Below are 72,089 nucleotides of genomic sequence, written 5' to 3' on the forward strand. Positions count from 1 at the left end.
AGGGATTTGTTTTCACAAATCCTGATGTTCCTCTGAACTGAAGGCCCAACACTGGTGCTCCAGGGTTTCTGCCTTAATCCAGATTTGTCCACCCAACTCGTGACTCCTTCAGAAAGGTGAGAGATGAGTTTGTCTGGAATCTTGGCTCTTCTGTTTCCTCTTTGCAGAGTCAGCCTGAAGTCCACATAACTAAAACCAAACCCTTGCTCCCAGGCATAACACTGTGACCCCTTATTTATTTTAGACAGCAAGTTTAACAACTGTTTTGGGCTGTCATAACTAAGTTGTCACTTCTAGCAAGGAACAGACCTCTCTTCATCTACAAAACCAGAATTATTGCTGTCAAGCTTCCTTATCTTTCATGCTGACTGGAGAAACTTGCTTTTTGCTGGCCTGGCACAACGGACTTGCAGCTTCATTGCTGCTGCGGGCAGTGCTGCTTTTGAACATGATCACGACAGCTGTGTCGTGTATATTAAATGCATGCATGGACTGGCACATACACACGTGTAATCAAAAATGAAAGAACATCTTCAGAATCTTCTCTGTATGGGTTCAAGAGCAATGTATTCCTGTGGGCTCTGGTTATACGCCACAAACTTATCACTTTGTTCAGTCTGGAAGCACAAAAGCATTAAACTATGTAATAACCGTACTGCCAAATTAGCAGCTGAAGTAATACTGCATGGACTTGCACAGGCAATCAAGCGGAGGAACACAGTGGTTAATTCCATATTTTAAAATTACAAGAGGTGTGAAAACCAAAACTACAATCAAGGTGTTTGACATGACACATGGTTCTGCCTTTCAGCAGTCTTTGGTCATGGCCAGCCTGGTATTCCTCCTTTGTCAACATAACGCCCAGAGTCATTTTCCATCCCACACTGGGCATTAAATCACTTTGCATTGCTGTTCTTGAATCTATGCATAGATAAGCTTTGTCTGCATGGAAAGGAAAAATTCAATAAACAGTACATGGTCTTTAATTTTGCTTTGACCCAGATCAGTTACAGAACAACTTCAGTAAGCTGAGCTAAAACAGAAATGAAAAATATTCACAACACCTTTCAATTAAGTCAGCTTTAAAATATCTTCTCAGATCCAGCTGTCACCAACCTTTCTGAAAGCCTTTTTTTAAGCAGGAGATGATAGAACTGGGGAGCATTATTCTTCAGAGTGCTCCAGCAATTAGCAGTTGCAGAAAAAAATACGACTCATGCCTGCGACAATAGAGCTATTCCATGGGATATCCATTTCATTTTTCCCTTTCTTAATGAGGAATAGCTTTTTTCAAGCTATCAGGAGATCTGCATCCCAGTATTAAAAAAACTCAATGCTCTTCCTGGTCATGCTAATAATAGTAAAGCAAGAGGGTATTGTTTAGAAAACAGCTCTTGATGCACACATGTCAGTACAGGAGGAACCCAGCTTTGCTGTTAATGGTATTTTGCATCATTTTTTATTTTCTAATGCATTGAAAAATGCAAAAGCAAATGGCTGCTCCCAGTCATGCAGAATCAGGGATGGCACGATGCCAACCAGCACTGATCCAAAAAATGCTCTGACCCTTAGCACAGCACCTGTGGCCTGAAGCAGTAAGGCCAGGTCCCGAGGATGGCTGGGAAGCAGCCGTGTGATTTTTGGACAGTAGCTGTTTCATGTGCCCTGCCAACCTGGAGAGCTGCTGGAGTTCACACTGGCATCCAGGAAACCTCAAATAATCTCAAAGGTTTAATTATCATCTCACCTTTGCCAGCAGTGAAAATGTAGTTTAGATTACTGGGGGAAATGTTCTTATATTGTTTCTTTTACATGATGACAGTGACTGGCATGACACTAATGCTATATTAAACTGTTCATAGTTAAAAACAGATAGAGATGTAGGAAGACTAAGCATAAAGCAAACAAACCATCTGTTACTTTTGGGAAAAAAAAAAAAGAAAATCTGAATACCTAGGGTTTACTTGATTTTTGAAGGAAGTTTATGAAACTTGGCAAAAAAAAGGTTTTCATACAGTATAATTGAAAAACTCTTTGAGAAACAAACAGACCTAAACAGACATAAATACAGAGACTCATAGAATTATATATACAGTATGCATTTGGTTTAAAAGATACAGTAAATAGCGTAGGCGATGAGGAAACCAGTCCCAGAAAGCAGTGCTGACCAGTGCCTTTGGTAGGTAAGTCTGCTATACATTATCCTGACAACTCTATAGGACTGTTAAAGTCAGGGCTGTGTCTTAACTAACCAGTGTTGACCTTCGTGTCCTTCAGATGTGAAAGCACTCTGCTAAGGATTCGTTCTGAATGGCTTTATGAACAGAAGAGCTGTCACAGTGCATGAAATATTAAAATAGAAATATAAAGTTAGTTTCCCCTTAGCAGACATTAGAATTTATAGAGAAAAAAATATTTTTCCTAAAGGAAAATATTCTTCTCTACTAAGCTGTTATTTGGTATAATGTGCTAGAGTTACAAATGTCAAACCACTGCAGTGTGCATTAACCTCTGAACCACTTCTTGCTATAATTTTAAGAAGCCATGGTACCTGTACTAGGGATGGCATTAAGGATGGTATTAAGTAATAGCTGGGCAAAAATACAGGCACTAGACAGGTAATCAATTACTTAGATTTGCCTTAGATGCTAATTACGCTTTATTACATTATCTTCCAAAGTGTTTTCATACAAAGAAAAAATCATCTATGTAGTGTAAACATTACACATCATGCATGAACCAGCTTTGCATTCTCCCTTTAGATATGGTTTATATATATATTAAAAAAAAAAAAAAAGTAATAAGAAGTATCTACTTTGTAAACTGATAAGTGTTTGCAAGGACCCTAATGCAGGCCTGATGATGCTGTCAGGCGCAGTCTGCTTGCACCCCAAAGCAGAGCAGAGAACCCAAGTTTCCCAGAGTCAGTCCCAGTGTTGCCTCCATTAGAAATCTGATTTGACTGTAAATCAGTCCATCCCCCTAGGCACTGAACAGATGTACACATCGGCAATGCAACGTGCTAATGGGCAAGTTCGTATGGGAGAATTAGGGTCTGGTGATGAACATCAGTTCCTCAAATATTTTTAAAAAATAAGGAATCTTTTGCAAGGCAAATGAGGTACTGTTCTTTGTTTGTTGGTAAATAAAAATTATTAATGATGTTGAACACTATGACACTGGAGTCCCAAGGAAAATGCAAAGTATTAGTGCAGCTTGTAGATGATGAAATGAAGACTTGAATACCAATGATATTTCAAGAAAAACTCCATCCAAACAATATGAGGCAGTATGAAAACTGAAAGAATAAGGCAATATATATCACACTTCTGCAAAATTCTAGGCATTACATCATCAAGGGAAAAAAAAAAGGTTCAAGTTACAAAAATGGCAGCAACGCAGAGAAAGACCAGAAGTACCATGGCAAGGTGAAGAGAGCATATGCTGCTGACAAGAACTCAAATATATGTGTAGCAAAGTGCTGAATCTCCTTTTAATCTTTTATGAACTTAACAGAGCATTTTACAGCCAGAATAAAAGCCAGTGACCGGTGGAGCTATTTGAGCAGCAGCGCTCCCTCAAGCTCAGCAGTGCTTCACCTATTTCTTCTCAGAAGGCAGGATGGGGAACTGGGCTAACAGCTGCTTGCACCAGGACCAGGGATGTTCACAAGAACAGAAGCATTACCCATGCATTATGTGTAAATCAGATTTTTTTTGCCATCTAAGTAAGACAGCTGTCATTTCATCAATTGTGACCTTGCATGGGGAGGATTCCCTCCCCAGTTTTTAAACCTACTCGCCAGTTCGTGTACTTATTTCTGGCATTGTTTTAGGATAACTAACCAAGTGGAATTCCAGCTCTTGCTGAAGGATAAAAAAGCCCAGCAAAAAAACTACCAAGTAGCACACTCCCTCCCCAAGTGCAAAGTGCCCCTCCAACTGGGTTCATGAGACACCCAACGAGGAGTTAAGCTAAAGGTCCCAGTGGCTGCCAGTCCAACCACCACCACCCCTGAGTAGGATCCATGCATACAAGCTGTCATGCTTGACACCAATCAGCTCTGATGGGTGATTTACACAAAATAAATAAGAAATTTAAAAAAAAAAACACAAGAATTAACCAGAAGTCAAGGGCTGACTACTAGATACCTGCAGGTATTTGCAACCATCTGTACTTGTTTCTACATTGCAGAAGCTCTCTGGTGGTGTTAACAGAAATGTCAAAGGTAAACATTGCTGGAATGTTTTTGGAGGGCAACCTTTGAACATTAAATGACGAAGCTAGGTTGCTTTCTCCAGCTACAAAAATTACAAGATGCCAGCACATGGTGTAGTCAATTCTATCACCCAACAAAAAGCCTGAAAACAGCCATTGATCTTTTATTCCTCATGTTTTCATGGAGACAGAAGCTTTCCATCTCCATGCAGTGAGAGGTTATAAAAATAAAATGTACTTAAATAAATCTCTCCTTAATAAAATGATTTACTTCACGTTGTTAACTGCCCGGTAAAACAGCCTCACGTTAGTTACTTGCTTACCTGTCTCACATTAACCACTAAATGATACTAATCAATGTGGTTCATCACTTGCATTGCAAAACCACTGAATATTTTAATTCTTGAAATTTGATAGCTGGTTGTAACAAGGAGTTTCACCTGCAACTTCAAAAGATTGTTTTGAAAAACAGCCCGAACTGCCTCTCTGCTGCTGAGCAATACTGACAACGTGTAGTCCTACAAATGTAATTAACAGGGCTTGGGAGAGGGAATAAACCAGAAATCCATGTGGCCACTTTGCCTGCTGGCTGACAAGTTAAAATCACAAGAGACATCTGAAACTTTTAAGTGATAAGAGAACAGTGGGTAATTGTAATTAATTGCTGAGAAGTGCGAAGGTGACACCGCCATCCCTGCAGACCCAGAAATCAACACAAGCTCCATCCGTGGAGCAGTAAGACCAAAAGCAAACACACACAGTGGCACGCACGAATGTCACTGGATAGCAACTTGAATGATAAGATGCTACCAGAGACAAATGTCCTGAAGCACGTCTGTCCTGCTGCCATTTGCAGGTCTCTTTGCAGTGGTAAAGCTGCGTTTAACAAACATATTATTATACAATTTAGTATGTCCTAATACTACTAGTGCTAGAACCCTTTCTGCATTTGTATCTTTGTTATGAATAAAAAGAATAAACCAACAACACAAAAAGGCAGCTTTCTTGAGATGGGTTGTTTGTTCACTCAGAAGAGAGGAAAGAAGGGAATTAAACTTATTTACAAAATGACAAAACTCGAAGTCAAGCCAAAGAGTTTTAGTTTTCAAGGCTGTTCTCCCTGTTTCCCCTATTCTCCTTCCATATCACTTTGCAGGAAGTAACTTCATGGATCACAAGTTCAGAACTTACAGTGGTCTGATGCTTTAAAATATTAATTCAATATTGTATCTTAAATCATACAGCACTGCCAAAATGAAAAGAATGTGAAAACAAAACAAAAAACTAGTCAATGGTTTTCATGGATTTTTTTTCACTTACTAGAAAACAAGATTGGTATTTCTTTCTTGTTTCAAAAAATGCTTTTTCTTTAGGAATCTAGTCCAATTTCCTTCAATTAGTGTAATCTAGAATTAAAAAAAAACAAACAAACAAACAAAAAAAAACCAACAATAATTTAAAATGAAGTTTCTCTGAAAATCCTAAGCACATGCCAATCTAAGTATTTAGCACATTAGCTGTCTCTCAAAAAGTACTCGTATTTTGGCTAAATCATTCTAAGGTTTGTGTCCTCCATTGCCTGAGTAAAGACAGCACAGAGGATGAAGAGAATAGTAAAGCAAGTTGTAGACAGTAGGTATAAAGAATGGAAAACATCTACCTGACAACCTCAGATCAACCAGAAAAAGAAAAACATCACACAAATGTACCTAATGATACACAAACACACGTAATACTACACCCAAAACATTACTCAGAATCATTATCATTCATGGGATGAGCACTAATAGGTTAGAGAATAGAAAAACTGAAGCTGACTTAATAGGCAGTTAGGCAACATTTTTCTTCTTGTTTAGAAACAAAGGCTTGATTTGATGTTTTGTCTCCTTGTGAACTTCTCTAGTGCAGTCTGGTACTATCGCATGCTTCATGCAGGCTCTAGCTATGCTAAAGCAGATCTATATCATATAAATATTTACATTTTATATATAAAATACATGAAATTATGTAAACCAATATAGCTGTGCAACAGAAGCAGAGAAGGGCAAGCTTAAGAATGTCACTTTCCAACAGTAGACTAACATGAAAAGATGATGTGACACTACTAGCATGGGGAACATGCATTAGGAGTTAGCATATGGTAAAAGTAATTAGCTGAAATTTGTCAGAGCTACACGATAAAAGATCGTAACCAACAGCAGAATAGAAGTTATAATCTTAAATGGTTCAGAAGGACCGAGAAGATGGTACAGAAGTAAAGGAGAGCCACTGCTTGGGCCTTAGACAGTTGGACTCCGTGCATAAGCATCATGTGATATGGTTATGAAACCCACACACTGTGGAGTACTGCAAAAAGAACTGTGCACGACAAATTCAAGATGAAACTGAGTGGTGTAGCTGGGCAAATCTGAAGGAGTCTGGTCCCCTGAAGACACTGGATGAGACACCTGCAGTCCGTTGCGGCCTGTGCCGTGAGAGATTAGCGAGAGCAAACAGCGTCAGCCTCAGAAAGTCAGTGGTTTCTGAAGATCACAAGCCTCCAGAGAGACAGACTGGTCACTCGGACAAACAAATCTTGGTGGGAACAGTCAATACTGCAGAGCACCTTGGAAATAAGGATGATGCCTACATCCTATTCAGCAGAAGTAGAAATATACATGAAATTATGGTAAAAATACATATAATTTTAATAATACATTATAAAATACTATTTTGGGGTGCCCATTTCAAAACATCTATGCTTGCTTTTTATACACTTTTGATAGGGGTCAGGCTGGGTGTTAGGGAAAGGTTCTGCACCCAGAGGGTGGTCAGGCACTGGGACAGGCTGCCCAGGGCAGTGGTCACAGCACCAAGCCTGACAGTGTTCAAGAAGTATTTGGACAATGATTTCAGACACAGGGTCTGATTTTTGGGTGGTCCTGTGTGGAGCCAGGAGTTGGACTCAGTAATCTTTTTGAGTCCCTTCCCACTTGCGATATTCTATGATTCTATGAATTGAACTTCAAAATCCTAACTGAGGCACCTACAAACTGAGGCACGCAGAATTTAGGACCCCATGTGAGCAGGTTAGGTTAAGCGATGCAGAAACACACAGATAATGCATGGAAGTGGAAAGGAAAGTCACTCGCCAATAGGTGGAGTTTCTACAAGGTAAGTAGTCTTACACACACATTCACATACTTAGTGTACATATGTAGACAAACACTTAAGTTAAAAAACAAAAACAAAACAAAACAGAAAACAAACACCTTTGATTCCAGCATTAACCATGGGCAACACACTCCTGTGTCTTCATGGGAAACAAGGCTGACTTTAAAGCTCTGTTCCAAAAACTAAGTGTTGTCCTACTCAAGGTAGGTCCATTGGCTTGAAGCGATTCAGATTGTCTGCTGCACTGCCAAGGACTTGGGATACAAAAGTTAGTGTTTCACAAAACTGATGCTGTCTATCAGTTATAAACAGCTCTTCACTTTCTCTTTTGCTTTTTTTGACAATATAAAATAGATCCACAAAAACATCTGGGTGGAGAAAAAGATATTTAAGTGATATTTGTGGTTTGTAGCCCAGCTGCTTCTTATTGACACAGCCTCTGCTTAGAGGGCTCCTGAGGAGCGGTCTTTGACAGAAAGGGTGTCACAGCACTTGGGTGCTCCACAGCTTATTTACTTTTTGTTTTCTTCCCCAGATGCATTGGTAGAAATGATAAAAGCTACTACATAACCTTCATAAATCTCACCCTGCTATCACCCTCCGACCACTGCTGCTATACCAGTGCCGCTCCTCCTGCATCCACAGCAGCTTGTAACCCAAACCGGGCCTCCAGGAGCCCTTCGTCCCAGCTCAGGCAACACGATCACCCGAAGCGTGAAGCTTATCAAATATCAGGTGCTGGGATCAGGATACAAACCCAGTAACTCATGACAGCATTCAGCAGGCTGTGTGGGTGCTTGGAGGATTAACCTACCGCCAGGAAGAACAGCAGGGCTGCTTAGTACAACCCACTCTTGCATTGGCAACAGGGAGAATTGGAACAGGGTGGTTAGAAATAATATCAAAACCCTCGTGTACGAACTGAGGTTGCCTGCCACCCCTCCAAACCTGAGCAGCAGGTGAAGCATTGAGAGGCAGAGCTTCTGGGCTAGAAGCATCATTATATTCCCCCAGATGGGCCAGCAGAGGCAAAATATCTACCAGGCTTGGAACAGGATCTTTGAAAGAACAAGAAAAATCAGCCACACTTTTTCTTTCTTAGCAACTTCTGATGCTCTGACAGCTCTGTGAAGGCTGATGACATGATTTCTCCTCAAGGAAGGTACGAAAAAGTGCCTTGTTTGCCACTAGAAGCAGAAATGGAAAGCAAAGGCTTTTTTGATCTTGCCATAAGATGCCGCCCCGTTTCATGTCATTTGCAGGGTTGGGGAGGTACTAACCAATGCTTCACGCTGGGCTAGGTGAGAATTAGGGTCCAATATTTATCTACACCACTGAAGTTTAGAAAAAAAAACACAACAAAAACAACAAAGAAATATTTGAAAAAGTCAGAATTGCAATAGCAAGCCTTAATTAGTTTTGGGTGCCTTTAGCTAAGCTTTTAATTCAAGTGCATGAAAATGCTTTAATTAAGGCAGCTTCTAACTCAATTTCTTCAGATATCTTCCTGCTTCTGCAACAAATGACACAGATGCCAGAGACCGCAGCTTCTGTCAGTATACGGCCCTGGTTCCCTCTCAGAGCAGATCCACCCTGTGCACTCGGTAAAGTGCTTGGTTATGTGGGTAAAACAAAATTCAGTAATATCCTTAAGGATTAAATTCAAATAAATGCATATGTAAAGTCTGAATCTTTACAATCTTTACAAGTGAACTTTAGTTCAGGCACTTCCTTTCTTTCACATGCAAACTTGGTAATCTCCTTTGTCAAAAAAAAAAAAAAAAAAAAAAAAGAGAGACTGAAAAATGCTTTTATTTTGCATTTTTTATTTTACACACATAACCAGGAGCTGCATGGTGCAGTACGGGCTTTACATCCATAGCTCTGACCTCTGTTATGTGAGCTTATCAGAATAGCTGCCTGCAGTAGCAGATGGCTGTTCTCCACATGATGAGACCAAGGAGTCAGTTATGATGGATTTCCGCAAGTACAAATGCCAAGACACAACCGTGGGCTCTCAGCTAGGGTTTAGAAGTCTGCATGATCTTCAGAAGACGGACTCTGCCAGTTTCCTTCAGCTTTTAATTACTTGTGTCCCACAGTCCCCAACATGACTTTCCCAGTCACGTAATTTCACCTCCCTTGGCTCCTTGTCCTGTTCTCCTTAGGTGTGCAATCCCAGTTTGCGCTTGTCAAGGCTGCTGGTATACTGGCAGGCTGCACCACCAACCTAACTTTCCACCGACTGGCTCACACAATTTTTATCCTACTCCTTGCCACATCCCTGTCATCTGCCCCAAAGTCTTAGTCCTCCCTTGACGTTCTTCATGTCTTGTGTTAATCTCCTACTCATCACACAGCCCAGTTTCTTGTGAAATCCATACCTACACTTTCCAATTCCTTTCTCCTTCCTTCTGCTACCTGCACCTCAGGTTCCTCCCAAAGCCACCCTCACACTTTCTGCCCATGCAGCAGCAGAGGAGCTGCTATGAAGGAAGAGGAGAGAAAATGGGAGACTTGATCCTAAAAGAGGGATTGCAAGGAAAGTTTGGAGCCTCTCTGCTCACGCACCTGTCCTCTTTGGAGACATTACAGGCAGACAATCCTGCCAAGCACAGCATTTTTGAGGGGACAAGGTACAATCTGGTCGACACCAGGAAGCACAGATGCTGAGGATTCACGGGGCTAAGGAAGACCTCAAAGCAATTTATTCCACCCACACAGCTCTAGAAGGAATCAATACATTCATGTTGTTCTTGACTAACATTAAAGCAAATTTAATGTTTCTAAAACTCTCAAAATCCCAATTCAAGGATCTATTCCTTTGTTTCAGTTTCTCTAATGCCAAATTTGATACATACCAACTGGTCCAGCACAGGCATGGAGAACTTTGCTTCACACCAGCATTGTGACATCTGAAGGCTGGCATGTCTTGTTCACCCTGCCACTCTTTGCTGGGAGCCTCAAACAGCCTCAAATGTCCATTCAACCTGTCTTCATAGTCCATATTTTCTAAGTCTTCAATTATTTTATTTCCTTTCCTCTAATTCATATCAATCTTTCTTGAAGTGTGCACCACAACTGGAAACAAGGTTAAGAATGAAGAAGACTATTCCACGGTATGGAAATAACACTTCTTTTGTCTTCCATGCTGGTCTCTGCGTATGACACAATACCACGCTTGTCTTTACTGCAGCAGTGTGATTTTATTTAGCACCACAGCCCATCATCTAAGCTACCACAAACCACAGCTCTCCTAAAGAATTACCACTCAGTCCCAGGTGATTCTAACTACCATATCTTTGTCCTATTGAATAACTTGATTTTAGTTCCATCTCCACTAATTGACAGTCCCTCTCTGACTATATATCAACTGCAGATGTAGCAAGCACCATTAAAGTCAGGGCTGCAAACACTCTGTAGTACTGAGTGCTGAATAAACATAAATATCTCACTAAAGTGTCCACAGGTGAATGTATAAAATGTGTAAGACTGCAATATTCTGAAAACCTACGTCAGAAAATAAAAAGCAGGCTTCATGAAGATGGTGAAAATGCAGATCTTTGAGAATAGGACACTGCCTTTGCAGAACCTGGAGCCTAGATGCAAACCAGAATGACACTACCATGTTGGTTTTTTTTTCTTAAACAGGACAAAAACATTAGTCTAATTCTCAGTTGATCATTTGGCTGAATTAAAACAAAAATTAGCCTGAGTCATAAAGACGTGATGAACTACAGCCCACGTGGTTAAGACTTGGCAAAGTTTTACACAACAGCAATCAGGGTTTTCAATGGGGAAGATGGCTCAATTTTGTTGGCAGACGGTCCCACAGCTTAACTGTATCACTTGTGCACCAAGACATACCCACAGATACTAGGGATTTACATGGGCTTCAGTCAATGTTTTTCTTTCTCTTCTGTGTTGCACCAAATTGTTCCACAGACCACGGCAGTTGTGTCTTTAATTTTCCCTGCTAAATAGTTTCAACCATGAATTTATTAAAGGTCAGAGAAAACTGCAAGCTACTTTGAAAAAAAAAATCAGCTTTCTTTGAAGAACCCCAGGAAAGCACCCCGTGCAGTTCAGTTCAATTCCTTTCATCACACCCGCTCCACGTTTCAAGCTAACGGTAAAGGTAATCTCTGCCGTGCAGCACCCTGCCACAGCAGCCTCACCACACTCCGCTGGATTCAGTGGCTTCTATCAGCTGCCCCCAAGTCCGACTGCTGACTTTCAAAATATGCTGAGCAGTGAAAAAAGATGCTCAAGCAGGTCAGCAATGTGCACAGCACTTCGCACACCTGAGCACGAGAGTGTGAGGGAAGCTTTTACTTATTCAGATCGTTTTCATATAGTTTTTTCTTAAGGCAATGAGCTTGAAGAAAATAAAGCTAGATAGGTGTTATCACTAAAACGATAAGCAACCATTTCAAAGCATGCCTGGGGGTATGGAGTGTTTGACTGAACTGATTTTTCTGTACAAGTATTAGTTACCAGAAATGAAGGCAGTCGACAGAAAGGTCACAATTACACACACTTAGCTACCTCACCTGAGCCCTTGAACTAAAATCATCTGCTTATGGCAGTTATTTTCTCAAATGGCCTTGTCATAGGCACGAAGCTTGTATTTCTGTAGTTCAGCAAAGAGCACGAATACAAAGGGGAAATTAACCTGTGTTTAAAAATGCGTGGATGTACTTCATGCTTTTATAGTGGCATTTGAATTATATTCACTTCATGTGTTGTGCAACCGCAGCGTAAGCCATTAATCCAGGATAACACAGCAAGATCTTTACATTTTTCTTCCTACCAAACTTAATTAACAAATCACTGTGATTCAGTTCATGTAACACGCTGGCTCTTGAATATTATTAATTAAAAGTGATTTGTTACAAGTCAATTTTATTTCTTTGTAGGACTTCATCAATGTAAACGCTGAATGTAAACTAAGTGCAAATGCTGTACGCTTCTGACAAAAAATATTTTTGTTCTTAAACAAAGAAATCGTGTCATATGCAATACAGAGAAGCAAAAGGAGGAAAAGTCCCTTCAGGAGGCGATATGAAACAATAAGAGCAAGGTCTACACAGCAACTCATTGTTCCCTAAAGACAGAACTCGCAGAATCACCACAGAAACAAACATACTTTTTATCTGTCCCTGACTGAATAGATAAAAAAACAGGATTTGGCCTGCCCAGCGGTAGCACAAATGTGATTGAAGTTTGCACTGTAACATTCTGTGGCCTTCTGTCACATTATGGAAAACCAATAAATCCTATTCTCACACGCATTTCGTACCACTTTATCCAATCTTACTCAAATACACAGGATCAATGACAATATATAGGTGGTTAGAGCATCTCCACATCTAGATCACACTAAAGGAAGTTTTTCGGCAACTATATTGCCCTAGGCTGTTGATGCCAAAGAAATCAACTGTACTTTTCTAACATGCCAGAAGAAGGCTTGTCCATATTTGATGTAATTCTCTTTTTTGGGCCTTTACAGAACAAAGACCGTGCATTGATTTTTTTTTTTTTTGCAAGGAAAAAGAAAAATCCCTCCTAACCACCAGCATCAGCTATTTTCAAATATGAGTAATTCAGAATCTGAAAAAAATATTTTTCTTGTTCTGGCTTGTGAGGAAAAGAGTCACATTATGGACACTTAAGCACATGCTGTCTACATAAAAATTCTGTTTATGTTAGACATAAAATAACCAAATATATTAATGTTCATAAATTCATCATCACATTTCATTCTGCACTTGTATTTTTTATTATTGTATTCTTATTATGCCACCTATTTCTTATTTTAAAAGAGCTTACCTGACACATCTACAGGAGGAATATATTGAAATAAGGCTAAGGTCTACTACCCACACCAACGTATCAATTTTCAGTGACTGAGATAACTGGCAAAACAGTTTTCAGGATTACTAAGAGGTAAAGCAGAAAAAACCTCAAAGCTTCAGCATTCTTATTGCTGTAATCAGAAAGGGAGAACTAAAAATGCAGCTTTTTACTATCTGCAATTAAAATGAAATGCTACTGCCAAAGTAACAGTCCCTCTTAAACGTAAACCTATTCTCTTGAAGTGTGCAGGAACTGGATACTAAAAACACGTCTATTTTACCTAATAGATTAACAATTCGCCCCTGCTAAAACCTGCATAACCTCATAAGACAAGCCAAATAACTTATAAGAAATAAACTTTAAAAAAAAGTTAACATCTTAGCACAGAACACAGCAAGACATTCCCAATTTGCACCAAGTGTGTGTGCCATCACTGTGCTTTTATAAATCGCATTATACAGCATATAACAAAAAAAATATGTGTTGCTCATACATGTGACTCAGTTCTCCCTAAGATGCAGGATTGTCCAAACGGGTATTTGAAAAGAGCCCATATTTTTAGAAGAGGATGACCTGAGCTACATTTTCCTATTGGAGAAGAAAGAGCCAATAGCAATGAGCAGCTATTTCTTTGCTCAGTGCCATATTTATTAATAAAGATTTCTGGGTAATTCTCATAACAATCATCAAACTGGGGCATTAATATATACACAAAGCACTTTCGCATAAAGTTTTGATACACCTCACGGTGTTCAATTCCGTTGCAGGGAACTGGAATGAAATATTCAAAACCAAACACAACCTCCAAACTGGTAAAGTGATACCAACCAAGAAAGAGCTGGTTGTTGTTTGTTTGTTTGTTTTTAAATGATGAATTCCTGACCTGGATTCAAACCATATAAAGTAACCTATATGTAGAACTGCTCATTACCGCCGGTTTTAAAAGGTATCAATGGCTTTGTTGAAGAAACTCACAGTATCGTTTCTTCCCAGCGATTAATGCTCTGATATACATGTAGACCTAATTGTCTGTGCAAGGTGCAACTGGAATTATTTTGGTGATGGGAATTTCTTCCGCATGCATTACTAAATATCAAGTAAAAATCAGTCCTGACCCGAATTTATTGTCTTTAATCTGTTAAAATATAGGACCTGCTGCACGTTACTGCTATCGGGTAGCTTAAATAGCTCAGTTGCTAAGCCAAGAGCTCTTCTCATACGATTGCTACACACTATCCAGAGAAGGTACACAGAATTTGTTCAGGAATACAGGGAATTTGAATAATCTATGGACTATTTATGCTTAGGGCTGCGGTTGTAAATTACTCTCCCCTTTCCCTGTGCACCATCCCCCAGCCACCCAGCAGCAGCTCACTTTCAGTGCCATTATTGTCAGGCACATTACATTTCCAGGCTGCACGGTTGTGCTCTCCAGGTCTCTATTCACCCCTTGAACCGGGTTTTAGGGGGTGGTTTTACACCGAAAAATGACAGAGCAGAGGCACAACGATGATTTTTTGGATAACTACAGATAGGCAGACCCGCGATTCGCTGGCGTTAACACCAGCGGAATTAACTGGGGGGTTAAAAATGTGTTATTCACCGAAAAAGCTCTGTGTGAGATGGAGGAGAAGAGGCGAGTGCCTGGTATTTCTGCCTCCTGAGCAAGCCGGGGGCTGTGCAGTGAGGCAGCTTCCCAGGCGGGCAGCGTGACCTCGGGCTTACCTGCGGGAAGCGGCGCTGCCCTTCAGCTGTGGCAAGCAGCAGATCTCGATCCCGGAGCTCTCCAGGCGATCCCGGAGCCCTTCAGGGGATCCCAGGGCCCTTGGAGGGGATCCCCCAGCCCGCTGAAGGGCTCACGGCAGCTTGAACAAAGCGCTGCAGCCCCGGCGAAGCGCGGCGCGGCACGGAGTCATCCCTCCTGTCAGGCTCGGCGAAACGGGGAGGCGGCGGGACTCGCTGGGAAAACGCTAACAAAGGGAAAGAAAAAAAAAAATAGAAAAAAAGGAAAAACCTCAAGGGCTCGAGAAGAGCCACAGCCCGTCCCCGGGCGGCGCTGAAGCGGCCCCTCCCGCAAGCCCACCGAAATCCCCCTCCCTGCCGTGGCACAAAGGCGGCTTCGCCTCGCCTCCCTTCCCTCCCCTCAGCCTCCCCGCCCCGGCCGCCGCCTCACGCCTCGCCTCGCCTCGCCTCACCGCCGCCCCCGGCCCCCGGGGAGCCCCGGGGGGCTGCCCAGCCCCGGCCCTCAGCAGGGGCAGCCCCTGGCCTGAGGCGGCCGTGAGGGGAGGCTGAGCCCCCCCAGCCCAAACCCACCCCCGTGAGGGAGGCGGCGGGCTCCTACCTCGCCCCTGCCAGGCTGAGCCCTGCCCTCGGCTGCTCTCAAGGGGGGATTTCGGCGCTGGCAGCCCCCTCCCGAAGGCTGCAGGCTGGGTGTGCAAGGGGTTGCTCGGCCCCCTCCTCGTTTACTGGGGAGGGGGAGGAACTGCGAGGAGCAGAGCGAAATCCGGCCGTGGAGCCGCCTGCCTCCTCCGCCCCATCCTCAAAGCCCCTGTCGGTGTCCCCAGTCTTCCACCGCGGCCACCTGCACCGAGGGCAGAGCAAAACCAGAGGCTGCAGTTAGCTCCGTTGCCACTTGCTGGACCATAATTGATCGTGTGAGCCATGCTCCTCTGCTTCTAAGGAAGAAAATGTGGTTTTTCAGTCAGCTCTCCGGCTTCAGGTGCTCCCTGTGGAAAATGCCATGCTGTTGAGGATCCAGCCTGCTCCTTAACTTTTTGGCCTAGCCACGAGTGCTCCTTCTGCACCTGTTAAAGGGAACAGGGTCTTACAGAAAAGCAACACCCACGCTGGGACACCCCAAAGGGCCACCTCACACATTTTTCCATCTCTGTGCCCAATACCAGGATAATAAAAAGGAAGAACATCGAGTTTCGGCATGCATTTACTGATACTCCCACTCCTTAATGATTTGCAGCTCAGTGAATTCCCGAGACAAAGGAAGTGTTTGTGCAAAAACAAAGTTATCTTTGACTCCGGGATAAATACAAAATCACTTTTTTATCCACACTGTTCTAGGGTCAAACAAGCCCTGGGAGCTGCAGTCTGTTCCCTTTTCAGTCCCTTCACAACCAAAGTCACAGAATACATGGCATAAACTCCTTACCTGATTAACCAAAAATGAAACCTAGGTACCAGGTTATCTTTACATTAGCAATTCCATATATAGGTTTGTATCCAAAATATGTAGTTACAAACCACCTTGCTTATCAGAGGTGGACTTTACAGCACTCTTTTGAAGGATTCTTTTTTCTTTACTTTTTTTTTTTTTTTTTTCCCCTGTTATTGCAGCATTTACACTTTATTTCTGCAATTTTGCTCAGTTACATGAGATTGTTGTTGGCAAAGGTCAATGTTAGTGCTTGCATGGAGAAGCTGTAAGCTGGAGTGAGATTTATTTATTTTTTTCTTAAGAACCGACACTTTCTGGAAAGTGATGCAGCTGTAAACCTGTCTAAAAAAGCAATGGATGGCCTTCAGGAACGCAGGGCTTTATAAATAATCGCGTCACTTTGAATTTATTGGATGTATCTCGAATTTCCATGGAACAATCTGCCAAGCATGTGGCACGGTTGCAAGGAAAGGCAGAGGTCCACTAGATGGCACAAATACACCACTTATAAACAGGCTGTGGTGGGGGAGTCTACCTCCCATTCTGTGTCTTATTTATGGAAAGCAAATGGGTACAGATGGAAACTGCACATACAGCTATAGTCCAATAACCCACACATCTATTTTCAAACAAAAGAATCAGATGTCAACATAATTAAAGGCTCAATGAAAAACTTCCCAAGCAGCAGTACCTGCTCCTGCAGATCTTGGCTTACAAACAGCGGAATAACCACCTTGAATGCAACTCATTTCTGTGTCTGCATTCAGGAAAATACAGCTGTCCCTGCGCAGCAGTATTACAACCGGGTAGAAAAAGCCACTGGCATTCTCACTTTTCCCCCACACTCCACTACTTCCCATCATGCTGGTTTAGTTAATTTAAACAGACACCATCACCTTGAAATGACAAAGGATGCACCACTGATGAACCTGTGGTGGAGCAGCTCTGCTCAGATTATGCTGAGCTAGCCCTACACATGAATAGGGTAGGCAAATATAACATGTTAAATACCAAAACCCACCATCTGCCTCAGATCAAATATAGATAAATCTAATACTAAGAGAAAGCAATTATTTTTAATATTTTTTTTCACCTACAGCAGGTTGTCCAGGACTGCATCCTGTCAGGTTTTGAATATCTCCATGGCTGGGGGAACTCCACAACCTCTCCAGGCAGCCTGCTTCAGCCTTTGAACACCCTCATAGGAAAGAAAGAAAGAAAGAAAGAAAGAAACAAACAAACAACAACAACAAAAAACACCTTTGTCTTACATTTAAATGGAATTCTTTGTATTTCAATTTGTGCCCCTTGTCTTTTGCCCTTTCCCTGGATGCCACTGAGAACAGTCTGTCTTTATCTTTTTACTCCGCTCCATCAGGTATTCAGACAGAATCACAGAATCATTAAGGTTGGAGAAGACCTCCAAAATCACCTGGTCCAACATCCCCCTACCACCAATAAAGGTCCCTCGTGAGCCTTCCCTTCTCCAGGCTGAACACCGCCAGCTTGCTCTACCTCTCCTCAGGTGAGAGATACCCCAACGCCTTCACCATCCTTCTGATCCTTTGCTGGAATCACCAGGCACATCCACGTCCTTGTTGCACGGAGAGCCTTGCAGAAGACATCACACTGCAGGAGTTAGCAACCTTGGCCACGTCAAAGCTCCGCTGGGTCCTGATCTCAAGGCTTGAGCCACGGAGCCCAGGCTTGGGCCCAGCCCTCTGGCTGCAGCCTCACCAGCACCGAGCAGACCCATGCCATGAGCCCTTCATCTTCTCCCTTGGCACGACGGCACAACTCTGGCTTGTGATGAGCTTTACTCCAAGGTCAAGGGCCTCCAGGCTGTGCTGGTACCTGTGGTTATTCACCCCCCAGATGCAGGACTGGTTTCTTACAATAAACAGAATAAAAAGAATAAATAAAATATTCTGCCCCAGAGGACAGCTTTTTTTTAATTTTCTTAAAGAAAAAAAAAAAAAAAAAAAAAAGGCCTGGGGTTATATGGCTTTATGTGAAAAATGGCATTAGAATAGTTCAGCCTTCTCACACGTGCACCAATTATTTTGTATGACGTATTTTACATCAGACGGAAGCCCTAAGCTTAACCCTTTCTATAATTAGCGTCACATGGGAATCACAGCGTTTCTCGGATTCGGGATGAAATTGCACTTTCCAAATGAACCCTAGAATTGCCTATTTAAGTTAATTTAAATTCAATTTTTGGGACACTGTGGAGGATGCAAAAAATTAATTCTAAGAAACTCTCAAAAGACATACAAGTTTAATTGAGCAATCTCGGTTTTGATAAATAGGTAAATACCATCCTTCTATTCTCTCCTGATTTCTTTCCTTCTGACAGTACAGTTCCTGTTTCATAGAAAAAACACACCCAACAATTAGTGCCTCTTCTTTATTATTTTTGTAATGTTTTTCCTCCATTCCCAAGTTCAGATAACAACAGAAGGCAGACAAATATTTGGACTTTTCCCATGTTTCAACGTCTGCCCCACTCTGCTTTCAACTCACCCCCTACCTAGATAAGGATTGAAGCTGTACAGAAACTTTGAACAGTGTCCATCATTCTAATATCCTTGACTTACACTACACTTGTTTCATACATGACACCCCATTGATTTAGATTAGATCTTCCACAAATTTTGTCTTTTTTTGTATTTTTCCAAATAAAATATTTGATTTTAGTGCAAACTTACATAATTCTTACATTCCTTTTGTTCTAGCTGCTTACAAAAATGTGTACAAAATAATAGTAACACGGAAAATGATAGATGTACTACAGTCTGAATATCAGTATTGTTTCAGTTTTAGAAAGCTGCACTGGCTTTAGTTGCTGAGATGATACTAGTTTTATTACAACAGCTGTGCTTGATGATCCACTAATTTTTCAGAGATGACATTCATGTAAGAAGTATTATTAATGTGTTATGGTTTTAATGGTAAAGGCAAAATATACATTTTATAAAGAAGAAATATTTTCAATAAAATGGAGCATTTGCTCTTTTAGTTTCCAATTGAAAAGATTTTATATACAAAATATGATATTTAGAAGTCACTATTGAAAACATCAAGAGCAGAAGATGAGTTTGTTTCTCATTCTTACTGAATTGCTTCACCCTGTATAATTAAATATGAATTACTGTCAAGAAACTACTGACTTAATTACAAACAGTAATAGACAATACCTAAGAGACAACCATCTCCCCATTTGTGTAACTGGCAAATAAGAGACCTCAAATGAGATACACCCATTTCTAAATAAACAATTCCTTCCAATGGCTCAGAAGCCTAATGAGATACAAGTATTTTCAGATGCTTCTGAATGTGTGTTCTAAGTTGAAGTTGTTTTTAATTAATAACATTTAATACATACATAGACATTAAATAACAAAACTAGCAATATACAGTCTATGAAAAATAAATCTATATAGCTTACAAGCAACATTATCTCCAAATATGAGACAATATTTCCAGTTAACAGAACATTCTTTGTAATTTACAACTGTAACAATCTTAGTGCAACGTAGACAAATTCTAAACACAAAATTCTTTCATGTCATTTAATATGCTGTTTACACCTTAGGGATTCATGCAATATTAGCTGGTAATCACAGGGCTTTTCCTTATTCAACATTAGACAAGCATAACACTACCTGTTGGTCAATGGAAGGATGCAAAACAGTAAATTCTCCCACTTCTAGTCCTCTGCGTGATATCTCTGAATACACATCATACCAACCTGAATGGCATGTAATTATTCGAAAACATACATTCTGGAGTAGAACAATGATACAATTATTTGCACAGATGGACTTTAAGAGGTTATCATTAGATTCTGATTGCTAATTGCGTCTTACTTTTGTACAGTTTACTACACTGTACTTTACTACAGTTTAAATTTGCAGTGTTCCTCTGCTAAATACACCGAGTATCTTAAAGATTAGTTCTTACTGTTTCTATCTAATGTGTATCATAATATAAAGCCCTGCGTTACCTCTCTAACAGCTTGAGCTGAGCTATGTGAAGGATTCCAGACTTCATGCTCTTTTAAAAAGAAAATTTGAGAAATATCTCCAAATGATTCAGAAATCTTCTGAATTCAAACTTCTGAAATAGTTTTATAATATTTAATGTATTTCAATACATCTTTCAAAATATCAGTTTTCACTTTAAAAAAAAAATCTGTATATTTAAAAATGCAACTTTACACAAGCAATAAAGAAAAGGAGATGAGTAGTTACATGACAAAAACAATAAAGAATAACCAATATATTTTTTATTGAGTAAAATGTTCAGTTAGCAAAATACATTCACAAAATATATAGACATTCTTCACAATATTTAAAAGCATTAAGAAAACACTTGTTAAAAATCCAAACACACAGAATATCATAAGTACAAAAGATATACTGGCTCAGCATTTTCAAGACAATCATGTATGTTATTCTCCTATCTTAGGAGTAAGATTGGAGAATCTCACAGTAAGATGAACAAACTTCCTTCCATATGAGATAAGCAAATAGAAATAAAATCATAAAAGAAAACAAGAGATTGTCTGTCATATCATATACTTGTTTCTTTCATACAATTATATTATGGTTACCAAATAAACACAAAACCTAGCCAGCCTTGATACAAACCCCATCAAAACAGCCCACAAAAATCTAGTCATCCCAGAGAGCTGGGAGAGTAGAATTTTGCAGAGTTGATTACTTCATAGGTTTTTAGAAATTTAAAAAGTAATCACTGATTTGAAAACAGAGGTAGAATGCAAGTCATCCTTCATAATTTTCAAAAAACAAGTCCTTATAACACATTAATGCTTTGATCGCTCACGTTCTGGTTATTCCTTGAAGCTCACATTTCTGGTGGAGAAAAGAAATTTCAAAATAATGGTATTATATTTTAATGAAAATGATGATAAAAAGTAATAATTACAGTTAGCCTCCTCATATTCTCTTCTGTTATTCCTAAATACCAACCATTAGCATATTGTCTAAAACTCTACATCCAGGTCATTGACTCGTTGCTCAAGTGCTTAACAAAGTAAATGTGAGCTGAGGAGGAAGAGAATTTCTTGAGAAGATTAAATCAGATCAGAGAAATAAGACAGTTACGGAACAATGTAATTACAGACTACACTTCACTGTGGTAAGCTCCCAGGAAGGAATAACTAAGTAGACTGAAAGATGATGATAGAAATACGGAGATTTTTCTAAGGTAATAATCCACCAATAAGGCAAGACAGTAAAAAGTTAGCCTCCATATCAATTCAGTTGATCAGATACTTTCTTTAAAAATGTGTACTTCATGAAACTGGGATATTTTCTGATAGAGTATGGTACAGAGCTGTTATTGGTAAAACCAAGTACTCAAATAGTAGGATAAAATAGTTCACTATAGAGTATTCTTCAAGTATAGCATCTGGACTATTTTTATTGCACTCACTATGAAGCAAGAAAAATTAAGGACAACAGTCTACTAATTATACTCATTCTGAGAAACATGTTATTTACCATTTTCTTAAGAATGAGACCAAAATGATCCAGAGATTACTGGGCAAAATCTTGATTTGCAACATAACAGGGTTTGCCTAACGGCTCATCAATAAAGCAAAAAAAGTCACAAGCACTCTTTCCTCCTTCTTATTAATACTGGTAATATCAAGACCTATTTCCTAAGTAAGCCTAAGAACAGGTCATATGTATTTACCAACATAAATAGTTTAAACTGTTATCAGTTTGGAATTCTGTCTTTTGGATTGAGCAGTTAGATTCATAAGCTGTTATTTTTAAATATGCTCTTTTCCAAACAATCACTCTCCCTAACCTTCCACTCTTCACTGCAAAGTATTACACAGTATGGCAGAGACAGGATATAAAGTCAGCTAATCAGGCCCGTAACATATAAACATCACCTAAACCAATGACCTCTAAAAGAATAAAATTGTCAGTGAAAATGACTGAGAGACTGCTTATGACTTTAAATTTTTTTTTTATGGACTCGGGTGACCACGATCTTAGACATTCATAGCCTCCAAGAACTAGCAATGAAAAATACAGTGATAATTTTTAAGCACTTTTGGAGACTGTTTCATCTAACGTGTTGAGGACTTTCTCCTATGTGCTATCTTTCCATCGTTGTTGTACTTGAGAGAATCTCATGATGTTTCTCTTGATATGAATCATTCATTGTTTGGGGATAACTACTAACAGCAATAAATTGGCAATCTATATTTGGACATAATTAATGACACTAATAAGAAGGCAATATATTTGGGAGCTGTCAAATGATGCAAGACCATTAACAAAAACAGGAATGGGAATCCATTACGGCATATGGTCTTTGGAGAGCACTTTGCATCTATTGTTTCCAATCAATATTTTATAGCAGGAGAGTCAACAAAAGAAGAATAAGCACCATCTGAGGTGTTGAAGAACTTTGTAAAATTAATAAAGTATTAGTTAGAAACAGTTTAAATCTAATTCTTATATGGAAACGATCTGAAAAAAATCAAATCACTTACTTTTCAGTTGTCGCTTCTTCAACTGTCCTTACAGCTGCACGTTCTGGAGACTGCGAGGGAGACCTTAAAGTAGAACTGAGAGGAGGTGAAGCACGTAATGATGATGTAGAGAGACCGTGTCGACGCATTTCTTGAATTGCGCGCTCCCTACCAAAAGATAGTAATTTCAGTTACAAAACACTTCAGTACTGCAGGATGTTAGAGCAAAAAAATATTTTTAACATATTTTTATTTGGTGATTTTCACAATAGTTTGCAAAGAGTTTTGTTTTCTTGTAAATAAATTTTTCTTCTTGATTTTTTAGGTTAATGGATTTATTTTTTTAATGCAATACTAAATTCACAAAATTTAGGAGGGAATTCAGAAACAGCGTTTTTTTTTTTTAATAAAGCAGTTTTCAGGTTGAGAATATTAGGTTTCACATGAAAGCAGGAAAACAATTTTCCATAAAAGTGCCCCCATATTGAAAAAACAGTTTTAAAATGAGAGAGGAACCACCTTAATATGAAAAAAAACAACAGCCTCTTACCGTTCAAATCGTTCAGTTGTTAGTTGTCTTTTTAAAACATCATAGTCAGTCTGCAGCTGTGCAACTTTACTTCGAAGTAAGGAAACCTCTCTATTATGACTGCTTCTAAAAAAAATCATGAGAAGCAACAAAGTTTGCTTTGTACACTGACAGGTGGGATCCTAGAGGAATTAGAACAAGTCAACAAAACAAAAACAGATTCTCAGCATGTTGTTTCACACAAACCAAATCAAAGAGAGAATTAAGGAGTGAGAGCCAAATGAATACAATGGCATGTTGCTGGAAGGAACCTAAGGTGAGAAAGCCGTGAGAAGCTGGCAAGCCTCTCAATACATCCTTACTCCAATACATCATGTTCTTTTTCGGACAAAGGTAAGCAGAGATATGCTTTATAGAAACAGACAAAATAATTACATGATTATTTCATTGATTTACTATCTTAATATCTGGTTATGTGTACAGTTAAAGAAGAACAAAATAGTAAATATTGTCTTGTCTGTGGACAAGAAACATATGGCTTCAGTAGAAAGTATATTAAGCAGGCTTGAAATACCTGTCTAGAAATGAAAACAGTTTTATAACATCTAAATAAAACCAGTATTAATGTAAACTCAGACCAGCAAAGCCCAGTTCCTGAAGGCCTGTTAAGTATGCCCTTGTGTTTGGGGCCAGCTGTTCCAATCACAAGAATCATAAAGAAAAGCAGCCTTGAAAAATCTTGAGTGACATAACGTTGCTCAGCAAATCATCAGCTTGGACAACTCAATGCTTGGTTGCAAAATGCCCTGAATTGCATTAGAAAGCAAGCAAAAAAAGTCGTTACTTGGGTGTAAAATAAGTCATCTAAACCAGAATCTAAACAGCTACATTATTATATAGAACCTGCAAAGTCAGTATGAAGTTGAGTGCTCAGAAGTCAGTTCTGGAGAAGGAAAGATGGACTAGTTTATTGCTTAAGCACTGAACTTGAATCCTGAAAAAAAGTTCTATTCCTAGCTCAGTCACAGACTTGTTGTCTGAGCACCTGCTGTTCTCTGACTCCAGGGAGATGTGAAATAATCCAGAGATCTGATCCCCCCAAAATGCAGAATAGTCACTATTCTTCCAGAACATCTTCCCTCTTCCTACTAGATCTTACTCTATTAACAATGCAAGTATTGACATTTGCAATGAACAGAAAAGGAACCCTACAATTTGGGTGGAAGAAATCTTGTGAAAAAAATACTGTTAAGTCATTTAAACAGAGTTTTAGTATTTATACAGAGCAAGCTAAATTTATGTTAAACAAAAAACTCATTCTTTCATTTTCTTGTAATTTTAGTGTTTTATTTCACTCAGAACATTCCATTAGTTTGTGTTCTTTGTATGCTGTTAAAATTCTTTTAATAATAATAATAATAATAATTTTAAAAAATCCCACACTTTTCTAGTACCTGCATTTGATATATAAAAAAAAAATATCCTCTCTACTCTTAACTTTATCCCTCCAAAAAGATCCATCTTTTCTCTGCAAGACTGTTAAAAAGTTGAGGCAGAATCTAGGCACATGCACAGCATGAGAAGTTGCAGCTATTCTACTGAGCTTATAAGCAAAGACAATCAAAATAGAAAGTGCTGTCCACATTTGTATACGTATCAGTTTCAGCTCCATTTACATTTAAAAGAAACAATACATCACAGAATCACAGGATAGTTGATGTTGGAAGGAGCCTCTGGAGGTCCTCTTGTCCAACACCCCTGCTCAAGCAGGGCCACCTACAGCAGGTTGTCCAGGACCATGTCCACAAACAAGTTTTGAGCATCTCCAAGGAGGGAGACTCCACAACCCCTCTGGACAACCCGTGCCAGTGTTTGTTCACTGGCAGTCAAAAAGTGCTTCCTGATATTCAGAGGGAGCCTCCTGTGTTCCAGTTTGTGCTCACTGTCCCTTGTCTTGTCACTGGGCACGACGGAACAGAGTTTGGCTCCATCTTCTTCACACCTTCCCTTCAGGTATTTACATACACCAGTATGATTCCCCTCAATGTTCTCTCCTCCAAGATAAACAGTCCCAAATCTTTCAGCCTTTTCTCATATGAGAGATGCTCCAGTCTCTTAATCATCTTCGTGGCCCTTCATTGGACTCCCCAGTAGGTCCATGTCCCTCTTGCACTGGGGAACCTAAAACTGGACACAGCACTCCAGGTGTGGCCTCACCAGTGCTGAGTAGAGGGGAAGGATCACCTCCCTTGATCTCGAAGGAAAGGATTTTAGTGATTGCACTGAAAAGATGGAAGAGTTATATCAGACAAGTGAACTTCAGGAAAGGTATAGCCTCCTGTACCTGACTTTGACGTGAGAAAATCTGATGTGAGAAGGAGTCGTGATCACCAGAGAAAGTAAAGCAAACATTCTGAAATCAACACTGGGCACAGTGAAAGAAATTCAGTGCTTATTCTCAAGACTGAATAAAAACTAAACAGGGTGTACCTTTCCTTTTAGAGTAGGTCTCCTTTGGAATTCCTGTTTGAGTTCACTGCTAAACTGATGTCCACCATAGTGGCGATTAATCAAAGTGATATGAAAGATGCAAAGAGAAATTTTCAGTAAACAATGTCACTATAAGTCAAAAGCCTTTGCTGCAAAAATCCACTCAGCCAACCAAAACTAAGTATCAAGAATTTGACTTTGTGAGTAAGTGTTGCAACAAAGAAAAAGTTTCATTTTAACCCATATAACACATGTAACTTAGGACTTACAGTTTGCCCTCTGCAAGTGTTAGCTTGTCTTTCAGTAGCTGAATTTCTGAATTTTTCTCCTGGGATGTTAAATGGTTCTGAAACTCTTTATCTCTACTGGTAGCCAGCAACGTTTCAAGATTCTGAATTGTAAGTCTCTCACTGGACAACTGCTTTTTCAGCAACTCTGCTTCTGATTTCATATCTTCTAATTCACCCAGAACCTAGGGCACAAATTTTTATTATTTATTTATACACTGTGTTTACAAACAACACAATTCACTTTCCTAACAAGTCATAAAAACCAAACTGATTGGAAGTTTCTTAAAAGTGGAAAGAATACAGAGCTCAAAAAACCCAAAACACATTAAAAGCTAAAATTATTTAAAGCTATACTTAATTAAGAAATATTCAAATATCAGTCAAAGTCCTACTAGGAACTGGAGTGCTGAAAATGTTTGGGTAAATACTTGGAACACTAACTGACTTTTAATGGTGTAAGTTTTTGCACAGGTACAAAAAAATCATATATACTGTACTTCATTCTATTTGACTAGGTCAGCTCAATTAGCTTCTCAACTTTTGCCAAAATTGTAGAAATGTTTGTTTTCCTCATCAATTTTATCAATATAAAGAAATTCTGCAGGGATGAAACCTCCTTTTCTCAAGGTCTTGAAGAACGAGTAGCGGAAGGCTCAATCAAATCACTAAGTAAGGACATGACTTCATTAATAACCACTTCAAAAGAAAAAAAGTTCAGATATTAGGAGCATTTAGAAGTGTTTAAACTATTTCAAAATATTTAACGCTTTTCAGCTGTATCTAAAATTTCAATTTAATTGAGAAAATCCATTAGGGAAAAGTCCTTAATATATAAATAAGTGCAGCATTCACCTTGTATAAAAGAAAATATGTAAACCAGAATAAATTACAGTACAGTACATGAAACCAATTGACTATAATTTGCCTTTGCAGTTAGCAAAAACTACTGCTGCCACACTTTTAATGGTAATGAATGAAACTCTTTCTGTACATAAAAATAGATATAGATCTGTATAGAGCAAAATTTCTAAGACAATTCACACAGACATAAATGCAAAACTACTGATGTAAATTAATTTACCTTGCTCTCCAAAGTAATTTATTCTTTTTTTTTTTTTCCAAAAAACATTAAAAGCAGATGTTTTATTATAACAAAGTAAATTTGTCTTTGCTGCTTACCCGTTCATAATCCATGCTTTTGGAAGCAAGTTGTCGAGATACAAGTTCTTTGCTAGCCTCAAGTTTAACACAGAGTTCTCTCACAGAAGCCAGGTCAGCCAACACAGAAGACTTATCCTGATTTTCCCGTTTAATGTCCTCTTCCAATTTGGACATATTTTTTGTAATGGAGGAGATCTGAGATTCGTATGCTTGTGCTGCCATAATATGCTAAACAAAGACAAATACGGATATCTCTTCATTGCTGAATGTTAACAGTTCTCTTTTAACAGATTTTTTTCCTTTATCCTTCAAAATTAACTTTCCCTATAAAATTACCGTCAGAATACATTATTTTCTTCTTCTCTTTCTAAATCACAGCCAAGACAACCTGATAAACGATCTCTGCAATTTTTAATTCACCATCTTAAAAGGGCAATACAGATATTATACAAGAGTGCAGCATCAGAAGAGAATTAAAGTTTTAAACCCCCCAAATATGATCTATTTCTTAAGTTAGCTTACATTGTTAAGTCTCTTACTCTTCTTTTTGTTAATTAAAAGCATGAGACAGAATGTGGTCAATCCAGAACTATTACACTCTAAATTTTCGTTTTAATGCTATTGGTTCAGCTTTCTGTACTATGTAATCCTAAATCTGGATTTGGACTACTACTACTACCACCACCAAATTTCTGCCTTTACTTCAGCCACCAATGCTTCAAATACTTCATTCAAAGCTTCAAAAGAAATTTAAGAACTAAACTTAGGCAGTATTTAGACAATAAAGCTATACGCAAATATTTTGAAGCTGCTAAATAAAAGTTTCTTATAGAGGCAACAGCTTAATAACCATGATCACCCAACAGAAGAGTTCTTAAAATACACACGGATTCTAACTTTGGGATATTAGGGAAAGGAGGTTAGAGAAGGAAAACGCAAGTAATCAGAAGTAGTTACTGTTTCAAAAACTGTCCATATTTGAAACAGTCATGAATAGGAATTAACTACTGTTCAAGCATAAAAAAAAGTATGTTGACTTTATTACAAACCACTTGAACATATCTCATTTTCCCTGACAGAACTACATTGTGCAAGTTATTACCTCCTGGATTTCTTTTTCCAGAAGTTCTACTCTCTCACGAAGATGTCTCCGATCTGTATCCACACAAAGGAGTTCAAGTCGTACTGAGCTGCTTTCCCCTTCTGCTTGGTGAGCCTTGATTTCCCACTCTTCAGCTTGCGTATGGACCATACGGAACTTCTCTAACAAATCTTGGTTTTCTTTTTCCTAGATGAAACAGCAAAACACTGCAATGACAAGCATAACTTGACATTTTTAATGCCTACTATTTATATATATATATTTTTTTTAGAAGAAAGTAGGAACTTTCTCCATTTTCTTAATCTTATTGTCTTCTCAGTTACTAAATTGCATCATCTCTTTTGCAAATCCAAATAAATACAGTGATGGCACTGAGTTTTACTAAATAGGAATATTTAGATTTAGCGGTCGTTAATAAGTTGCAAGGCTCCAAAGAGAGGGGTTCTTTTGGATCTCTGCGTTGTCAGTGGTCACATTAAGGAGACGTACTGATCCTTAGTGGTCTATCCAAGAAATTCCAGCAGTAGTCTATTTTTAGCCCTTTTACTTACTGCGCTCTTACTAATATTTACATTACAGCAGTGTCTGAAAGACTGATAACCCATTTGGGCATACACACTGAGCAGTCTATCATAAAAGTACAAAACTGCAGACTTTAGTGCTTGCAAGGTATGCAGTAATAAAAAAAAAATCCTGCTTGTGAATTTTAGCTTTGCCAACTACAAATGTGTATTATAAGGTGGTGCTTAATTTCTCTTCTTTATTTAGCTCCATTCCTTTCTTCCCCTGTTCATTCAGTGCACTGCAGGATGAGCATATTGCTAATACAAATCAGATTTATCTAGTGAGGAAGGCTACTGCTTGTGAAATTCCTTCATGCAGAACAGAATGAGGGGCATTAGGAAGCAGAAACTCATGATTAAACAGCTGAAGACTGTGCAGAAAAGTAAATCCTTGTCTCCACAGAAAACATTCATATGTAATATTAGACAAATCCCTGAAACCAAACTTTCATAATTCGCCACCTGCTTCTTGGTACCTGACTTGAATGCCTGAATTCCCGCTTACCAAAGATCTAGCCACATTTGTAGCTGAACTGCTTTGGACATATGACATATAATTAAAATCACTCTTAACAACTAAGCTTCAAGTGTTTCAAACTGAAAGTTCAAGGCTAACATATACTACCAACCTTTATTTTTCTCTATGCTTTAGTTTCAACCTGTATGAAGTGTTTGAATTTGCAAAGATTCAGCTAGCACATGAAAGCTAAAGTCAGATAAAAGCTCATTCTTTCCTAACCAAAGTCACATAATAAATTTACTAGTTCATGTTGTCTTCAAATAATCATTTAAAATAAATAGAATCTATAAGATTTAGTTCACACATTTAACACTTTTGAATCCAAGCATCTGGATGAAATACATTTATCAAGAGTGCTGTTCTGTCGGTAAAGCAAAAAGTCCGAAATCTTATTAATCACAGAGAAAACATTCCGATATGCTGTTTTTACAATGTCCTACAGCAGAAGTACAGCTAAAATTTCTCTTTTTAAAAAGTGTCAAATATTAAAAACTATAGCTTAAGCTTGTGTGTTGTCTATTAATCATTGTATAGTACCAGATATTTTACTGTTTGTGTTCTCAAAACTCAAACAGTAGAACAATATTCAAACATATGTCTGTCATTCTGCAGTGTTATGGACAACTGAAATTTTATCAACAGAACTGTGATGTGTCAGAATGTAATCAAAGCTTCAGATCTAGTAAGGCATTGTATAAATTGACTAGGAACTTGAAAATACTGCAGATAAAGTATATGAAAACTAAAAGAAAAAGAGGGATAGGAGGTGGGGAGAGAACAGGACACAAACCCCCATATTTTTTAATTTGTTTATAGTATCCTTACAGGAGCATGTTATACTCTAAACTCAATGACATTACCAAAACCACAATGAGTGCCTACACATTTTATCTTTACCTTTAAAGCCATCAGGCTCTCAAATCTAGAAACTTCAGTTATATAATTATGAACCCTAGTTTTCATTTCTTCTTTTTCACGTATTGCATCTTCAAGCTCAGTACTGACAGCCTAAAAAGATTACAGAAAGGCAAAACAGTGCATTAGAGTAAATTAATCACCATATATTACTCTATCAGACAATCAAAGTAATTACATATGCCCTAGATTTTATTCTATTCTACTTTTAAGTAATTTAGTCAAATTCCCTTGGGTTTTTTAGAGTTCAAAAAATATTCCCTATTACCTTAGCGACACGAAAGAGTTCTCCAGGCAAGAATATCACAGAACAAATGTGAAACAATGAACATCATACCAGTTCACAAAATCCACAGATTCCCTGATGACACACCCGACTGATCTTTGGAAAAGTCAATACATGCATATCTGGGGACTGGGATTTTTTTTTTATTTTTTATTTTATTTTTATTTTTTTTTAAGATTCACTAACCCTTATAAATTAAGTTTTGGTGTGCCAAATTACTACAAAAAAAAAAAACAAACTTTAAAATAAACATTCTGATGTTAGAAAGTTGAGTTGCAAGATAAGTTAATTAAAGGCATTTGTAAGACCATATTTAAACATAAAAAATGCTCCATGGAATTTGAGATGTTGGAACTGCTAAATCTGGCCCTCTCTCAGGTTCAGCAATTCCCTTCATCTGTGTCCTCAAGCCAGGAGAGCCAAAAAGGCAAGTATGTTCTATCCCCACTATCAAATGTGGAGGAAACGGAGGATATTTCTTTTCCTTTTTCTTTTCATGGTATGTTAATATTCATTAACAGCAGTCTTCCCACTCTGTGCCTTACTTAGCTTATACTGAATTCACGTCTTCCAAAGCACACTGGGAAGCTTTAGTCATCATATTAAGATAATATTTAACACTTCATCATATTAGATACCTGTGAATGACATTTCTAATCTCAATAATGCACCTGTATGTTTATGTATTGTACCATATCTTTTACAAAAATGATTCAGAGTGCTACATCACTTACAGCGTCTTGAACATTTTAGCTTCAGACTCAGCTGAATTGATGGAATGGAAATACATGGATTAACAAACACGTCTCTCATTATTTCTAGGGTTGGCATTTACAATGAATTCAAACAAGCATTTGTGTCTCAGCATCAGAACTGTACAAAGCCTTTGAATCTCATGAAGCTGGCAATAGTTGTATTTGTTTGAATGGGCAGTATAGAGTTGCAACAAAACTCTGGGCTAGCTCTTTAAATCAGTCACATATACTCTAACTAGTTTTTCTGATGTTTAACCCAATAAAACAATGTTACTTACCCTACAAACACTGGGCATTTTTGCTATATAACATCCATGTGCACATTCTATTGCATCTACTGCATCCACTTCATGCAATTGGAACTGGGAGACTTTTGGCCAGCAGTAACCAACTGGTCTACAAAACTCTCTCGTTATTCCCCAACACTTTACGTGAGGGATGAACAAGACTGCATGCACTTCAGGTACTCCCAGTCATGGAGCCCAGCCCCAAAGAATTCCAAGTAAGAACAGATGGAGCAATGCTGATTGGGAGCATGCAGATGGACATGAACTACGTATGCTGCTTGTGCTCTTTGAAAGAATTAGCCTTGCACAACAGTGGTGGTTTCTTGTGAACCCTGGGGAACACTTCAGGATGATGGTGCCACAACAGTAACAGTGATGGTGATAATCTCACAGTACCATTAACTGAACCTCTCAGCTACTTCTATGGTAGGGGTTTCTTTTAACCTACAAAAAGCACCAGCTTGAAACAGCCCATTTTTCTACAAAATATTCAACGATACCCTAATGAAGTAGACAATTCTTCAAGATGTTAAGGATGTTATTTCAACTTTGATTCTATAACTGACGTAAGTTTAACTCATGCATTTAGAGCATGCCCTTTCAAGGAAAAGTATTCAGCCAGCCACAACTGAAGGAGATGGTATGCCTCTCCACTGGTAAGGCTGACCACTAGTACACACAAACCAACACTCTGAGCCCACCAGGCAATCAGAAACCACTTCCCACCTATTTTTTGGCCTAAAGCTACTGACTGTCAAGCTGTTAGCAAGTACGTTATGACTCTGAACCAGTGAGAGCTAAGAACAGATGAAATCATGTAAAACTAATATAAATAAGTAAAATAAAACTCTGCAAGCAAAGTACCTGCACAGAATCACCACAAAAAAAAAGAAAAGCTGCAATGCACAGCTGAACTGATACCATCTCAGCAGACACCTACCTTACCAATGCAAAGACAACCCAGTAAGAACATTTCTCTAGGCACCTTTGAATTCACCATTTCTAAAAATCCCACACAACCTTGACATAATGGAAAGGGAACCCCTCCTATTCCCATCGACTTTGCATCCTTATCCATTCCTGAAATCAGGAAACAAATTCAGACTATTCAGGACTACCATAACTTAAAATAAGTTTTCTTCAATCCCTCTACCCTGTAGCTTTTAAACTCTGCTGTATTTTCTCCCCCAAAACTGACTTTTCCCAATTTATCACTGGAAGCAGAGTTTCTGCAGAACAACACACAGAAATTGAAACTGATCTTACCAGACCTGGAGAATAAACAGCTGACAACACTTTTTTACAGCCACCATTACCAAGGCTCACAGTAAATAAACATTAAAATCTACATTCCAAAACACGCTTATCACAAATGTGGCATAACTTACCCAATACATCCAATGCTTTGTGGAAACCAGATGGATAAAACTAAAGAATCACTATGTACCAAAAGGTATTTGGATGTACTAACAATCTTTTCTTTCCTCTCCCTATTTATGAACTAACTAATAACCTGACATTTGCTTCTACAATGTGTTACTCTCTCAATATCCTCCCTGTTCCACAGATAATAAATACAAATTTTATTTATTCTTTTTACCAATAACTATCAAGTGATATAACCAAGTTAAATTCATTATAGGATAAAACAGTTGTGCCATCAACTTATTTTATTTAAATTTATATTTTAATTTGGGGAGGAGTGACTAAACTGAAAACTCATCTATTTTTCCCCCACTGTACTGAATATAAAAATACCCAGAATAATTGCTTTTACATTTTCTTCCCTGTTAATAGTGTTCTCAGTGTTCAAGAAATGCCAATAATTAATCATATTCAATCAAAACTCATGATGTAGCAGTTTTGATGTGCAAGCAAGCAATAAATTAACTCTTCAACAGCATGTACTGCCTTCATACCTGGTTTTCTCTGGTCATTGTAGCGAGGTCATCTTGTAATCGTCTGTTTTCTTTCAGAGCCATTTCCTTTACTCTTCCTGTTTCTGCAAGCTCCATGTGGGATGCATCAAGCTGGCGATGTAAGCTAGATATCTCACGGTCTCTGCTGCTCAGCATGTCCTTTAGCTGACTGTCAAGAGAAGGATTTTGAAAAAACTTATTTAAGCTGTCCCTTCTCACACTATACTGCATACTGCTGAAAATTATCAAACGTGGACTTTATATATACATAAAAGGCTGTGTTTTTTTTTTTTGCTTGTTTGTTGTTGTTTGTTTTTTACGAGGTACAATTCTTGCTCTCTGAAGGCTGACAAACACAAGCAGAAGCTAAACATAAACATAAGTTAAGGATGTAACATGTTATTATGTACAAATAATATGGGCTTAGTCTTCACCTTTGAAGATACGATATGAAAAAAGTTACACATTTATTAAGCAAACAGCAATTACAGATACTTGTGTTTACCTGCATCTGTTAGTGATTACAGTGTATTAGCAGTTGCATATTAATACCATAAAGGAAAAAGACAAACTTCCCTGGATAGCTTAAGACTTAAAAGGCATCAAGCAAAACAGTAAGGAAGAGGTTACACAGAAAACTAGAAATATAAATATGAGAATTTCAGCAGACATTTGCACTATTTTTTTTGCTGCAGATAATTTACGTATCAATGTACCAAATACTCAGTTACACTGGCGCTGAGATGTTGAAATATTGCAGTTTAAGTATTTTCTTTTTAAAAGCTATAGGTTTAAAAGTGATGCTTAAAAAGGAGGCAAGAAGGAAAGATCAGACAAAACCAGCTGAAAACTAAAGATACTTTAATAAGGACTGTACTGGTAGCAAAAACTAGAAGAATTAATTTGCCAATAATTAGAATTCAGCTCGAGTTATACCTGAGTAAATCTAATAATATCTAGTGGCATAATTAGAATACTAAAAAGCCACTTCTTAATTGAGAATTAAGAAATGTTAACAATTTGGGAAAATAAAAATAGACAAACAATCGTTAATTGTTAATTGCTGCGTTAACAGTACCCTAGCAGTCTGCAATTAATTGCATGGGAAGTCTCTTCCAAAGTTATATGCATCTTTCTCTACAACACGTACTCCTTTACTTGACTTAAACAGAATGAAGCCCTTTTCAACAAAGTACATAAAATTGCCATCTACTTTCACTGATCACTGAAGATATTTATCGGAGAAAAAAATCACTGAATAAACTGATCTAGCCTTTACTCACTCTGTTGATGACTCCAGCTCAGAGAGAGTTAGACGTAAATGAGTAATTGTTTTTTCCTATGAAAATAAAAGCAAAAATTGTACTAGGTATTATTATATTGCAACACTCCAAGATAGCTCAAGTTAAATAATTTTGTTCAACTTTTCATCTGCAAGTAATTGCATCTTTGCACATTCAAATTTCCAAGCTTCTTTATTGAGACAGGATTGTCTTGTCAAAAATAGATGGAAGACTGCAAAGGATTCTGCCAACTCAAGCTGGAACCATGCATCTCAATATAAACCTCCAAGTGGAAAATAGGAAGAATACTTTTATATTTTCTTGGAGTGTATAGGGAACACACTAACAATCATAATTAAAGCTTTATTGAGTTGACAAATGACTTTGTATTGCCTAGGTCCAAACACAGAGTTCACGTGATGCCTAGAGCTCTGCCCAAGTTTTGTTATCAAGGCAAAATGTCTCCCTAAATCCTAAAGGCTTTACAAATCCCCAGATGGGAGTGCGAAGTAGCACATACCTTGTTAGCTATGTTGTCATCTAAGCATGCAATTCTTTCTGTTTTTTCATCTACAGTTTCTTGAAGACTGTCCTTTTCTTTGTCCAAAACAGTAATGGTACTTCTAAGCACATTGACTGCCTCATCGTGTGAAGTGCTCTTCTGATTTAACCTATCTATAAATAAAGCAATAAGTACTCTTGATTTTAAAAATAGGAAATAAAAGTAAAAATAACTAGTGATCACCTATTTCCTCCTCTAGCTTTATAATTTCTTCTCGAGCTGACTGCAGTTCATCCTTTTTGAGAGACAATCGGTGCTGTAAGTCTTCAACAGACCTCTGGAGTTGTTCATTTAAGAGCCTGGAAAACCAGTACACAGTTGAAAGAAGTTTGGGAACTAACTCAGGATCTTTAACTTGTGGCTCTTGAGCTGCTTGAAATGCTGGAACAGTTCCAGTGTAACCTCACGATCGGACTGTGTCATACTAACCAATCCTCTCCCTCTTAGACAGGGAGGGAGAAAACTATTAAAGACTGCTGAGACCAATACCACCTGGTTGCTCTGGACTCCTGTGGCACATCCACCTTAACATCATTTCAAAATGATGCTATGGAATAACCATGATAATCCAAAATACTCATGTCCTCTGATTTTTGTTACTAGAAAAGCTTTTCCTTTTTTCAGTCCAGAATACCGTGCATCGGCAGGTGAAGATCACTCTCACTTAATTTAGAATTAAACTTTAGAGGTAAAAAGGAGCCCTAAACACAGCAATAGCAAAATGCCACCATGCATGAAGTGAAACCAAATGCTAAATGGATTGCAGCCCTGTTCCTCATCTCCCACACTTTTAAGCACTGATGCTTCTGATGCTTTTTTCTAAAACTGAAAAGAATCTAACAAGATACTCCATGATGTCACAGTTTTACAAACAAATACACTAATGATTTTACCAACAAGTAGCCTTTGGAGTGTTGGATGAACTGAGCCTTGCTTCTGAGCTTCAGCTCTTCAGTTATCTACCCCTGCCACTGTACTGTGTAACAGTACAGAAATATAGTACAGAAGAATAGTACCATTTTGCAATAAATATGTATTTTTGAGGTGTGGAATGGGATGTGGGGTGGGACATCACATCTCGTTTACAGCTCTATCTGTTTTGTAGTGCATCTTGTACCCAAGGCTCTCATTTCTACCTATATCAAATTCCTGAATTTCTAAATCTCCACCCAGATTTATTCAGTTATCCATTTCCACATTTCCTAAGGCCTCTTTTTGTCCCACCACATTTACCTGATGGGAGCTCTAAAACAACTTTAAGGGTCAGCATTGAGTCTGCAAGTTTAAATAGGCCTTAAAAATACATGGGTATACTTAATCCTACACTTCAAGTGGGTCAAATCCCTGCAGACTGGGCCTACGGATCTTAAGATGCCAACTTGCAGAACTGTAGTATATTTGTAATAGTGCTAGCATATGACAGAGGCTGACAAAAGAAAACAGCTCAAACGAGATGTCATTACAGACTGGCTCTCCATGAACCACTCAACTGTCAAGTATCAATAATGCTTGGCATAAAATCTGCAGTATTATTGACACCTCTGTAAAACGAGCACAATTTGATCCCACTGCTGCAGTTTGAAGGCATCTGTCTTCATTTTAGCAAACAGTATTTGAAAGTCCTTTTAGAAATTTTCTGTTCTGCTACATTCATAAGCAGATATATGGTTGTTGGAGGAAACAGTTTAAGGAGAAATTTTTCATTCACTGCTAGCCACAAAAAAGAAGCAATGTATCTGGTCATCAAATATGTCCAGGAGGAGTTCACTGTGAAAGCTACCACAGCACTTTCCTTACTCCAATTTACATTTCCTTAAGACAAAAACAGTACCAAGGTGTATATATAAAAAAGTATTTTATAGTCTTTCCCAACAACTCATCTCTGCTATATGTTCATAGAAGAAACAAAATAATGTTACCATCTGTGAAAGAAAATTACATTTTGCATTAGACTTACTGAAGTGAGCAAAGCTCATCTTTAAATTGAGAAGAATCATCAGACGTCTGGGCAAGTTTATTGGACTTCAATTTCAATTCATTTTCCAAAGAGTTTATTCTTTCTTTCAGGATAGAGATTGTACTCTTTAGTTCACACCTTTCCAATTCAAACTACAATTAAAAAAAGGCATGTTATTATTTAAGGTAACTATCACAACTTGTTTTTTTAATAAAACTAAATTGAACAGAGCTAGCAAAATTAATTGCTTGAAATGTCTATCCTATTCTAGAATAAAGGCTTGCTTGGTTAAAAAAAAATGTACTTACTTCATGAATATTATTTTCCAGTTCTGAAATATCATGCTGCATCTTTGATTTTTCAAGGTTAGCTGTTTCTTGCTGAATCTGAGGTAGAAACATGGGACTACATGTAATAAGATACATTATGTTTAAATGTAAAAATCTGTAAGAAAACACTACTCTACTTCTGAGATGCATAACCTAATGCAAAGTTCTCTATAAAACCAGAGAGCAATAGCTGAAAATACACCGCTCCAGTTCAATATACATATAAACAATAATAATAATTAAAAAAAAAAAAAAGAATTAGAGTTCTGTTAAAGGAAGCATATCTTTATATTTGGTACCAATTGAATTAATACTTGTGAGCTTCTGCAGAAAGATTACAGAGCTACAGGGCAACAGAAAGGGTCACAAGCACATGTAGCTTAGCACTCGAAGAACATCTTCAAAGTAGTACATACACGTAAAAATATTCTGTGGTTGGGGCTTCATATCTACACTCTACGCATAAGGAAATGCCATGTTTGCTTGCAGACAGACACTTCAAGCACGTTCCTCTACCCCATCCCCACTTAGCAACTGAGTTTGCAATGATAACTCAGACAACTAACTCACCCAGCTCTCTCAAGTGATTTTGAAATTAGACAAGTTGAAAAGTTACTGAAAAGTGGAACTGACAGCCAGACACAAACACAGCAAAATTTCTAAGTCTTTCCCACATACCACCTTACTGCAAGCAATTTAGCTTAAAAAACCACTTACCTTTATTTTTTCTTTTAGGCTTTCCTTTTCTGCCATTAGTCTTCTAAAGTCAGTCATTGCAACGGCTCTTTCTTCTTCCACATGACTTTGAGAAACTAAATTATGTTTTGCTTCTCTTCTCAGCCTGTTTAATTCACTCTGAGACTTTAAAAAGTTATCGTTGTTAGCATACGTGGATTGCAATTAATACAGTGTAAATGCTGACAGAAAGTTTCAACACTGTTATTACAATAGAAGTACTATTATAGTCCCATTTTTCCCTAGATAACCAAAACCTATTTCGAGTCACACAGTGTCATGACAACTTATGCTGCCAGCATACTTGGCATCCCTCTGTTGTTCCAAGTATAAACTAACTTCACTTGTTTTCTCATCATTTAAGCACTACTACTACTACTATTTTTTTTCCAGCCTGTATGCTTTCTCATGCATTCTTTTGATTTTTTCTCATTTCTCATTTTTTAGCTCATTTCCAAATGCCAGTAGAAAGTTAGAATGGCTCTTAACTTAATAATGAACATTGGAACGCATGGTTTTATTAACAATTTTAAAAAGTAGGTACATATTTTATTGTTCTTTGTTATTTTCCAGTAGGTCTAGACTCCTCAAGTTCTATTATAGAGTGGATTTTTTTCTTTTTAAACGAGCAGTAGTAAGATAAGTGCTAATCAGTTATTTCAATGCCAGTGATAAAGAATCTCTTCTTACCTGTTCATAAAGAATACTTAATCTGTCCCTTTCTGCAGTCAATAATTTGACATTGGATTGAATTTCTATCATATGTTTTTCAAATCTGTCTAACATGGACTGTAGCTCATCTCTTTCTCTGGTGACCAATCTAAGATCTTCACTCTGCAAAGTGATTAGTAAAATTTAGGTTCAAATATACTAATTAAAATATCTGGATAATTAAGTAATGCAAATAAGAAAGAACTCATGCAATTAATAATACACGAAAAGTATAAGTCTAATACATTTTAATTCCCAGCAATGCCAGACTTCTTGTATAACCTAACAATGAGAACTAACTGTTAAAAACAAAAAGCAAACCAGCTAACAATAAGATTTCAAAGTTTTTTTTATTTCTTTATTATCTATTTATTTCAAACAAACCGATCAATAATGAATCAATGTTACTGTAAAATGTGAATAGGGAAATAAAAACAAGTTCATTGAAGTTACTCTTGGTTAATTTTTTATGCTAAGAATGTATCAGTAAAATGAATCAGTAAAAACGAAAAAAACGCTACACATTTACTGCTACTGAAAATACATTCAAAAGCTCCCTTAATAAATCTACAATGTATCTGTGTTATTTTTCCAGCCTGTGTTGAAAATAAAAAGATTACCTTCTCTGGAGTCCTACGGCTTGGGCTAGGCCTTCGTTTTATCATTTTCTGAAGGTATTCTAATTCTCGCTTATAATAATCTCTGTCATCTTCTAAAGTTTTTACAAACGCATCCAGACGAGAAGGAGATTTGTCTCCCAAGGCTATCCCATATTCTAATCTCATTCTTTCTATTTCTAGGACAAGTTCACGTTCTGCAGAAACAGAAATGAAAACAACTGTATAGGAACCATAAGAATTTCACCAGAAACATTTGCATTTGGAAGGGAGTAAACCCAGCAGCTGCCTAAGCACAAGATCTGCTGAAAAGTCCTGGCTCACTGCTGTCTACACACAGGTCAGTAGTTTGCTTTGCAACCAATTGAGATCTAACGGTACAGTGGGGCTGTGTCTGTAGATGCAGACTGAGGGATGTGATTATTCCCTTTTACTTAGGGTTCATTAGATCACATTTACGATATTGTATCCAGTTTTGTATCCCTAGTACAAGAAAGATGTTGAGTGAGTCCAAGCTAGTCCTAGGAGCAGAATACTTGCCCTGTTAAGGAATAGCTGAAGGAACTGGGCTTGTTCTAACTAGAAAAAAGAGACAGCTCATGGGGGACCTAAGAGCAGCATGAGAGGTGTTTATAGATAAGATGGAGCCATTTTCTTCACTGATGTGCATAGTGGGTAAATGAGAAACAATGGTGATAAATTGCTGCAGGAAATAGAAGGAAAACATTTTTACTCTGAGCATAATAAACATTGTAATGGGTTGCCTAGAGAGACTGAGGTATCTACATCCTTGGAGGTTTTTAAATTAAAACTGGAAAAAGCTCTTGAACGCAGTCTGAAGTCATTCACTCAAAGAGTGAATAAAAACAGTTTGGGATGAAATAAATTATTTCGTAAGAAACTGCCATATTATTGTTATTAGGATGTCAAGTGGGATCACAGTTCAGTTGTGTAAGTTCAACTTTTGGTTCTCAAAAACAGAATGAAAACACGCTTTTGTGACCAAATATTTCACTTAACTTACAATTCAAGAATTTCAGTCTTCTTTTCTGTTGATATATTAGTATTATTAGTCACTCAGTATTATTAACTGCAAGATTTTTTATTTCAAAATTTAAAGGAATATAATTTACATTTGACCATTTACCTTTTATTTCAAAGTTTTCAGTTTTTTCCATCAGTCTTTGTTTCTCTTGTTCAAGCTGATTTAACAGTACTTCCAGATTTTCTTTGTCATCTGTTTTTCCAAAGAGTTCTTCACTCAGCCTCTCGTTCTGTCTACGACACGAGCACAAGTCCTGCAGTAACAAGTATTATTAAAAATAAATAAATAGAAGTGCCAATTGATACATTTGGAAAAAGCTATTTAACATTTTGTTAAGCTTCTGGTATTCAACACTGTGTACTTCTATTTAGCTCACATGTTTCATGCTGTAATATTTGTTAATTTGGCAATCATTCTTTATACTACTGTATGTTAAATCAATGTGAGCCTTACTTCCTACAGTTTGCAAACAGGAAGGAAACAAGGAAGATTCACTCTTGCTTAATTCAGCTCGTATTTCAAGAAATAAATTAGGAGCACAGTGAAATGTAAACATGGAAAAAAAGCAGCAACTACAGAAACAAAAACTTTTAAATGGCATTTAGAAACACTGCTGGTGTTAAAACAGATCACAACACTGTAAATCAGTCAACTCAATCTTGCGGCTTAGCAAATGCTGCTTGGTATATATTTCCTACAATTTTGTGCTCAGAGAATATTTTCATATTTTCAAGTTCATTAGAAATACTAAAACAACACACGATATGCAACTAATACACAATCTGCTATATGCTGATAAGAGTTTGGTAATGCTGTTATTTTTCATCTGGGCTACTAAACTTTGTTTCTATGTATGCAAGTTGTGCATAATTCTTCACATGCTGGTGAAGAGCCAAAGTAGTTCCTCCATCCTCTGGGATGTCATTGTTAGTTTGTGGTAAAAATGGTTATGTCAAGGAAGGTACAACTGTGGATATCAGAAATATTACTAGCAAAAGGTATAATAAGGTCACAGTGAAGCATAGTGTCTATAGAGCTTTCTTTAAGCTTATTTTTGAAACAATGTGATGTAGCTTCTTTAGCTCTTACATTTTTTACACTAGTTTAAGAGAATTTGAGGATACCATGAAAGTTTTCCTTAAACAAGGCATTGGTGAATTTTATAAAATATGAGAGAAACATGGATTACAGAATGATAAAAACACTACAAAGAATGCTTGAATAGAAAATATTTTTACTTACTGATTTAAGCCTTGCTATTGTTTCTTCAAGATCCTGTATTTCACCATCTTTTCTTTCAATTTCTTTCTACAAACCAAAATTAATTTTTACGTTAAAAGTTGCATATCCAAAATAACAATTCCTTTGTTATAAAAAATAAGCAAATGGATCTTTTTAAGAAATAAAGTATTATTATCTCCTTGTAATCTGCCAAAATTTATGTTTACATATCCACTAAAGCTCCTATAAATGGAAATTACATAAAACTTGCAGCATACACACTCATTTTGAGCACAACTAATAAATGAATTGTTGCATGACTCTTCTTAGAAGAACAGAACACCCTCCAAACACAGGCATCACTCTTGCATATGTCTGTTACTTATCAATAGTTTAAGGTATCTCAGAATTTTGTTTCATACTGAACTAACAGAAGAAGGAAGACAGACTGCCTCTTAACTGAACTAATCTCACCCAATACAGTAACGAGAAAAAATTGCTGTGATTAATCTTCCTTTAGCCAATAGGTAACTCATTGCAATTAAAAAAAGGTAACCTGAGAGCTAAGCAGATCCTACTCTTGTAAAACATCATTGATTACCTTTGCTTCTCCTATTTCTTTATCTGCAGTCTCAAGTACAATTTCCTTGTGTCTTTCCAACTGCTGTGCCAAATGGTCTATTTCATTCAGTTCTTGACACAGTTCTTCATTTTTATTGCTTAAGTGCACAACCTCACTAGTCACATTTTGTTTAGTGTCCAAGAGGTCTTGGATTCGATTTTCAAGTTCTTTGTTTGTTTGCTGAAGATATTCAACCTAAAAGATATTTTTCATTAAAATGTTAATGTGTTGTTAAAAATAGACGGCAAAAGCTCCTCCCAGTCCTCTGAAATACAGTATTTCTATATCCATGGTATAAAAAGGATATCCTGTTAAAAATGACTAGATTTTCTATTCTTATAAATTAATAAATATCAACATGAAAAGAATATGATTTTACAGGTATGCAAGGCGAAGGAATTCATTACTATGCTGTTCTCTACATAGGTTCCAAACCCTGAATTTTATTCTAAAAACAAAGCACTAAAAAGCAGAGATCCGTATAGAAACCTGTCTTGTGCATCAGTCTGGTAGATACAGGGCACTTAATGTTTCCCGTAATTTCACAAGATGTGAAGACAGTTTCTGCTGTCCAGCTTTCCAGTATATTTGCTAGGCTTAAATTCGCTGTCACTCCTTCACAAAAATGAAGCTTTACAGATCAGATTCCCCAAATCTAGCTTGCCTCCAACACAGGTCTGCACCTTAAACACATTTCCAGAAATCCTGCTCTAGAGACATTGTTTCTCCCAGTATACCTTTCCCTGCAAGTACAGGGAAGAGAGGCAGAGGCATAGAGAAGGAAAAAAAAAAAAACAACAAACACATATAAACACTAAATTACACTATGTGGGGAAATGGGAGCCTGAAGTACCTTGAAAAACATAACAGAAGTGCTGCGCTTCCATCTCCACACAACTTTCCTCAAAACTCCAGAAAGTTTCTCCCGAAAGAAAGTGTTGCTGTAGGCCCAGAAGACAGCCTGAGCCTTCCCATAGCCATAAATGCTACTATGCAGAGATATCCATCTGTTTGTACTCAGAGAATAAAAGTGGTCTGTTGGCACTGAGCCTGAACAAACAGCCTCAATGGCCCAAAATCAGCTCTGTGAAGCTCTGGAAACACAGCATATACACCTGGGCTCACTCTTGGTACAATCAATATGTCATCAGCACAACTCACTAATTCAGTATCACTTTCCTGCTTTGGCAGGGGGTTGGACCTAATGATCTCTTGAGGTCCCTTCCAACCCCTACAGTTCTGTGATTCTGTGAATACAGCAGTACTGCTTCCAAGTCATTGCTCTTACCATATTTTTGCAGCACTGCTAATAAGCTCTGCAGCCTGGCTCTGCGTGCCACTGTACATCACATACAAACAGTATACAAATGGTATACGGATGGTATAAATCCAGAGATGGACTATACTTGATCTATATTCCTGCCTGCCTTGTATTTGTTTTGGAAATTCTCATTTTGAGACCAATATCAAATGCATGCCAATACACACATTAAACACAAACATCTTTATTTTAAGCTTATCCTTTCCTTGCAAGTCTATGTTGGAGTAAAGGTGAGGACCATTTGAATTAAAGATGATTCCTTGCTACCCAATGAGATTATTTGCAGGACTACTCCTCTTCATAAGTAAGTATTACCAATCTTAGTTCCTAAAAACATAAATGGAACATACACACACAAAAAAAATTTCTGAAGAAAATAAGTACTTTTAAACTTTGCCAAAACAGTGTATCAAATGTCCTGAATACTCTCAGCTTAACATTACTATACGCAGATGTGAGTTCATAGAATTATTTACAACAGAAAAACAGGCTTTAAAAAACAAGAAATGAAATTTATTTAGAGAAGGAAGACTACCACCTGAAAAGTAACACAAGCTAAATTGGTTGATTTTATATCTAAGAGTGATTTTTTAAAAAAATGACCTGAAAGTTTCGTTGTTTTCTTTTAGACTGCTTGTATTTTGTGAAGTTTTGACTAATCAACAGTAATTAATCCATTACCTGCAAATTTAAATGGGCAATAAGCTTCTCATTACTTTTACTTCTCGATTCCAGAGATATAACCTCATGAGAACGACCACCATCCAATGCTAGCATTAGGCGTTCTATTTCTTTGTCTCTAAGCTCAACCTTCAAGGAAAAAAGAAAATCTGTATTATTTTCTACAGCATTTAAAAGAACCTTCGTTCTGATAAACACCCATGTAACATTCAGTGAGATGCCCCTAATAAGGATTTTTTTTTTAATTTAATATTCAATTTTCTTGGATTATGATTTTTTGTGAACAAAGTGACTTCTCTGAAATAAAACTAAATGAATCAAACTATACCTGTGGGGAAAAAATTGAAACAAGTCCTAGTAGAGGAAAGAAATAGCTCAATTTATGCAAGTTATAACAGTTGTATTTTACAACCCCTACAATGCTTTAACAATGAGGTTAAAATAAAATCAACGTCATTTCAAGGGCTACTACAGCCAAATAATTATTAAAAAACACAACTGTAAACATACCTGCTTACTGTAGTTTTTCATTCCACTTTCAGATATCTCCAGTTTTTCCTGTAGCTCTGTTACTTCTAACTGAAGTTCATGAATTCTGAAATGTAGCAATATACTGTTTGTGTGGATTCACGGAAGAATCATACACACACACAAATTCAATACTAGTATTTTCTCTTTGCTCCTGAATGGAAAAATTTCACTAAAAGAAAACAAAACAAAAAAATAGGAGGAAATTCTTCACTCAAAGGGTGGTGAGGCACTAGAACAGGTTGCCCAGAGGCTGTGGATGCCCCATGCCTGGAGGTGTTCAAGGTGAGGTTGGACGAGGCCCTGGGCAACCTGGTCTGGTGGGTGGCGTCCCTGCCCATGGCAAGGGCTTGGAACTGGGTAGTCTTTAAGGTCCCTTCCAACCCGATCCATTCTATGGTTCTAAGAAAACAGTTTTGTTGATTTAAAATGTTAATTCTGAAGCTGTTGTTTGAGACGCTGTGGCAGGTTGAACTTGCTTGGCTGTCAGACCCCCAACCAGTTCTTCTGTCACTCCCCCTCCTGAACAGGACAGGGGGAGAAAATAAGATGAAAATAAAAGGTCATGGGTTGAAATAAAGACAGGCCCGTCACCCATCAATTATTGCAAAACAGACTCACCTTGGGGAAGATTAAATTAATTTACTACGAATCAAAATAGAGTAGGATAATGAAAAACAAAGACAAATCAAAAGCACTTCCTCCTACTACCACTTCTTCCCAGGCTCAATTTCACTCCTTCATTCCTGACTATTCTACCTCCTCCCATACTCAGGCAGTTTAAAAATGGGGGATGCGGTCAGTTCACAACACTTGGTCTCTGCAGCTCCTTCCTCATCACACTTTGCTGCTGCTCTGGCATGATGACCCTTCTATGGGATACCACTTTTCAAAACCTGCTCCAGCGTGGGTTCCTCTTCATGAACCACAAGTCCTGCCAGGAGTCTGCTCCTGTGTGGGCTCTCCCTCCACAGGCTGCAGCTTTCTTCAGGGCATATCCACCTGCTCTGGTGTTGTGTCCTCCATGGGCTAACACCATGAATATCTGCTCCAGTGGGCAGCAGGGGGACAGCCTGCTCCACCGTGGTCTTCTCCATGGACTTTAGAGGAATCTCTGCTTTCCCCTCCTTATTCACTGACCTTGGTGTCAGGATAGTTTCTCACATTCTTCTCACTACTTTCTCTAACAGCCACTGTGATTTTTTTTAACCTGTTCTTGAATATATTCTCACAGGACCACCATTAGATTGGCTGGTGGGCTCAGCTTTGGCCAGAAGTGGGTCCGTTTTGCAGCCAGTTTGCTCCTATACAGAACATTACATCTGGCTTTTTTCCAAGATCCCTCATTTAAAATTCAGTTTAAGAGTAGAACTAGCATAGAAATTTAAGAGAAAGCCTTTATGGAAATAATTAGTTTATTAAATATCCTTGCAAATTCACCACAGGCAGCACAGTCAATCACTAAGCAAAAATCCTGGTCAAGAACTATAGTGTTACTAAAATATCTTGAAATACCATTTTTTTCCCCAGACAGAATTTTAAATGCAGAAAGGGATGCAGAAATCACAGCAGCATGTATTTCATGTTTATGCTTCAAGACTGAAAAATTCTTTAGCTCACCGATTATCTGCCACCTGAAGAAGGTCTGCGATGTAAGGATCCTCTGGCTGAGGAACTGGGTAGGCACTAACGCCCGATGGGGGGACGGGTTGGTCTATCTGCATGCGCTGACGCCTGAATGGAATGTTTCTTTTTCTGCCACCTTAAAAAGCCCAAACCCAGAAGCCTATTACTTGAAGTTCACAAGGGAGTCTTCTCCTTTTATACTAAATGAAATGTCATATATATTCCACTGCTTCTGAACTGGCACAATGCAAAACTGTAACCTTTATTGTAATAAGCTGATGAAATTTGTACATTGGAGACAACACAACTCTTGCAGGTTAGTATCAGTTTTGCCAAAATTCAGTTTTGAAATAAGGAAACATGCAAAGTCTGCTATAGGTAATCTTCCCCAGTGTGTAAGTCCCTGAATTCTCTACAGCTCAAACTTCTTGAATCTGTTGCTGATTTACCTTTCCTCCAGACTAGACAATAACTAAAAGCATTAAGGACCTTTTACAAGAATTATACAAAGAAAGACTTTGACTCTAAAAAAAAAAAAAAAAAAAAAAGAAACACTTAGCAATACAGAGAAAAGCAAGAAGACAGAGAACAGGAAAAGTAAGGAAAGAAAGACAGGAACAGGTTTATTGACAAAAGAGGGAATATTTACACTCACCAGGTGTTTGCACCACTGCTTGCAGATTCTTTTCCTGAAGCTGTTGAATTTTTTCAGTCTTGGACTTGTTCTCTTTTTCCAGACTTCTAATTTTATGCACATACTGGTTATTCAAAAATCTTAAGTCAGCTGCTTCATGTTCAACCCTCCTTAAGTTGGCTTTCAAGTCTTTAAAGGAGGGAAAGAGCAATTTTATGTTTCTTGTTCATTATTATTTTTCCTAGTAGCACCAAAATAGGTATTAAAACTAAGCTTATATTCTTTTTCTGTAACATGAAGTTTCCAAATACTCACTCACATGTTTATGTATATATATAAACACAAATATGTTTAAACATACAAAACCCCTTTGTAGAATAAAAGCAAATTTAACAACAGTATTTATTTACTTTAAATTAAGAAGTAGCATTTCAAAGTAGGAAAGCATATATTCAAACGTTCTAACAGTTTCATGTTTGATTAAAACAATGATTTGCTGGACCCCAGAAGCTTTTTAATTACAAAAGAAATATCTGCATACGAGCCTTAATTCATTAAAAGCACTAGAGTCAATGACCACTCACAAGCATAAGAACAGATATGTGAATCTGCAGATTTGTCCACAATTTTATTTTGACACTGATGGATTAGAAAAAGTATCTTTTTTTATTATTGTTATTACCTTTAACGTGACGATCAGATTGCTCTTTCAGTTTTAGTATTTCCAAATGTAGTTCATTATTTTCCCTGGTAAGTTTAGCATTCTCTGTCTTATAAGGTTCTAAAATAGCATCATAATTGCTGAACTCTTTTTCGATTTTTCCAGCAGATAATTTTGCACTGCGCAGGCTCTCTGTTGTATGAACAAGATCACTAGAATCAAGGAGCATCGGACATGTTAGGAGTGTTTTCAGCCTTTAAACCGCAGATTCAAATATTCATTAGGAGCTTAGAAACAAAACCTGTTGCCCAAGACCACTGTAAAGCACTGGTCTTAGGCAACACGGTTCTTAAGTGTAGAACAAATGGGTTCCAAGAAAGGCAAAGAAAACATTCATGTAAGAAAAACTGGAAGATCATCCACTAGGAAAGAATAGGACAAATATAAAAAATAAAGCTATGGAGAAAGCATATCAGGAGTTTACATTTGATAATTCAATAAACTCTCTGTATATCGTAGCACTTCTACCACAGAAGAAAGCAATAGTCAAGAATAAAAATGATCAGAAGGTTACTAGTATTCTTATACTGTTGAGATAACTACAGAGATTATCAGTAAGTAGCTACAAAAATTTCTGTGAACATCAAATTCAGGGATTGAGTCTACACCTATCTGCTAGACACTAGAATGAGACAGTCTCTAGATAGAACATTTTCCCTCATGTCAAAAATTAAACAATGCCTCCTATATGATTATGACTTTTTTCTTTTTATAGTCTCCTTTTGAATACCTAAAAAGCTTTTCCACCAAAGGTAAGCTCTCCAGTCCCAGTGGCTGTCGATAGCCCAGCTGATCTAGACGTTTCCTGAGATTAACGAACTTCCTCTCTGCTGCTGTAGTCATTGTGAACACACCTCCAAAGTGGCTTTTCTAACACCCAGGAAAAACAGACCACCTGTAAAACATCGTCTGTTACAATATTTCTTCTTTAAAGCAGGAATAATGCAGAAAAAATAATGGAAAAGTAATTTATTGCATAGGAAATACAGCATATAAGCATGTTCTGAAAATTTAGGTAAACCAAAACAGAATCACTGGGCATCTAAAACACTATATTGATAACACTAATATTGATATCTTTCTTTTAAAATTAATATTTGCCATGGCAATTAGTTATCTCTTTTTGAGCATTTCCTAATATCTTAAGAGTCCAAACATGGACTTTCCTTTCCGGAACTGAACTCAGAAAAGATCTTTCCATGGGAAGACTAAGAAGTAGATTCTGATTTTTTGAATCATCATGGCATCTTTTACAATCCAAATTGACACATTACCCCCCAAAAAAAACATATACTACAATTCACAGATCAGAAAGTTGGTTGGTTTTGGTTTTTTGACTGATTAGTTTTTTGTTCATTTGTTTATTATTAATATGATCTAAGAGGGGTCTAGATCAACACTATGGAATCTGAATCCAGAGGAATTTTTTGCCATAGGCATTTGAAGAAGGAAGTAGTTTTACATCGTTAAATACATCTGAATTCAGAGACACTGTAAGAAATGGAAGACAAAAATTGATGCTTCTTAGATGTATGAAAACATCTCCTCAATAGTTAGAAATATTAACTATGTCCATGAAACATCTCCTCTTATGTTTCTTCAGAAGGTTCCTTATTAGCTTATTCTTCACACAGGTGAACACCTGAGCAGTCAAACTGCCAATCAGAGAAAGCATTATTTGCATTTCGTATAAAGGGGAAAGAAAATTGACTTATTTAAAACATGCTGTTTCGCAATTCCCCATTTAAAAAAAATATATTAAACAGCTATAAGTGGGTATTTGAAAAGTATTAATGAATAATAAAATGAGAAAACATGCAATTTACTCTCATGTGTGAGGCAAAAAACCAAAATCTCATCATTTCGTAAGAGATTAAGTAGGTGTAGGAGTAGAACAAAATTTGCCAGGTATACTCAACGAGTGAGAGAAAAATCACCACTCTTAGGAGCATCTGTTCCAGGTGCTACTAAACCAAAGTGCTTCATTCAGGATCTTGAAATGTAAAGGAGGCAAGAGCAGGGAAAACACCACCTCACTACACATTGTACTGGGATGGTTAGAGGAGGCAGCACACTTACTTCCACTAAGTGGTAACTATCAGTGGGAAGTCATTCTTGTAAACGCTCTTCGTTCTCCTTTGGCAGCCAAAGATTAAACTGAAAGTGATGATCCTGGTTTTCTGCAACAATGTTGAGCATTCTGTGTAGAATTCAGGAAAGCAGGGACTGTTAGTGTATCTAGATCTAGTCTCACAAATCCATCTTTCTTACTAGAGAAGCAAGCTTATAACTCCTGAGCACATCTTTTCCTTTAGAAGAACCTTATCGGTTGAAAAAATTAATCCAAGTCGTTGGGAAAAAGAAAGCGCTTTTCCATTAATCACATTAGGAGAGCTTTACAGAAGAAACACAGGAAAGATAAGGCTTGGTAGCAGAAGACATAATATGGTCATGGAGCCACACAGAAGACAGACAAGACTACACAGCTGGCAATGTGACACTAAGAAATTAGCACGGTAAGTTCATATGCTATGAAATTAAATTCTTTATTGGGTCAGCAACACTAACATCAAGAATTATGAACTGGAGTTTCCAGTCTCAGTTCTGGAAAATACCAAAACTCATGAAGACTCTAATGACATTTCTGTTGTGAAAGATGTTCGTGAAGAAATTTGTTCATGGCACGTAACTATTGCTCACAGAGCTCATTCTGCTACAAAGAGCTAGTTATGGTCATACCCAAGTGAAAAAGGTGCCATGGGGACCAAGTATAGAATCATTAAGGCTGTAAAAGACCTCACCTGGTCCAACCATCCCCCTACCACCAATGTCACCACCAAACCATGGCCCCAAGCACCACGTCCAACCTTTCCTTGAACACCCCCAGGGACAGTGACTCCACCACCTCCCTGGGCAACCCATCCCAATGCCTGACCGCCCTTTTTGAGCAGAAATGTCTCCCCGTTTCCAACCTGAACCTCCCGGGGCACAACTGGAGGCCATTCCCTCTGGTCCTGTCACTGGTTACCTGTGAGCAGAGGCCGACCCCCAGCTCCCCACACCTTCCTCTCAGGCAGCTGCAGAGAGCAGTGAGGCCTCCCCTGAGCCTCCTCTCCTCCAGCCCAACCATCCCCAGCTCCCCCAGCCTCTCCTCACAGGACTCGTGCTCCAGGCCCTCCACCAGCCCCGCAGCCCTTCTCTGGACACACTCCAGGGCCCGGATTCCCCGTTCAGGACCTCCCAGCCACCCCCCCCCCCCGCCCCGTACCGTTAGGGCCGGGCCGTGCCGGGGCAGCTCCCGGTTTGAAAATGGCGCGCGGAGCACCCGCCGCTTCCGCCCCGTTACCATGGCAACGCGGCACGCGCCGCCGGCCCCGCCAACCGCCGCCCGCCCCGCCCCTTCTCGCGAGAGCAGCAGATCTCGAGCTGTGAGGGGACGGGGCTCCGCCCTCAGGGGCCGGCCCGCCCTGCCCCTGCTACCTCAGCACCCGCAGCAGTAACAATAGGAATCGCTCCCCGTTTTGTTCCCGTTTCAAAACAACACACCACATAAATAAAGCGTGTGATGAACACAGTTTAATCGAGAGTTATAGCCACGACCACGTTATATCTCAGAACACGAATACCTTCTGCAGTAAGGGAGGGAAAACGATGTGGTAGTCTTTAACGCCAACATAATTCCCAAGATGGAAAACATTAGTGAAGACAGTAGTACCCCTTTTGTGTACTACGAAGGTAGTGCTTGGTGCTTTCAGAAAAAAAAAAAAACAGCTTATAAATAACAATATCTGAACATTATGGGAGGGGAAAAACTATATCCGAAGTGTTTCACAGAATTAATGCTTTCAAACAGTACTTCAACATAGTTGATGAGCAACAAATTACCAAAGGTTTCATTTTGCCCTGAAAGATAGTTCAAGCAGGAGAGAGACTTGACGTATATGACAATTAGCTATGCATACATATGGAAATCCACCTTTTAAAAACAAACAGCACTTAGTGTTTGATTCCCGTATAACAGAGGCACAAACTTTGCTAGCTTCTTATTCACTTAATGAGACTGTGCAATACTGGAGCAGTAGTCTAAAATATCCTGTATAGTGAATTCCATAGTGATCCCTGATCCAGGGTAGCAGCGAGCTATCAGCCCTTCAAAGTGCTTGTACTGTCGTATAAACTCATCTTGCATCGAATGCCACACAACCTACCAAAAAAAAAAAAGAAGCAAACTTCAGGAAATGTCAACTGGCACAATAAGCTAAATGTGAACTACCAGACACAGGCTCATTAATTTATTCTCGGTTGAGGTGTCAAACTAAAGCTTGTCAAAAGCAAAGTTCTGTAAAGAGAGTTGCTGCATTAAAAAAATGGTTGAAGATTTTTACCCATTACGTTTCTTAAAAGTCTTTAATATTTACATCACTACTACCAAATCCACAGAGCAAAGCAGAAAATAAAGACGAGAAGGTGTATTTATGCATTTAGAAGGAATACCTAAAATAGGTATTGTTTTTGTCTTTAAAGAGAACACTCCAAACTAGACTAGTGTTACTAATTCACATTCAGGCTTTAAAAAGCTCTTAGTGTATGCTTAACTCTTAAACCTCCTTATCTTATAGTCCAGTGAGAAAGTTTACAGAATGTACTAAAAGACCTCAGTAATATACCATCAGAAAAGGTCTAATTGAAAGCATATTCTGCTATAGTGTACAAGCTAAGTTTCCTATCAGGTTAACAGTTCATTTAAATCTAGTTCTTTCTACTCCCAGTGTATTTTGCAGACTAGAGATCACTCACTAATGGTTCCTTTATGATCCCCTAGCTGTCCTTCTTCCAGAACTCTCTCCCTACCAATTATAGTTCAAATGAATTCATTACACCAAAAAGAATCAGAGCAGGATTATCAAAAAAAAAAAAAAAAAAAAAAAAGTCTCAGCTCAAAATTCAAGGGTTTCCAGAATTTTGCTGAAACTAGGTATGTCTTACAGAATATATACGTAAAAGACAATAAAAGCCTTTCTGTAAACAATAGATGTTTTTAAACTATGACTTAGTTTACCTGAAGTAAGTTTTCTTCTTCACAGAGATGTTTGTCTACCTTCTTGTAAAGATTATCCAATCCCTTCTTGACTTCCTTACCAGGATATTCCTTTATGACTTTACGAAGCTCTTGTTTATTAAAAGCCAGTTGATAGCTTACTTCTTCTTCTCGTATACCTTGGGCCACACGAGCTTCAACACCTTCAAAGAAATGCTAAAAAATAATAATAGCATTAATGATTACCATAGACCACAGCACATTTTTGGATGAAAATAACCAGATTTTTCATGGCAATGAAATTGTACTGACTATACTTCAGTTGTGTCTTAAACAAATGGTTTTGGGGAAGGAAAAAAAAGTGAGAAGAGAAGTAGGGTACTCTTGGCAGCCATGCTTGATTCTAAAATAGTAAATGGGGATTGTTACAGATGCACTGACAAAAATACCAGAGATTGCAAACTAAACACGTAAGAGGAAGTTATGCTACTCCATATAATTTTAAACTATATAGCTAAACTCAAATATACGTACATTTAATTTCTCAAGAGGCTGTCCGAGTGAGTAGATGACGTAAGACTGAAGATGATCGGTGTATTTCTGTTTGGCTTCTTTCTTCTCAGCCTCAAGACAAGAAATTTTCAGCCGAGAAAGCGTTGCAAAAATATGATGGAAGTTTTCCATCATGACCACATCTCTGGGTGTTTTCTGGCTTTCATTAGCTACTTTCTCAACTGAAAGGAAGCAAAATACTTAAAATACCAAAAGAGCAACCAAATTCAGAAAAACTGATAACCATAGCATTGCCAGAACAGGAATTTTGGATTTTATCACAAATATAACCATTTGTATGAATTACTACCATAGCAGCCACTAAATGAACAAATAGTTGAGTGCCTTCAAAAGTAGATATCAGATATGTACAGACCCTAAGGTTATATGATTAGTATGCAAAAAAAAAAAAAATCACTTATCAACAGACATAAAATAGGGACTACATATGGTCATTTACATAACTGAAAAACTACCACCATGTTCTGTGGAGGCTTTCGTTAAGCATGCTTTCATTATCCTTTATAAATTTCATGTGACAGAACTATTTAAAAAAATTGCTAACTCCCCTCTTTGCTAAAGCAAAATTCTTCAATAACAACTCCAACACCTTTTTTTTCCCCCTTCCTTTCTTTCTTCATCTACTTCTCACTTTATTTTTTTTCCTTATTAGTTTCATGGTCAGAATTACTGTTGCTTTCCAAACTTGTCTTGCATTTCTCTTACCCCCCACCCTGGCATTTATTTATTTTTATTTTTTTTAATAATAAAATAAAGAAGATCCCACCCAGACTTATCTCCTTATTTAAGCTACACTGGGGCAGAAGAGAGAGGAAACCACTTCAGACTGGGCATGTAGAGTAGCTGGGTGTGTAGCATTGCTCCTCTCTCCTCCCAGAGCCCTTAACCACTTCCCCCATCACAACCAAGTTACTCTGCAAATAGGCACAAAGGGAAATACCTAGCTTGCTTTTAAAGCATACATTATGTCAAAAGGTTTACACTGTTCTACTGATAATAGAGATAACCAAAATGTCAGCACAATGTTGGTCACATAGTTTGCAATAAAGACTCTTAAAATAAATTATCGATTAATTGGAGCAATGTATATACATAAGAAAAAATAATCATTTTAGTAAGTATGACCACCTCAGAACACCTACCGCTGACAAAAACAGCCCTAATAAGTTTTATGTAGGCTTTATCTAGATCTCCTCGTCGTTCTGCATTTTTGAAAATTGATTCAGCAAGGCCTGCAAACTCTTCAAACTCAGCAACAAATGGAAGGATCCCAACTTTACTTTTCTTTGAGATTTTCACTTCATCCATCTGTTTCATTTGATTACTCTTAAATTTAAAACAAAGAAAAAAAAAAAAAGGTGTTAGTCTCTAGTGTACAATTCCAGACCCTGTAACAACTAGTAAAAGAAACTAGTGAAAAAAATTGCAGGCACTGAAAAAGTTAACATGTATTCAAACAGGGAAATCATTATCTTTTAATCTGAGTTTTCATCCCTTCTTATCCTTATGAATTTGTTACAAGAAATAACTGAAGGAAAAAGGAAGATAGGCAAGTAAGGTCTTCCCGCTTTTATGTTCCTTTGCTTGCTTACTTAGTATTAAGAACAGATGACAACTTATCCACCAGAAGCAATTAGCAACTGATAGTTGGATTTTCATTCCACAATCTAAAACAAGGAACTTTGCTTTTCAGAATCAACTGAGCAAACAATTCATTCTGCCACTGAAAGCTTCACTGACCTTCTACTGAAATGTTATTTCTGAGTATAATCCAAGAGTCAGTTTCAAAATATTTTAAGCATTAAGCTGATCATGAATGACTAGTCTTGTTACGTTGGCCTTGAGTCAAATTACATTTATAACAACTAAAAAAAACTAGTTATACTAAGAAACATTTTCACTAAACTTGCCAAATTTCATATAATGGTCATGTTGTATTAACAAAGGCAAATTTCCTTGGCAGTAGAAGCTGTCTCTCCTACTGCCAAAAAATTAGCCACTTCAACATTCAACAAAAAACTGGTTTAGGTAAGATAAAGATAGCTGAATACATGGAAGAGAAGTCTATTTGGCAAATGATGCAGGTTTTGCTTTTCCCTTGTGAGCCTAAGTCCATGAGTGTTTTTTTGTTTTTTTTTTTTTAAAGTAAGAAAAAGTCAGCTGTATTTTACTTGACTGACTTCAGTAAGACTGTAAGTTGAAAACAACTAAAACAGTCATCTAGCTCACAGGAGTAAGATCTTAATGAGTGGTCATATTTCTTACAAATAGCTAATTATTCAAGAAAAGTGGAACAGAGAGGGGGGGAAAAACACAACCACCGATTACTTTTTTTTTTTTTTAAGGCCAATATACTAGCAATGAATTTACTCATTTTCACTTCAAAATTATAGCAAAAAGTCTAACTATAAAAATGCAAAATCAAACACGATGGAAGTGGGCTTCCTATAATATTATAGTTAGCTTAAATCAGAATAACTAAAGAACTTACAATGCACTTATCAAAGTTCCTTTTGACAGTCACCAAAACATTTCCAAGTGTTGTGCTGAGAAAGGAAGCTGGGTCCACATTTTGTGCTGTCCATACATGATGACTCATCTTAACTAACATATAAAGGGAATTAAAGCTATCAATCTTGTCCCCCAGTGCTATAAGATTATTCAGTTCAGGCTCAATACAACGAAATATTTTTGTCATCATTTGCCGGATCATGTCCTTCCTAGTAAAAATGCACAAGAGAAGTATTACTCTGACAGTTTACTGGACTATTTTACATGTTCTTAGATACATATTTTTAGGATAAATTTATTGGATCCAAATCCAATTTTCACCCAACAAGTCTCATGATTTTCAGAATGCTGCTAAGTGACAAATAAAATGCCAATGCCTCATGGTCAAAAAAACAGCAGTCACAGGTATGAGATATTCCAACAAAATATCCTGTGTAGAATCTGGCTCACACTTAAATTCAGAATTTTGCTAAGCATAATTTGCAAAGCCTATTTTACATATTATAAAACCCAGTTTCACTTGAAAATCACATATCTTTATTCTACTGTAGACATAAATATTAATTCTATATGCAAAATTATTATTTTTAATATTTGCTGACACATTAAGTGTCTAGTTACAAATTCAGAGTTCACTATTCATTTTCACTAGAAGGGAAAAGTTTACTACAGAGAAAAAAGCTTTATATTACAAAGAAGTTCTTAAGCCTACATGTGAACTAAGAATAAACAACATCAGCACATACTCCGATGATATTGTTTGTGGAACACCAGAAGGGTATGAACGAGATAGATTTCCTCCATCCATTTCCTCAGCTTCATTCTGTATGAACAAAAAGTGTAGGAAGCTGAAAGTTTATCTCAAATTCCAAATTTAACTGATAAGCATGTCTGACAAAAACAGTATAAATCATCAGATTTATTTTTTTTTTTCCCCAAAGTAAATACAATGGTTTTCTGGGTTCTGGTAGAAGATCTCTGGTCATGTTTCTCAGTGCTATATACAATTACTTTCCATGGCCTTCCTACGTAATATCATGAAACAGTATGCTTAGTGTGAGCTTATGAGAAAAAAAATGCAATGGCAAAAGAAACAGTTTTGGTTCTTTCTTCTTTTTCAATAGATTTTGTATCGGTCAGCCATAAAACAAAGATTCTGCCAGCTGATAGAGAAAAACAAATGACTGATCAGCCATATCACACAATTGCCAGATAAATTCCAAAGTTATATTTTAAACAGGCCTCACAAGGCTTGTTCAGCATTTAAGTTCTGTCACTGAATTAAGAGAGTCATACCGTTGTTGATCCTGAGATGCCCTGATGTTGCTGTAGTTTGAAAAATTTACTAATGAAGTCCTGTTCGGCCAGACACAGGGGCTCCAGTTCACTTAGAACTTGCTCAAAAATCTAAAGACAAACAAATATTTTAATCAATACATTGAATATTCTGAACAGCTAGAAATACTCATTTTATTTGTTTATTTCCTAGGATTTCATTGTCCATCTTCAGTAAGGTTTAGAAGGCTGATTTCTACTTAATAGAAATGCAAACAGCTCAGTTTTTAATTTTCAGAAGTGTTACCTGCATCTTCAACAACATTTTCTTGTTTTCTCAACAACATTCATTTATTTGTTATACAGGCATATATTTCCTCCCAGAAAACAGACAAACAAAAAGACCAAGGATTTAGAGAGAGTAGAATAAAAATAATTGTTTCCATCAAAAGAATTAATGGAGAACATGAAAATTATTTTTTAATCTCTCAGAGGAAGAACCATTCCTTTCCCCCTCACTCCAAAAATACGTACTTTTTTATACTTGAGAAGGATATGCAAGACAGTTTTAATCCAAAAGTAGGTAGGATTCATAAGCAACATTTCTGTCTTACCTTATCAAATTTTGTTCTGTCAGCCACATCAAGATCAGAGGCAGACATGTTTCCCATATCCAACAGTGAGGATGACTGAGACCTACGATTTCCTGAACTCTGAACAGAGAGTTTATTTAGGCTAGAAGTAGACCCAGTCAATTTTCCAGAGCTTCCATGAAGACCTGTTAAATAAAGAAATAATGAAAGAGGGATGCAAAGGTAGAATAAAATACTCAAGAACAAGTTCATTACAGAACGCAGGGCCACTAGCAACTTTTGATCTTGTACATTAAAAAAAAATAAATCACTTTTCATCTAAGCTGAAAATGCTTCTGCTATAAACCGATCTTTTCCTCATTAAAAAGTAACTGAAGTACTTCAAGTTTCAAAGTTGAGTACAATGCAGATATCTAAGTATTGTAAAATTATGAAAACACATTGTAACAATTGTACATTGTACAATTTTACACATTGTAAAATTATGAAAAGGGTATAAAAGGCATGAAACTGTCAAACAAAGCAATACTAGGATAAATACTGTCCGTGAAAGCAAAGATCAGCTATGATCTTTGTAAATATATGCTTTGGGCAAAGGCCACCATAAGAAGTAGAATTAATCCAAAAGAAGGGAATAATAAGAAGTTTTATAGACACCATCCGTCTTGAACTTGGTCTTTCTACTGTTAATGTCCTTTTGGCTCCATAGCTATATTTTGCCTGATCTACAATCCCAGGTGAACTCTGCTGCTACCCCCATCCCTTTGATCATAACTAACATTCAGACATTTCTTTCTCATATTCTGTGGCCTTCACATAGGTGAGGTGCATTTTTATTTCTTTGTGATTGAAATTTTCAGATATGTTGAAACAGGATGGAGAAAGTCAGTAATCGAAAATAAAAAAAAAACATCAGAAGAAGTCATCTATAGTTGACCCACATGTAAACTTCTCACATCTCAACCATAAAGGCACTTGAAAGCAATTCTACACATTTAATTTAATTGCTATATTGGTATCTTAACGTAACTGCCCAGGTCTAAGGGCACAAACAAGACAAAGTCTATTTATCTAATAAAAGCTGTTATCTCAACCTTCTGGAAGAGCTGGAAGACTAAGACAAGTAAGATCTCAGGCACAAACTTTTTTTAGATCAACTACTAGCATGGGAAAACAGATGTTGCCTTTACCTGCAAAACTTCAACTTCTATGTTGGGCAATTTTTGCTGTACTTCACTTTGCCTTGCAAAAACAATGATTCTGCTAATGCGTATTTCATTCTGAACAAAATGCTTTCATGTTAGGTCCATTTTCCATGATGCAGTGCTACAACTTCACATTGACACACATGCATTGACAATATCAACTAATGCAACTAGTTATACTCACTCTCAGTTTCCTGTTTGACAGCACTTTCTTTTCGAGGCAGTGTAGCTGGGATGGATTAGGTTGCAAGCATCAAAGACAAAGACAAGTTAAAATGCAGTTTGCACAAACCATGCACAAGATGCAAGTTAAGCTCTAACTGGAAAGAAACATGCAGAGAACTATAAGCAGCAAGTAACTACATTGCAAACACATTTAGTTGGAGAGGTACTATTCTAGAAATTGAGAATCTAAGCTACATGGAAAACAGAGTAAGTTCTTAGGTATTAAACTTCACTTTTTCCTATATGGTGTGTTTAAAAAACATTTTTAGTAACACGTATTTAAGTTCTCACAAATTGAGAAGTCCATTAAGTTAGGGGTTTATTTATAGGAGTTAATATTGCAAAGGACTCAGTTTCCAAGACCAATCATATCAATACTATTTATGAAGAAATTTAAATGCATTTATGTAGCTTTGTACTGAGTCAGAGATGTATTCCACCTCTTAAATTTAAGAGAAAAAAAAATGATTAAAAAAAAATGCATCAAAAACTGATGACTGAGAATTTGGAGAGGATGAAAACAATGAATTTGTAGTAAAAAAACAAAACAAAACAAAAAAAACCACCAAAACTACAAGGCTCCTTTTTTTTTTTTCTTCCTGGTTTGTGCAGAATAAACCAATTTCTACAAGTGGACTTCGATGTGAAATTTTGAATAAATGCGCGTGGTAAAGTTTCCTTACATTTGTGGTACATAAAGAATACCTAACCAGTAAAAGGCATTCGCATACATACATTAAAAGCAGTATGTGGTATTAAGAAGATTTTGATGAGGATGGATGCTACAAGCCCCCCAGAATGGAGCAGGCAAGCAGAACCTACTGTAATAGAATGAGTAAATACTTCTAAATGCCACAAACATGTCTTAAATACCAGATGTTTTCAAGTAGCCACCACCACTGACAATTCTAATGTCAAAGTCCAATTTAATTCCAGCCTAGTTTTTTAAATCTTGGGTTTTGTGCAATTTTGCAATAAGGAGGTTTATGGCAGATATGTTAAGCATATGCACCTGCCATGCATTTGTCCCACTTCTTCATAGTCCTCAATTTCCAAATGCATGGGACTGTATTATAAAAGGCAGAGAACCTACAGGCAAAGATCAGACAATCAGAAGCATCAGAGTGGCCTTTGAGAAGCCACGTCGTATAGACATACGACAGCAGTAGCACTCTTTCCCACACTTGATTTTATGGTATTTAAGTATCAAAGTCTTGGCTTCAAAAGAAAAAAAAAAAAAAAAAGACTACTGAAGACAAGTGTGAATGTGATTATTTTTTTGCCATAAAAATGCAGACAAAGAACCTTGCACTAGCATAGAATGCCAGAATTCTCCCAGCATCCCCGCTGCGTTTGAGGCATTCCTATAGCAGTGCTATTCCCAAAGCACAAAAAAAGGCAAGAACAAACACCAACACAGCTCGGAAACAGGTCATCCTCAGCGTCTGAGTACAACTGGAGCATTATGCACCTACACTGTTTCTTAAATAAGTTTACTATTAAGAAGTGATGTATTTTGAATTAGTGCAACCAGTCATTACAATCACTACCTTCAACATAGAAGCCTTTGAAATTACATATTGTTATAAACTGTTACAAAACACACACAACTTGATATTAAAATAAAGTGAAATCATATAACAGATTTTTAAACATACATAATTTACTTTCCCTGCTTCATAAATGGTACTAACAAGAACATGATTAGGACTGAGGAGCGAAGCTTTCTTGATCTAATTCACTGTCAAATTTTCTTGCGGCCTCATGACATGGCCACTGATAACCATTACTTAATGGCCTAATTACCATTCACAATATTATGAATTCTGGGAGGAGCCTCACTTCTTCCAGTCTTGGCTATGTAATTGGTGCCTACCACCTTGCAGAAGACTGCACACCTGGGGTCAAGTTTTGTACGCAAACCAGTCACCAGCAAAACTCAAACATAGTAGGACTGAGAACTACAACAAAAATCAAATGAACAGCAGTGGTCAGAAATTCTTTGCTATTTTCCTCCTGTGCAAACATGCTTGGAGCTCACAGAAACACACAACAGAAGCCTTCTGGAAGTGCAGCAATTACACTGGTTAATTGGAGGAGTTCTTTCTCCAAAATGCAATGTCACAATGCTTACGGATATCAGGAATATAATTGCTGATATAATAACTGTCTCATCACAAACGCAGATCACAAATGAATTGCCAGGATATAATGTTTTAAAAGTCAGTTTATATTAGGATAAAATATTTTGTTCTTCCAGTAAGATAGCTTTTCGAGATTTAGGAATTTAACTGTTCTGACAATGACACATTACGGCATCCCTCGCTCTCCATGTCCAACAGCTTGAACAGACTAATCCTTCCTGCCTCCCCTTCCTTTAACGAAAGCCTCACCACTCTCCTGCTTCCTTACTCTCATTCCCTTTTTCTGCTCTCCACCACAAACAGAACCCAAAACAGGTATGGCAGAACATACAAGTTCAAGCTGCACCTCACTTAGAATTTAGAATTTGGAATTTAAAACTTGGAATTTAGAACTGGTAAACCATGACAGATATCCTAATACCCTAACCACTTTGAAACAGTGCACTTGAAAATATAGAATACCCAAAATATAAATATTTCTATATTACTGTTGCTTTCTAACTGTTCAGGTTATTTATTTATTTAAAAGCTTTACTTCTGTACTCATACTAGACATTTTACTCCTATCAGGAATACCAACTCCCTTAAATGGGAAGGCCTACAAGTTAACCAAGTGTATCCAGTCTCAGATTACAAAGCAAATCTCAAGTTTCCTCAAATAGAGCTGGCATTAAGAGTAGCTTCTTCAAAATCCAACTGAATTTCACTATATTTCAGTTGTGCTACTTTGGCCTTGGGGAAGCCAGAAGTCTTGCCAATCATATTTTTACCCAATTTTCACCTTGCCAAAAGTGAACATCTTTAGACCATTAAAAAACTGATGTAGGTGTTATGAGTATTTTATAGACAAATAATAAAATTCAAAGAAAGTCAGATGCCTCCTGGAAGCTTACCAAACTTTTTTCCTTCTTTGGTTGTGCCTGTCATCTTGATCTTGGCAACTTCAAAGAAATCTTTTATTTCCCTTTCATATAGTCGCGATAAATAATCCATGTAATTCTTAAATTAAAAATGTAAAGTTAGTTAACAGGTAAACACACTGACTTATTTTGATTACAGTTAAATAGATCTTAGAAACAGCATGTAAACAAGTAACGATGAACCGTTTCAGACTGTATTTGTATATACATGTATGTATGCAACATGCATAAAAATGTATTCATGACGTTTGAGTAGTTTTTATTCATTTTCTTAGTGGATCCATTGAGCACCAGACACCACTACTCCTCCTCCATAAGGAAACATTTACAATGTGATACATACAAATAGAATTACAGGTGAGAGCATTATAGAATTTAATTCAAGATTAGAATGGAAGGAATTCAGCACTGTTATTCACAGTCTCACCTCTTCCTGAATATGGTGTCCTTAATTACACCTTCAGCAGGAAAACAGAATGCCTGAAAACTATGGGATGCAGAAGTGTACTTGTGTGCTTACTACAGGATTCAATGAATCCCAAATTAATTTGTCTGCAACACTGCCAAAAATAAGCTTGAATTTTAAGATGACAATTGGCAAAATGACTGAAAGAAGTCTGAAAATTATCACTTCCTTAGATTTTTAGTACAAAGGTTATAATTTTTTATTCATGGGCAAAAATCACCCAATATTTTTCTTCCCTTGTTTACCTCAGAATTTTGTTACTTAGCACACACACTAAAAAGAAAAATAAATAAATTATTGAAGACCACCTCCAAGGTGTCAGCCATTTAACATTTGCAAAAGAAGAAGTGTTTAAAAGCCATTTTAGGACTCTAATTTAAAATCTTCATGGTTAAGATTTAGGAATGGTAGTACTTCAATAAAAGATTTGTTCTGTTACGGAACAACTGTCCCAACTTCTATTCAAACACTTTCTTCCACTTCATGTCAGTTTTAAGCAAGATAGTTAATTACACATATACAAAGCCAAAACATTTCTGTTTGATCTGCTTTACAAGAGACCTCTGAAGTTTGATAGTCAAGTGAAATGAAGAAAATGAGGTCTGAAATGAAGAGATTGAAGTCTGCTGAAATAAAAACATCATAAAGGTAAACAAGCACATCAACATGAAAGTAACTTAATTTTTAATACTAGATTGTAAAATGGTAAACTTGTTTCAAGTAAAGGTTAATGTGACATTAATATATTAACCTTCACTTAACGTGATACTTCAGAACGGAGACACAGATAGCATCTTGGAAAAAAAAAAAAAAAAAAGACAGGACACAACAAAGATGGAAAGTGAAGTTTCCTATTCCAGAGAGATGATCGGTGAGTTAAATTTAATAAAGGAATATTAAAAGAATATGCACGCAGATGGAAACAATTCTTTTGACTCTCAAAAATAGTCCATTATGTAAACTCTGTAGCATCATTTGAGCACTTCACGTACCTTTGTTAGCCCTTCATATTTTCCATAATCTGTGTTCTTAAGCCACTCCATGAGTTTTGCATATCGAAGTAAGTCTCTGTGAAATGGATGGTGATTGGGTAACGTCAATTCAACAGAGTGCTGGGCGAGAGTAGAACTCTGATCGTGGCCCTTGATAAGAAATAGTATGAAAATAAATCAGGAAACTCTATACAAACATAGAAGAAGTTTCCTCAAAAACTTGACCAAATAGACAAATTCAGACAAATAGCACAGCATCAAAATATCTTGCATAGAAAAAATGTCTACAGACCCAGACTGAAGAGATATTTAATATAACGCAAACATTGAGTTTGGCAGACAATGCACCTTAGTAAGCTTGTTCATTGCAAGGCTCTTGCAGTTTACAGTATTGCCTTCAGGGTGAGTCAGCTTGGCATTTTTTTTTTTTTGCACAAGAATGCAAGGTGAAGATTTAATGACAAGTGTTCAACTGTTTTTGAAAAAAATCCAAGGTTATTGCGTGGTTTCTCTAAAAATTACAAAACAAACAAACAAACAAACATAGGTACTTCTTCTTAGGCTCTTATTCCCATATACTGTAAGACACTTCAAATTGATGAACAGGTGACCTGGGTGTTAATTACGAGCTTTATGCTCCTCTGAAAATCTGTAGAAGTCCAATCCACTTGAACCATATCTTAAAAAGATGAGTTGGCACATTCTATCACTTGCTCTCCTGCACTCACACACATACTTTCAGTAACCATACACTAGAGTTAAGCAATTTAGGACATGCGGCATAAAACAATCCATTTAACAGCAAGCTGCTAAGTTTACACTCCACCTTTTCTCTGGGCTACCTCCTGAAAAACATAATATCCTTTAAATGAGGATTACAGCATATTTCTCGAACAACATTAGTATCTGGCTTGTTTAAGCTTTCACTTGCTTGAACTCACAAGCTTCCTGGGCAATTCAAGAAGCAAGATGACACTGCAGTTCAGCCATATAGCAGAATGCTCACACATTAGCTCAGTGTTAGAGCAGAGGACAACGTCAAAATGGCTTTAACATTTTCTGAAAAACCTTTTTTTAAACCAGGCTTGTAAGGAATACAGCAACAGAACTTGATCTTAAGTATTAATCTATGCCCTAACAACACAAAAAGATTGCCTAATTAATCTCTGGTTACTGTAGTATAATAATATACAGGTGTTTTAGAAAGGTCAGACAGATTATTCCTAATTTTTCAAATATATATTACAAGTTTATGCTACATAAGTTTATAAAAAAGAACAATTTTATACTTCTAAACTAATAAACATAGGCCCACATGTTGGTGAAACTTTTTTTTTTTCATCTATTGAACTCTGAATCAAAGTATGTCTTACTTGTATTAGCAGCTGCCTGTACAACCTTAATTTGCCATTTTAATTTAGAAACGTGTCTTATTTAGATTTCTTCTTCAGTATTTATTTTTCAAATAAACATTCTAAACAATGCACACTTCAGATGTTCAAGTATTCCAGTTACCTTCCAAAAAAATGGGACTGAGAACTGGCTCAGCAGTTCAGAACAGTCTGTTCACCAGCCTAACAGAACCATATCATTTTAAGTAAGATAACACAGAAATCTGTTATACCTGCAGCACTTGAATCCATGCCTCAAAATGAGGTACATACACTTTCTTTCCTTTTTTTTTTTTTTTATTTTTTTTTTATATCTCCACAGAAAGCTTAATGCAGAGGCTCATCTAGCACACTTAACGAACTCTTCCTGCTTAATCTTGCAGTGAAGCTGTATTTTTACCTGTTGACTAATCCCGGGCAGCTAACAGCAGGCCACAACTTTTCAGAGGACGAGTTTGTACAAAAGCCACCATGAGGCCAGAGTTAGTACCAGAATTAATAATAAACTACAAATTTGCAATGTTACTCATTTGCAACAGCACTGAGAAGTCTCTTTAAAAGTATTTCGTCTAATACACAAAATATTATGTAGTAATAATAATCTCTTACCATTTTTAATAATAAAATCCTCAGCGCAGAACATCAGAAAAGGCACTCTCTTAAACAGCCACTTCGACATGTGATTCTGATATTCAAACTTTGTGACTGTACTTAACATAGGCCATTTTTAACTTGCTCATTTAGAGGCCAGGAGAGATGGCCTGTGCTGTTTTTCAAAATACAAAATTTAATAGGAGAAGCATAGCTTCTTACGAAAAGAAACATAGCTTCTTTTTGTGTAAAGACAAAAATTTTAACATGCTGTAGAACTCAAATTCTCCCACAAAGCAAAGAAAACGTAGGAAATGCTTCTCTGCCATAAAAACAGGCTTGCGTCCTCAAATGCCATTATCCATCATAACTCTATTCCAATGTCGCATATAGACTAATACATAAAAAATTAGGACTTCTAAAACTTTTATTGTACTAATATGTATAAATAATGAGTTACCTTTATTTACAAATATTACAGTTTAACACAACTGTAGTATCTGTATAGTTGTACACGTATTATAATTTTCTGAAAATATTTTTTTCCAGCATACATCTAAATCTGTGTCTCTTTGCAAACTCTGTAGATAAATTAGAGGAATTTCATCTTACAAGCAGATCAACAAAGCTTGAGAGGTGATGAAAAAACTGGAAGTGAGAAGGGATGTAAGTCTGATGTTCTGCAACCAATAAGGATTTCTTATTTGTAAAGCCAAAGATGCAGCTGCTAGTTCAGTAAGTCAAGCTCAAAAAAATTAGTTGGAAAAGCTTGTATCAAACCTGATGTACTCACTGGAACTGAAAGATAGTACGGCTTGTTATAGAGTTGAAGGAGGGTCTGAGTAAACTAATTGGAGATAAAAAATACAGCAATAAAAAGATCGATGCTAAAGAAAGACATCTAGTCTTTAGGAAACCAAACTCAGGACAGCGATCTCTGAATATTTCAAGTTAAGGCTCAAAAACGAAGGTTTAAACATCTTACTTGTATGCTTCTTCTACAGCCGTTGAAGTAGAGAGAGCAAGAACTCTTCTCAGTCCCTAAGATCCTTAAAACTCAATGCTTTTTTTCCCCTCTTAATTACTCAAGCCTCACAACTAAAATATGTGTTCATATATTACATGATTTGCTCAATTCGGACAGATCAGTACAGATAGCAGATACCTGTAGTTTTTAATTTATTTATTTGAGAGATTCCTCTAGTCACTATAGTTTGGAATGCTTAGTAATTCCTCTGCTTGAAGTGCCTCTAGCAGTCCATTCAGTTACCACTTAGATCGCAGAACATGTCTAATTTTAGTTTGATTGCTTTTCTTTTTAGAAGTTTGGGACAGAGTATTTCATAAATAATAAGAAATAATACCTGCTGAACAAATACACTGTTCAAATGACTGGCAAGCCTCCGTGCAAATTGCTCACGCAAGTCACTAAACCGCTGCTGTTGCTGTTTGACTGCATGAAGCATATCATGTCCTAAAAACAAAAAGAACACAGTACAAAATATATAGTAACACATTGTATGTAGGCACCAGAAGGACCACTAGTCACAATTCCTTCAGTATATAGAAATGACATGTGAGTCTGATCAGAAAAGCTCATAAAATGAAAGCACTACCATCACGAATTTGGTATTTTAGACTGCAGTCTAACAAAAACATTACCTGGACGAAGAGCTACATTCATACACTGCAGAAGGGCATCCGCTGCATTAGTGCAGGCCTCAATGCCTCGAGAAGATGTCAGATCTCCCTCCTGAAGGGCTTTTATATGACCTTTAGCCAAATCCATGTGATTCTACAAAATAATGGATAGAACCGTCCATAAGCCAAAAGCAGGTTACAGCTTGCTACTCTGATGATCCAAGAATGATAAATACAAAGCCATTATTATAAAAACTTACTGAAGTTAGTGCAATAATAAAACTGAAAAATCAACTGTCATAAACAAACTTCATACGTGGTTACCATAGAGGGTAGCAACCTAGAAGAAATGTATACCCAATACGAACAGCGATACTATACACCGTAAAAATGCTTACCACTAAGAACTCGATCTCTGACAGCAGCTTCACATTATTGGTGTTGCTGAGATGGATTAGGTGGTTACTTTCTGAAATTTGATCCATTTGCTCTTTTACACTCTGAAGCATTTCTTCATAACTGCTCAATTTTATCTCAATTTGGTCAACTTCCTTTAGAGCTTCATCCAGCAACTTCATCAAGATATTCACCTGTTTCTCCGAGGCCATAATTGACTGGATATTTGCCTGTACAGAAAATTAAACCATAAGATTTCAAGAGACATTTTTTGTATCTCAAAAGCATTCTGATAACCTCTTCTGTCTCCATTACTGTCACATGGACAGTTTTCAAAGTGCTTGATGAAAGAGACAAAGCAGTATAAGCTTACAGTACTTCTCCTTTAAAGTGTTATTTGAACACAGCAGTCTCATTCTATGAGACTTCGTTATTTCATAAAGGAAAGATACAAACCCAAAACTTTTGTCAAGTTCTTAGAATTAAATAAATTAAATGCACAAAAATAAAAACCCAATAATAATCCCTACTGTCTTAAAACATTTATTTGCAGAAAAAGAGCTTAGGTGATAAGCTTGCATTTTTTGTTTCAAGAACAACAATCTCTGTAACAATCATTTTCAAAGTGTAAGAAAAATATATATCTTGGCAATTTTAGGAGTTTGTAGGCTATTTTCTCAAGACTGTTTTATCCCCTGCATCTCCTTTTTTTTTTTTTCTTCCTTAAGTGACATTTGGAGTGTTGGGCTGTTTTAAGAAGCAGAACAGCAAAGAATATGGTACTGTTACACAGAGATCTCAATACTGCAATGTTATCAGATTAAATGAAGTTCCTAATTACAACGAGGGTAGTATTTTAGGCATAAAAGTTCACATCTACTGACATAAATATGAATGACTCTTCTCTCTCTCTCCTTGTACCTCCACCTTCATAAACCATATATTCAGAATGCCTCCTTTTTTGAAAGCCTAAAATTCGCTCCAGAATAAGATCTTTAAAAGCTGATAACAGACAGGACGTAGTTCAGCTTAGGAGCAGATATATTTAAATATGAAGCAGAACATGTTAAATACGTTTTCAAAGAACACAGCATAGTCAGTATCAATGAAAACAGCTCCATATGCTAACACCATACATTAGAAAAAAATGTTTACCCCATCTAGCACTTGTAGCTCTCTAGACAACTTCTCTGCAAAGGCTTCAGCGTTAGAGATAGCATATTCACACCCTTCCATCATTATTTCTATATCCTGTTCCTCTCTTGCATTTAATTCTTGGTATTCATCCACAGCCTCTTCATCACCTCCTGCTACACTTTGATTCTCTCCACTTGGGACTGATTCTTGCGTAAAGAAAGGAAATAAAAGAATATTACCGAGAGCAGAAAAGTCAGCTTAAATACTCTTAAAACTCTTTTAAGTTCAACTACCTCTGAATAAATAAATCACTTCCATAAAGAGCATCTGCTACCTACACACACTTTTTTCAAGTCTTCCATGGGTTTCATTAAGATTTCCAGAACTGGTTACAGTGATGCTTTCCAAATCGTGCAACATAAGAAAAATAGAAATTGTCAATTTCGTTTATTGCATGTACAAAGGGACATACTGTCTTTGTTCATTGACCTCTCATGCTGGTAATCAGCATCTGAACGTACTGCAGTATTATTCTAGAATTGTTAGCAGAAGACTAGTAGAAGCTAAAGTCTCAGTAGACAGAGCATAAAGTAAACATACTAGAGAACTTAAGAAATACATCATTAAATAAAACTTGTCTTGATGCTCAAGATAAGTTTCAAAGTAGCAAAACCAGTACTGAGGTAAATGAGAATGACATAACAGTGTTTTTTCAGAATTGATTTCTCATTGTAGCATTTAATTGAAGAAACCAGTCAACGACTGAAAAGCAATTTACAGAACGTTAGTGTTGTCCAGGCAGAAACTATTTAGAACAATTGAGATATCTCTTATCTGCAGCAACTTTATAAGCTATTTAAAGTCCTATTTACAAAAAGAGAAACACAAAAAGCATATTATTTGAGACAAATTGCTTACAAAGCAGAATAAAGGAAAAAGGTGTTACGCACCTTCTGCAACTTTAGGTAGTTCTGAAGAATTAAAAGGTATGGAAAAGCAGAGGAAAGGAAGCAGAGAATATTAGCAGGCAAAGCATGAACAGTGTGTGCAATTTTAAGTGGCAGTAAGTATGAATGTTTTAACATTGAAAGAACTTGAAAAGTTAGAGGTCAGTTAAAAACAAGTTTCAGTCAACATCAACATACAGAAATGCTACCCTCTGTTTTTACACTTCTATTTCAAGTTCTTCTGCTCCAACCACTCTAGTATTTAATAACAATTTACAATTTAGCTACTTACAGAAGTAATGTAAGATACATCTACTCACTACACTTTACTAGGAAGTTTTAATTATTAAAAGACAATGTGAATGTAAAAATATTTAATACAACATGAGCAAACAAGATGTTAAGACTTCTTAGCATCCAAATCAGTTAGCTGTAATAGGATCCAGCAGAATTTAACGCGATTCACCACATGTAAACTAGAAACCAGATGAAAAACCTCATCTAAAGGTTAGAATGCTATTGAAGTATCATGTTTTAAAGCATCTTTGTAATTCATGGCAATTGAGAACCAGAACAAAATCAGATTTGTTACTCATTTAGACCTACCAAATCTCGCAGGTAGATTTTGTTTTGTTCAAAAACAAAATACCTTAGGAATACAATACATGTATCAATATTCAGCATTTCATTACTGAAATACTTTGATCCAGTTAACAGATTTCTGTTAACAGATTTTCTATCAGAAAATTAGATATCTAGTCACCTTGTTTATTGGAAGACTTCAAAATTATAAAATTGAATAATAAAAAAGTCAGGGTTAGGATTTTGGTTCTTTTCAGTACATCTGCTTTACATCAATAATTACTAAACTTTACACTGAACATGCAGTTGCAGAAACTTACCTTCCAAAAGTTGTGAACTGACGTTAGTAAAGTCAATTTTTTTCCTAAGATATCTCTGATTGAGTTTCCAGATACATGAAATGAAAGTGTTCTTTTCCACTGTGCTGCTTGCAACCCATTTGTACACTTTGTCAAAATGCAAATCAAATTCGGGATTTTCCTGCAGAAGACAGGATATGTTACAGGCTTAACAGTTAAATGAATAAATAATCTCTGCAGCTCAGAAAATCATTTACTTACTGAGATGGTAGAATAAAATGAAATTACACAGATGACAACCTTTAGCTGATACACTGATACTGGCATCCTGATGTGCCTTAATGAAACGCTAAAACACTGGAAGTAAAAAAGCAAAATTTATGCTATGAATATAGTATTTTGTCAAGGCAAACGAGGCAACAAAAACATTGTACAGAGATCTATGAGAGTTTCAAGAAACATTTGAGAGCGCTGTCTGTCCTGAGACACCACCCCGAAAATGTCTAAGGCCTTGTGTTAGCTTCCTGGTGACAAAAATGGTAGCTGGAATTACTGACAACATATACAACACAACCAAGGAGACTCAGAGAAGCAGGCACGGGAAGAAGATTATGAACACACACACACACACACACAGAGTATTATATCTTTATCATATATATATATGTATATATGAGATAGTATCTAATACCATAAAACAGGATAGAAAAAATTATTTGGTACTTTAATGGTTCTACGTAAAAACCTACTATAAGAAGTATTTCAACTAGATTTATTCCTTGATGAGACACAGCTTTGGTAACATTTGATTAAAATAAATGCTTTCCTTTCTAC

At 37.1% G+C, this 72,089-nt stretch overlaps 2 protein-coding genes across 5 annotated transcripts in view; both read right to left on the minus strand.

The window, feature by feature from the left end:
- Positions 1-21,219: 21,219 nt before the first annotated feature.
- CEP135 (centrosomal protein 135) lies at positions 21,220-49,172 on the minus strand (the record flags this gene model as incomplete). Its single annotated transcript, XM_084286588.1, has 25 exons — positions 21,220-21,279; positions 22,941-23,087; positions 23,470-23,574; positions 26,208-26,410; positions 27,408-27,617; positions 28,492-28,677; positions 30,472-30,582; positions 33,737-33,905; positions 35,020-35,075; positions 35,540-35,694; positions 35,765-35,880; positions 37,539-37,690; positions 37,847-37,924; positions 38,585-38,728; positions 39,293-39,436; positions 39,934-40,127; positions 41,078-41,228; positions 42,218-42,283; positions 42,798-43,013; positions 44,821-44,949; positions 45,331-45,415; positions 46,969-47,110; positions 47,630-47,797; positions 48,291-48,481; positions 49,060-49,172. 25 exons carry the CDS (start codon positions 49,170-49,172, stop codon positions 21,258-21,260), a joined length of 3,453 nt encoding a protein of 1,150 aa, XP_084142714.1. The 3' UTR covers positions 21,220-21,257.
- A 2,709-nt stretch (positions 49,173-51,881) lies between these two features.
- EXOC1 (exocyst complex component 1) overlaps positions 51,882-72,089 on the minus strand; it is a 24,196-nt gene continuing 3,988 nt past the window's right edge. For all 4 annotated transcript variants that reach the window (XM_084286576.1, XM_084286578.1, XM_084286577.1 and 1 more), the window contains 16 exons: positions 71,277-71,436; positions 69,446-69,633; positions 68,293-68,520; positions 67,916-68,048; positions 67,618-67,727; positions 67,047-67,100; positions 64,272-64,421; positions 62,787-62,892; positions 58,341-58,504; positions 57,748-57,858; positions 57,198-57,274; positions 56,432-56,660; positions 55,083-55,266; positions 53,902-54,101; positions 53,389-53,583; positions 51,882-52,533 (listed from right to left, as the gene is read on the minus strand). In XM_084286576.1, the coding sequence (XP_084142702.1) occupies positions 52,381-52,533; positions 53,389-53,583; positions 53,902-54,101; positions 55,083-55,266; positions 56,432-56,660; positions 57,198-57,274; positions 57,748-57,858; positions 58,341-58,504; positions 62,787-62,892; positions 64,272-64,421; positions 67,047-67,100; positions 67,618-67,727; positions 67,916-68,048; positions 68,293-68,520; positions 69,446-69,633; positions 71,277-71,436 (2,442 nt within the window). In that variant the 3' untranslated portion in view covers positions 51,882-52,380. The remainder of the gene's footprint in view (positions 52,534-53,388; positions 53,584-53,901; positions 54,102-55,082; positions 55,267-56,431; positions 56,661-57,197; positions 57,275-57,747; positions 57,859-58,340; positions 58,505-62,786; positions 62,893-64,271; positions 64,422-67,046; positions 67,101-67,617; positions 67,728-67,915; positions 68,049-68,292; positions 68,521-69,445; positions 69,634-71,276; positions 71,437-72,089) is intronic.

Source organism: Netta rufina (assembly GCF_964035555.1).
Source record: "Netta rufina genome assembly, chromosome: 4".
Taxonomy (NCBI): domain Eukaryota; kingdom Metazoa; phylum Chordata; class Aves; order Anseriformes; family Anatidae; genus Netta; species Netta rufina.